General features: G+C 49.2%; 1 protein-coding gene across 1 annotated transcript; it reads left to right on the top strand.

The window, feature by feature from the left end:
• The first annotated feature begins 26,215 nt into the window (after positions 1 to 26,215).
• LEP (leptin) lies at positions 26,216 to 39,538 on the top strand. Its single transcript, XM_006090486.3, has 3 exons — positions 26,216 to 26,239; positions 37,330 to 37,500; positions 39,022 to 39,538. Exons 2-3 carry the CDS (start codon positions 37,357 to 37,359, stop codon positions 39,379 to 39,381), a joined length of 504 nt encoding a protein of 167 aa, XP_006090548.1. The 5' UTR covers positions 26,216 to 26,239; positions 37,330 to 37,356; the 3' UTR covers positions 39,382 to 39,538.
• Positions 39,539 to 71,447: the final 31,909 nt, after the last annotated feature.

The raw sequence follows: 71,447 nt of genomic DNA, 5'->3' as shown, positions 1-71,447 counted from the left end.
CCTTCCTTCTACTTACTCTGGGCTTTTCTTGTTGTTCTTTTTTTTTTTTTAAATATATTTTATTGATTTTTTACAGAGAGGAAGGGAGAGAGATAGAGAGTTAGAAACATCGATGAGTGAGAAACATCGATCAGCTGCCTCCTGCACATCTCCCACTGGGGATGTGCCCACAACCCAGGTACATGCCCTTGACCGGAATCGAACCTGGGACCCCTCAGTCCGAAGGCCGACGCTCTATCCACTGAGCCAAACCAGTTTCGGCTTCTTGTTGTTCTTTGATTGCTCTATATTTTAATTGTAATTCAAGTTTGGCCCTGGGAGGAGGTGAGTATAACATCCACCTACTCTGCCTCCTGGATCTCCTTAGACTTTTTTTTTAAACAAAACCTTACAGACACCCTTTGTACCCCTCTCCTCCCCACAAAATGCACCAGCTATACTGAAATGGATACTTATTATTTTCCATGCATGTGTTCATACTTCATATGAGTTACTCATAAGTATACCGGCAATGCTGCCGAAACCGGTTTGGCTCAGTGGATGGAGCGTCGGCCTGCGGACTGAAAGGTTCCGGGTTCGATTCCGGTCAAGGGCGTGTACCTTGGTTGCGGGCACATCCCCAGTGGGAGATGTGCAGGAGGCAGCTGGTCGATGTTTCTCTCTCATCGATGTTTCTGACTCTCTGTCTCTCTCCCTTCCTCTCTGTAAAACATCAATAAAATATATTTAAAAAAAAAAGTATACCAGCAATGCTTTAAGTGCTTCTTAATTTACATAAATAGTGTCATTCAGGAACTTGCTTTTTTTCTCCTAACATTATGTTTCCAAGATATACCCATGTTGACTGATAGAGATCTAGTCCATTCATTTTAACTGATGAATGACATTAAACTGTACAAATAGATCACGATTTATCCATTTATCTACTGATGATGACATATACGCTGCTTCCAATTTTTCACTGTCACAAATGACTCTGCAGGGAACATCTTTTAACTTGTTTCTCTAGAGCATACGCCAGAAGTAGGGCTGCTCATCCCTGGGAGATTGCATTCCTAGTTACATACATGAAGCAGTTTCATGTGCTCCGTGTTGCTAACTTGCTCATTAGCTTGGTTGAACTAGGTCACACTTCCACCGTGTGGCTATAAGTCCTAAAGTATTCTTTATTCAGTGTGCTTTCAGACTGTGTTCTTTCCTGAATGTAAACCAGTTATGAGGATTTTCTCTAGTTCATTCCTGACCTTTCGTCTCCTAACTACTTTTCCCTAAAGTCTTAAATTCTTCAGCCATGAATTCTTCCACCGGTCAGGTTTTCCAAAATCTGAGCCTAGTGGTCAAGGAAGGTAGATCAGTATGTGTGATATAAGATGGAGTAGGGTGTGTGTGTGTGTGTGTGTGTGTGTGTGACTCTGTGTCTGTAGCTTTGTACTGAAGCCAACAAGAAGGACTGGGACAGGCAAGACTTTCCGCAATGTCTTTTTAACAATGCAGCAAAACCAGGAGAGAGGCGGGTAGCCAGTGCAACCCAGAATTTCTCTCATGCTGTAGTCCCTTTCCTCCCCCTCTCTTCTCTGGTGTGGGTTAGGGGGAGAATTGTCCCAGAATGTCACCCTATTGTCCTATCTTCCTGTCTCCCTATGCTACCAAACTCCAAACATTTCTCTAAGCCATGCGAACCAGGGGAGATAGAAAGAGGTATCCTGGGGGTGAGGGGCAGTTTCATGTGCTCCATGTGGGGGAAAGGGCTTGCCTTTTTGGCCTTGAGTCTAAGAGCTCTCTGTCCATGCCAAAGGCTGCCTCCTGCATCTGGGCCTTTGGGGTTGGGAGAGCTGCCAAAGCCTAGAGGCAGTGCAGGGGACAGTCTAGATCCTGGCCACTGTCCCTGAGGTATACAGAACTGCTCTGGAGTTCCTTCCTTCCGAGGCCTATCACAGAAAGCCTTCCAGGCTTCTGAAGTGGACTTGAGGTAGGGGGGTACATTAAAGGGACCACCATAGAATCACAGTCTCCAACTAAAATCATTTCAAGAGGCAGGAACTCACAGTGAATGAAAAAGTACAGTTCACAGTTAAATGGGAACATGCAAGGCCCTGATCCCAGGACTATTTTTGGTTTTTGTTTGTTTGTTTTTTTTAAATATATTTTTAATTGACTTTAGAGAGGAAGGGGAGGGAGAGAGAGAGAGAAACATCAATGATGAGAGGAATCATTGATTGGCTGCCTCCTGCACGCCCCACACTGGGGATCAAGCCTGCAACCTGGGCATGTGCCCTGACCGGGAATTGAACCATGACCTCCTGGTTCATAGGTCGATGCTCAACCACTGAGCCACACCGGCTGGGCTCCCTGGACTATTCTTAGATGGGACTTTTTTTCCTCCAACACCTGAAGTATGGCTAACAGGAGTTGTTTGTTTGTAGGGGGTATTTGTCCTTTCTCAAAAACATGATACCTAATACCCTTGGCTTCCTTATTCCACAGCCTCTTTTTGACAATGAATGGTCCGCCCTCGTGGACAACAGGTAGCTTGCCTCTGTCTAGAGGACAAAAGGCCTACACATGTGCCAAGGTTGTCCCAACGGAGGCCTCACCTCTGAGCCCCTCCCAGCAGCCAAGGAGGATTCGAGGAGGTGACGTCAGTACTTTCCCAGCCCAGCTGGGACTGGGGACCAGTTAGGGAAAAGAGCCAATGTGAGTGACCGGACGCCATGACCATATTGGTAAAGAAGTGGTGGAAAGCAAATGAGTCAGCAACAAGTTTAAGCAACGAGCGATTGCACCACGGGGCGTTTCTCAAATTCTTGTCTACTTTTAGAAAGTATGCAATGCCATTCAGCTGAGCGCCGTGATCCTGAAATAGTTACAGAAAATGTCAAAAATGCTGTGGATGAGGATGTCCCCGCGTTTGCCTTTTTTCTAAAACAATAGTGAACCATTGTGTTCAGTGTCCCCGAGCAAATATTTTGATCCGGCTCTGCCTTAGTTTCCTCATCGGTAACATGACAGGAATGTGTGAAAAATGTCTCCGGGAATTCCTTCCAGTCTAACATTCTGTGATTTGATGTTATGCTCACATTCTTAATACCCAGGGAGGGTCTGCACAATGCCAGGACCACTGGCCAATGCAGTCGGTGTGGACAAAATGTTCTCTCCAATCAATAAAACAGCCAGTTAATTGGCACAATTTTTCATTTCACAACTGGATGCTCTGGCGTCGTCTGGAGCAGCAGCTCCTCCGTGGTGGTGTCCTGACAGGCAGCATGTCTGGACAGTTATAAGGTGTGTCAGAGGCAATTTGCTCATAATAACAGACTATGGAGGTTTTCAAATGATTGACAAACTTTTTATCAGTTAGAACAGGCTCAGTGTATCCCTGTTGTACTGCCCCGTCACTCCGGGTATTCCGATATGCTTCCCTGTACTGAAGAAGAAGGGTTGAGTTACAGCCATCCGCCAGGATTGCCTGTAACCCCGAGCCAACCAGGACCATCAGGAGTTGTGTATGTGAATATCAACCATTACCTGCAGTGTGGCATGTGAGGATGACTGACAGAGACCCTGGTCGCATGGTCAGCCATCAAGTCACAGGAGACTCCGGCCCTGGGACCATCTGATCCAGATGTGAAATGCTGCCAATATCCTATGATCCAGCCACAAGCTGATGAAGAAAGTATTGAACAGGGTACAAAATGAAGGGTCTGTTTATCATAAACGTCTCTTGATTCCAAAAGCATTATTTCACCATAATTGGTTCAGAGTTGAGGAAGAGGAGGGGGCATGAAATCGTGTTTTTTGAGCACTTAGGTGTCAAGTCCTGTCTAGACACTCGTGGCATCTTTGAATGCTACTTGTCAGGTCCAATAAGGTTCCACTTTCTCCTCATCATGGTTTAGAATATTCATGTAATAGCAACACGTGCCAATCCAATGCCAGGGCATTTAATTACTAGGTTTAGGCCCCCCTGCCCCCCAGAGTTCCCTCTCCCTCTACTAGGGGACTGGCAATAGTCTACTGGCTGTTCCATCATCAGCCTGAGTTTGGGGGGGACAATGAAACAGAGCCCCCAGCCAACTGTGATGCCTGTGAATAACATCCCATGTGAGGATGAAAGAAAACGTGGTTGTTATAAGCCACTAAGATTTTGGGGTCATACATTACTACAGCACAACTTAGTTTTGTGCTGACTGATGCAAAGTTTTGATAGTGGGGAAATGTGAGCTTTCGATCAAAAAGACCTAGGCTGGAATCTTAATGCATACTGACCTTGAACAAATTCATAACTTCTCTGGTCTCAGCTTCTTCATCTATAAAATGGTAATTATGATTCCTATCTCATTATATTGTTATTAGGTTTGGAAACAGTATTTACAAAATATCTAGTATAAGATTTGGCACATAGCAGATGTTCAATTGTACTTATTTTAATTCCATTTAGTCCTTAAACTAGGCCTATTAATAAATAGAGATCATGGGATCAGAAGAGAACAAATAATTCATTATTGATGTTTCAAATGACATCATACACTAAGGAGAACCCTGGCCAGGGTCCCAAGGTTAAGTAGGTCCATCTGTGAAGCCATATGTGCCCACCCTCCCTGAGTTCAGAGAAGCTGTAGAAAGAGAGGAAGTCCTGAGGAGAGCATTTACAATTTAGTTTTTCTATTGCCACAGGAAAGGCAGATTCCACTTATTGGAGTGATTATCAATACCTTCAGCTTATAAAATAGGAATATGGCAGTGAAGTGGGCAGTTTCACTGAAGCTTGTTATCCTACCAAGGAGAGTGCTGGCCAAGGTCTTCCCAAAGGTCCAATGAGCTAAACTCCCCTCTTAAATCAGCTTCTTAGTATACTCACACCCACTTCAGCTGGCTCGCTGGGACCAGGAGCAATCTGGAGAGCAACTACAGAAGGGAGAGGAACATGATAGATGGGACCCTTTACCTCCTCCCACTCCCCACTGCATCTTCCCCTCTCTACCAATTCAGGCCTGTTAGAGCAGCAGGGGTGAGGCCAGGGAAGATAGTGGGGGTCCCATCCCTCTCTCCCCACACTGATAACTCTGAAAACCATCACGTTCCAGGGCCAAAGCTGGCTGCAATTCCCTCTTATATTTAATTTGCTGAAGCATGTTACCTCCAAGCCCAGTTTTCTCCAAGGTCTGCTCTCAGATCTCTGTTTCCCTCTGAAATGCCACATCTTGGCCATGAACTTGGAATTATGAACATTCAATGGCCCACCCCATGGAGCTCCTCAATTCTGCCTCTGGGATGAAAACTCCCTGATCATATTCACATGCATGGAGTGCAGACAGCCACTCAGGGCCCAAGGAGAACTTGACTACCCAGTGTCATCCATGGTAGATCAGGAAGGAAATGCTGCCTGTGACCTCCACAGCCTGTGCTGGATGAAAAATCAGGATGTGTCCAGTTCCAGACAAAGCACTACGTGCTCGGGGCAGCCGTTTCTTCGGCCCCTGACTTGCTCTTGACTAACTTTTAACTTTTCCCATAGCCCATGGCCCCATGAGAATTCCCATGACCAGTGGGATGGCTGATCTCCAGCAAAGAGTGATTCTTCCAAGTTAGGAAGGTTTAACAAAAGTGTGTATTAGATGTACATGGATTGGTGCTCAAGGGTTTACAGGCTGCTAAGAATGGGAATAAGACTGTAGGGTTGAGTCCAGGAGGGGCCAGTCAACCTCATTTTGACCAAGAGCTCAGATTGTACTCCTGATCCAGATTAAAATCTACAAAATGGCTTCTTTGACCATGATTGGGATAAGCATCCTGGCTCATGAGAGTCAAAATATTCAGGAACTCTGTGAGCCAGCTGTAAAACAATGGGTGGCTTGAACTTTATTATAGTGAGATATTTACACCATGGAACTTGGCAAACTCTACACATCAGGGTGTGTGTGTGTGTGTGTGTGTGTGTGTGTGTGTGTGTTTAGAGCTACTTTACCTAGCTTCCCATGGCTTCTTGAAAAGCCATTTCTTTCATTGGAAAGACTATTCCAGGGATAGAATCTAAGGAATCAGTTTCGTATGTGGGGAGAACATAGCCCTCCGGAACCTTAGACAGTCATAAGTATGCTTTAAAAAAAAATGCAATATTGATAGAAACTTTTACCAGACAGGGGGCTGTGGCTTTCATCCTTATGCTGAGATAGTAAAAGCTTTAGCTGAAGTGAAAATGACATGTAAATGTTGGGGGGTTAGCACTGTAGGAGTATGCAGTCATGTTCCATAGAAAGCCTTTACTGGATTCTCAGTGGAGCAGGGGTCTCTCATTGATACAGCTCCCAGGTAGCAGTCTCTGCCCCTCAAGTCTTCAGCGGGGAGGCGCCTGGGACTCAGCAGACTGTGCCCCATGCTGTGGGGGCTGCTGTAGGAGGGACACAAAGCTTTGAGTAACCTATGTTGAGACTGAAATATGTCCCCTCACAATTCATGTTGAAATCCCAACCCTCAATATGACTATATTTGGAGGGCCTTGAAGGAAATAATTCAAGTTATATAAGGTCATAGAGGTGGGGCCCTAATTCAATAGGACTGGTGCCCTCATAATAAGAGGAAGGGACACCAAGGAGGTGTGCATACGGAGAAAAGGGCATGTGAGACACAGCGAAAAGGCAGCGTCTGCAATTCTCACCAGAAATCTAACCTGCTGGCACCTTGATCTCAAACTTCCAGCCTCCAGAATTGTGAGAATATCAATTCCTGTTATTTAAGCCTCCAAGTCTGTGGTATTCTGTTATACTAGTAAATTAGTCTTTAAAAAAAGAACAATCATAGCCCTATTCGGTTGGGCTCAGTGGATAGAGCATTGGCCTGCGGACTGAAGGGTCCCGGGTTTGATTCTGTTCAAGGGCACATGACAGGTTGCAGGCTTGATCCCCAGTAGGGGGCATGAAGGAGGCAGCTGATCAATGATTCTCTTTCATCATTGATGTTTCTCTCTCTCTCTCTCTCTCTCTCTCTCTCCCCATCCTCTCTGAAATAAATAAAAATATATTTTTAACAAATCCAATCATATTCTAATATGAATTAACCACGCAACTAATACAATCTACTATGCAGATGGCTTGTGTTCTCTTTCTGTCTGTTTATTGATCAATTTTGCAGGATAAGACTCCTTTCCCCAATTCTTCAGGCCCTCCTAACCCTGCCTGAGATTCTCAGTGGTCCCAGTCACCCAACAGGGAAGCCATTGAATGGAACCCACGGAGACTGAGTCAGAACCTCGGCAGGTCATCATAGCGGGGAGACTACGGCTGAACATGAGCGAACTTGGCTCTGTCAGCCCCTAGCTGTGGGATTGTAGCCAAACCCTCATTCCCTCCGTGCCTCATTGTCCTCATCTGTATAATGGGAGCAAAAATATCATCCTTCCTCAGAGGAGTCTGGTGAGGAGAAAATGAGATGCTGTAAGGATACGCACATAGCACAGAGCACAGCAAGCTCCCCCCTCAAGCAAAGGCTGTCTGCGCACAGCCTGGGTGGGGACAAAGCTGTCTGCCCAGCACTGGGTGGGTGGAGGACACCAAGCGGATGGAGAGGGTGCCTGAGAGGCAGGTTCTTTCCTCTCCAGGTGACCTTCTCTGTGGAGGACTACGTCATCTTCCTAAGACAGCTCCTCTTGGCACCAAGGCCTGCCCTCAGTTGAATTCATCTCTCTCCTGATTGTCCCCAAACAGGATGAGCCCCTCTTCCTCCGCATGTGAACAAACAAGATAATGAAGGAAAGGATTCACAGCGAGCCTGGCGCTCAGCAAGCACTCGGTAAACAGTCACTGTTTCTATCTACACACCTCTCACAGCAACGTTCACATCACCCCTCACTGCACCTGCGGCCGCGGGCTTGAGGCATCATTTAGAGCCAGCGGTTCTCAACCTGTGGGTCGCGACCCCTTTGGCGGTTGAACGACCCTTTCACAGGGGTCGCCTAAATACATCCTGCATATCAGATATTTACATGACGATTCATAACAGTAGCAACATTACAGTTATGAAGTAGCAACGAAAATAATTGTATGGTTGGGGGTCACCACAACATAAGGAGCTGTACTAAAGGGTCGCGGCATTAGGACGGTTGAGAACCACTGATTTAGACCCTTTCAATGGGAATGGTATTGTGTAACGGTATTAACCAACCTGGTTCGGCGTTACTAAGGGGAAAATCTCCGTTCATGCCGAGAGCTTCTCCAATTCCTTCCCAAACACCAGAGATTGAACAGGCTGAACTCTGCCAGGAATGACCCCCGCCAGGGCGAAGCCAAGCCCAGCAGTGGACCTTCCTGATGTCCCGGTCCTCCTGCCACGTCTGGGGGCGGACATCGGCTCAGCTCTGTGGCCTTACTGGACTCCAGCACTCACCTCCAGCTCTCCTGTCCTTCACCGTGAGCTAGAGCTCTTGTGGCCTGGGAGACAGAAACCAGCGCCTGCCCTGGCCCCTGACAGGAGAGAGAGATTTGCAGCCGGGACTTGAGCAGCAGGACCAGCTCCACTTACAGGGGGTCTGGAGCCAGGGGCCTTGGCCTGGCTGAGTCCAACTCAATGAGCTCCGGACAGTCGGCTGTAGTGCTTTGGATCCTACTCTCCAGCCCCTGCCCCCCCCCCAAAGTGACTACAAACTCCTTCAGCACTTTTCTATTCTCCCTTCCCCTGGGATCATGCTGAGCACACCGGTGGGCTCAGGTCGAAGTCACTTTGTGTCCCCGGGTCACCTCCGGTTAAAGTCATGTTCTGGGATGCCCTGCTTTGTACCTACAAGAGAGCGGGCTTTGCAGTCAGGCGACATTAGGGGTGAGTTTACAGTCTAACCTTATCAAGGAGCTGGTTCCCAAAGGAACCTTTCGATGGAGATTAATGATAACAAACTCAGCAAAGAGCTGAGCCCGAGAAAAGGACTCGGGTGAGGAAAATTCTCTTGCTGATTCAAAAAAGGGCAGTCACAAGTTTGGAACATCCTGGAAACATTACATCTTCCTATAATTATTTTCTCTTTCTCTCTACAGACGACAAGGAAGCAGGGCTAAGACAAAGAAACCAAAGACAAACTAAGACAAAGAGACTTCCTCTGAGAAGCTGTAAGGAATCAGGAGGGGGGTCCTTAATGAAACATCAGTGATGGGGCTGGAGAAGCGCTGGAGAGCCGGACCCTGACCAATCCGGCCAGAGGTGGAGCTCGCCTGAGAAGCTCGAAAGCTTCAGAGTCCATTAATTCTCCCCAAGCCCAAGGAGGCCGAGACAAATGAGGACAACGGCACTAGTAATGGAGACACAGGTTTATGCCCGAGTTCTTGCATTTCTTTGGATCTAACTCCAACTACATATCCTACTTTAAATTAATATTTTTTAATCCTTTATTCTTGGTTATTTGAATGAAAAGCTCCATTTTGATTTATTTATTTAAAGAACACCAATGCCACTGGAAAAGCACACGTCAGTGATGAATGCCATTGGGGAACTAAGCGATTCAAGCCCAGCTAAGTATCTGGTAGCAGTTTGTTCTGAGCACAGGCAAGGAGCCTCAAAGGAACCGTCTGTGTGGGGTGTTAGCGATGGGAACCTATACAGTTCTTGTAACTGTCATAATGCTTGATCAATACTTAGTCATAAAGCCTACCCTGGAAGGACAAGGTTTAAAAGCCCTGAAAATATGAAAAGCCATATCCTAACGATGAGTGAATAACTGAGAGGGGGATCAGGCTCGACGTTTCCCTGGGGGAGGTGCTGCTGTGCTTTAGACAAAAATGTAAGTAAAAGGTTGAGGCAGTGCCAGCGGGAGGCCCGGCACTTCTGCCCCACCCTGCTCCCTGGCTTCATTTGTTTCGATGGAAGGGATGAAAGGAATGTTCCCAATATCCTCACACAAAGCACTTCAAATTCTGCAATCGCCAAGGCAGAGGCATTCTGGGTTATGTGAAGTCAGAGCCCTTGGGGGTTCCAAGAGCCCAAGGGAGGTTCTTGGGGTTCTGCGATGTCCTGGGGCCACTCCTTGCTCAGAGATGTAGAAAGGGAAACATTGGGTTCCCAACAGAGAGGTGGCCAAGTACCTTGTGGCAGAAACACCTGCTTCTCACCAAATACCCCTGCACGTACCCACATGTCCAGCCCTCTTACTGTTACCAGGGAGACCTCAGTTCTTACCTTCTTGAGGGAAAGGTTTCAGGCAAGAGACAAAGCACAGCAAAGCAAGAAGTTATTGTCCGCAGCAAAAGCACACTCCGCTGGGACATTTAGTAACGCCGGGGACCGTGGAACAAGGAAGGGCTCAGCAGAGAAGAAGCAACAGGAGAGCCGAGGCTGGCTGGTCTGGCTCACTGAGACGTCAGAGGGGGAAGTGGGGCAGGGCCTTGGCCCTGGATGGCGTGGCTTAGTTGGTTGGAGCATCATCCCGTGCACCAAAAGGTTGTGGGTTCGATCCCCAGGGGGAGTGTATGAGAAGCAACTGATCGATGTTTCTCTCTCACATTGATGTTTCTCTCTCTCCTTCTCCCTTCCTCTTTCTAAAAATAAATTTAAAGGGGGGGGCGGGTCTTGGAGACATGTTCAGGGTAGCCCAGAACTCCCTTGGCTACAAGTCCCCTGAGGACCCTGAGAGCTTAGGAGATGTGTGTCTGTGTGGGAGGAAGAGGGGGAAAGGGAATGGCTCAGGCGTGCTCCCCAGAGAGAGCACACGCTGCGTTCTTCCTGAGGGTTTTTATTTCTCTCTTTCAGGCCGCAATCTTAGGGGAGGGTTCAGGGGAGGGTTTCAGCAGAACATGCATCCGTTTTCCAGGTGTGGTCTTTCAGGGCTGTGGTCTCCACGGATTGGCCGGCATCAGGCAGGGGGTCATAGTCAGTGCAGCTGGTCCTGAGGGAGTCGTGGGCTGCCTTTCTGGCCCTGGAGCTGAAATACACCGAGGCCTAGATGTTATCTTTAGGGAGGAAAAGTCAGGGGGTCGAAACCGAATGACCAGCCATATGCTAGGAAGGGAAGGTTCCCCGAGGGGCAAGGCCCTTGTTTTCCTAGTGTTGCCCGTTGCTTTCCCCGCTAGTGACCTTTTATATGTATTAGTGATTTCAGGGAGAGAGGAAGGGAGAGGGAGAGAGGGATAGAAACATCGATGAGAGAGAAACATCGGCATTGATTGGTAGGCTGCCTCCTGCACCACCCACTGGGAATAGAGCCCGAAACCCAGGCGTGTTCCCTGCCTGGGAATCAAACCGGTGACCTCTCCATGCATGGGTTGACGCTCAGCCACCGGGCCCTGGTGACCTTCCGTACCTGGCCCATGGTCCTTGCTCTGCTTGTGTCTGTCTAACTGCCTCTCACAGGATCAATCAGGGGCCATGTGGCTGCCAGCAGAAGTGACGGGTGTTGCTTCTGGGCTAAAGCATGAAAGAGCTGGCCCCCGACATGCCCAGACTAGAGGCCACAGGTACTCATGTGGGCCCTGAGGATGTCACTGTTCTTCCCTGGGTATCATTTTCCTCATGTGGAAACGCAAAGTTAGATAAGTTGACCATTTTGCTCTGCCATTCCCTAGTTTTGTATTTTTTCAAATTTCAGCCAAATACTGACTCAGAGGTTGCCAGTTACCAGTACTAGGGTCCGTCCGTCCCTATCTATGTACCGATCTGCTTCTCCCTCTACTCACCTATCTACCCACTGATCCACTCATCCTCCCAATGGCTCCTGTTTCACTGGAAAGGGAGCTGAGACTGTTGGAATACTGCTGGGACTCAGCAGTTTGCCTCGTCCTCCCTGCATCCTGAAAGGCCCGAAAGGAGCCCAGCTATCCTTTGCTGTGATGGTTGATTTTATGTGTCCCCTGGGCGGGGCCACAGTGCCCAGATAGTTGATTAAATCCTATTCTGGGTGTTTCTGTGAAGGTGTTTTGGAGGATGTTAACAATGAAATCAGTGGGCTCTGAGAAAATAGATTGCCCTCCATGTGTGGGTGGGCCTCGTCTGATCAGCTGAAAGCATAAATAGAGAAATAGGAGAGAATTCTCCAGGAGAGGGGACCCCTGGGCCCGAGTGTGGAGAGGGGATGGAAACCATTGGTTTCTCATTCTAGTGGGGGAGACAGATAACGAAGCCAGGATTCTAATAGGGCGTGGTGAGTGCTATATCTGGAGTGAGACCCGGAGAGGGATGCCTTCCTCATCCCAGAGGGTGGAGGAGAGCTTCCTGCAGGAGGTGACACCCCTGAAGGGTGAGCAGAATGTAGCCAGACCCAGAAAAAGGCGGAAGGTGTTCCAGGCAAAGGGACCCGCAGGTGCAGAGGCACAAGGGCATGAGAGAGTCTACACGGCTTGAGCTGTGGCTCACAACCACCAGCAGGCAAGTTTGGGGCCAGGATAATGAGGAATAGTGTACAGCCAGGCAGCCGTCGCCAACCTTTCTGACCTCACGGACCAGCCGTGGCCCGCGACCACCCGTTGGCGACCGTTGGCCCAGAGGATCTGGGGAGCAGGTGAAGCCTGCTCCCTGGTTCTGTGAGGACTAGACCCTGCCAACACCTTATCCCATTAGCAGTGTCCCCCCGTCTCTGCTGACACTGCCCAGGACCAAGAAATTGCAAGACTTGTCCCCAGCCACAGCCATGAACACTTCTCCCCTCTGTACCACCTGCAAAAACATTCGCACACGTGCGACACTCAGTCACATATACACAGGCAAACATGCTCAGACACACACACACACACACACACACACACACACACGCAGAAATGGAGGGTCCTGCTCTGAAAATGCAAGGCCCTGCTCAATTTGCTAAACACGAAACTAGTGCTGTCATAGCACCTGTCTCAGAACTGCCCCTCCCTCCACATCTGCACCCCCTCACTCCCCAGAGTGGCCCCTCAGCCAGTCAGCCTCCCCGGCACCAACCCCACAGCCCCATCCGGGAGGGCTCTGCCTGGTTATTTGGGAAGAGTAAGCAGCCCTTGTTGTGCTTTGCAAACCTCCCCCGACTCCCCCAATTTTTCTTTTTCTGGAGAACACTTAGCAGGAAAGGCTAATTTATGAAGTCCCTGAAGATTTGAACTTTCCGCAGAATTGGCTGCAGCTTCTAGTGGGTTAGAGTCTAATTGGAGTGGAGCAGAAGCCAGGAGCTGTGCTGGGGAGGGGGAGGGAGGGCAGAAGCCACGCTGGGCCAGGGTCCCCAAACCCCTTCCTCTCCAGCAGGAAGCGGAGAAACACCCAGAGCGTGTGTGTGTGTGTGTGTGTGTGTGTGTGTGTGTGTGTGTGTGGTGGGGGTGTCACACTGGGCACCGATGAGTCCAGGAAGGCAGAGAGGTCAGGAGCTGTGGTTCCAGTGACCACCATCATTGCTAACATCCTAGCAAAGCCACCAACTCCCCAAACCCTGGAGGCTCTTAAAGGAGCACCATCTACCCTGTTCTTTCCAAGGTCACAAGATCAAATGCAGCCTATGTCTACTCCACTCCTTTGGTTTTCTCAGGACAAGGGCCCACCTGGGCACATCAGCTAGTGTCGTCCCCATACACCAAGGTTGCGGGTTCGATCCCTGATCAGGACACACACAAGAATCAACCAACGAATGCATAACTAAGTGGAACAACAAACCGATGTTTCTCTCCCCACCCCTTCATCTCCCTCTAAAATCAATAAATATATTTTTTTACAAGTGGCTTAATTCTCCTGGAGAGACCTCCCCGCCCCCACTCCCTTGTCTTAGAGCACTTACTTCAGAAAACTTGCCATTGGAAGTGTTTCTCTGTCTGTCTGAAATGTATGTAAATCTTTTCCAAAGTGGAACAAGCCTCTGGCCAGCTTTATGACCCAGGCAGGACCCAGAGCCATGTCTTCGAAGTGTAATCATCCAGGCAGACAGCGCCCTTCACCAGGCTTCCGCGAGAGGGGAAGACCCTAACTGCGGCTCCAGTTGCAGAACTAGCTTTTGTTATAAAGAGTTGAGAAGTTTGTTTTTCTTTGATAAAGGTGATTGGCATGACACGTGGGCAAGTTCTGTCACCTGAGGGGTGAGAGCTGCCTGTCTACAGAAAAGGGGGCGGTCCCTTTCAGTCCTGGCAACCTCTCAGCAGGTTGCCTGTGAGGGGCTTCATATTCTGGTGCCACGCTCATTCAATAGGAAGTTTGTTTTACATTCTATTTCCCTAGCAGTGTCCACACTCTCCTAAAAAGAGTTCAGGGCAATGTCCTACTCAGGTCCTCTGCGGGGAGGGGTGCGGGATGTGGAGCATTCCATGTGCCAGGTCGGGTCCTGCAGGGATAACGGAGCCAGCTGTCGCCTGGAAGAACCGCTCTACTTCGCCCTGGACCTGGGGGTAGCCCGGCAGCTGGCCCGCGCCCCCCAGCCCCAGCCTGCCCTCCCCACCAGGCTCTTTGCCCTCGGTTCACCTTGCTCTCTTTCAGGCGTTGGTTGTTCAACTGCTTTTGTTTTCCTTTTAGAACAGTCATCCTATTCAGCAGTTCTTTTCCATTCTGCATGCAAAGCCCGCGTAGAACAGATGCACAGCAGACGTGTGCGGGCCCCGCCTCTGTGGCCAGTCCCCTTCATTCCCGTAGGAGCCTCATTCATCTGGACCCCACTGATGACAATTTTTTCATCACTTTTCTAGGCAAAGACTAAAGCGCTTTGCTTTTTCGGTGAAGAAAGATCATGGCAAATTCGTCAATTTGCTGGGAAGCATTTAATTGACTTGAGAGCAGGCATTCTTTTTGAGCATTTAACGATGTCTTTGCATCTGGATTGTTGGGTGATAGTTCTCTTTCTCCTCTGTCCCCACTCCCCTCAGCTGGCTGAGAATCCAGCAGAAGACAGGCCCCGGTCACCTGGTCTCTGCCCCAGTCAGGCTGGGGCATCAGCTGCCCAGGGCATGGCCTGAAGAGGCCATTTGGTTCAAACCTCTGGAGTCTGATTTCAGCCCTGGCTGCACTTCTACCACCTGGAAGCTTTAAAAGTATTTGTGCTAATGTGCACATTTCACCCCGGAGTTTCTGCCTTAATTTATCTGTGGCTGTGCCCAGCTTACAGGCTCCTGATGATTCTAAGGTGAGTGGGTGGCAGCCTCGGGCCCTCTGTCTGGCCTCCCTGGAAGCCAGGAAGCCTCCCTTAGGGTGAGGGCTGAAGGCAGCGCAGCAAAGGTCAGGCATTCTCTGCCCAGATTACTCATTAAAGCACATGGGGTGCTTTTTACAAAGACTGATGCCTAGCCCGGCGGCGTGGCTCAGTGGTGGAGTGTCGACCTATGAACCAGGAGGTCATGGTTTGATTCCCGGTCAGGGCACATGCCTGGGTTGTAGGCTTGATCCCCAGTAGGGGGCATGCAGGAGGCAGCCCATCAATGATTCTCTCTCATCATTAATGTTTCTCTCTCTCCTTCTACCTTTCTCTCTGAAATCAATAAAACTATATATTTTTTTAAAAAGACTGATGCCTAGCTCCAAGTCCAGCGATTCTCATTTTATTAGGCTGGGTTGAGACGTGTGCACCTCTGGTGTCTAGACAGAGCGATAACCAACCAGACAGGAGAAAGCCCTCGCTTCTTAGACTGACCAGGACCAGAATTGGGGCTCTGCTGGGTGACTTTGAGCAGGTTAATTAACCTCTCTGAGCCTCAACTTTCTCATTCCTAACACTGGGATGGTGTTCCCACCCTGTGGGGTTGACAACATGGGTGGGTTAAATATCTCAATAACTCCCCTGATTAACTGTGCTACCAACAAAAACTCAGTTTTTATCAATAAAGATGCTCAGTTTTTATCAATAAAGGTGCTGCTTTGGGGGCTGAGGAAAAGGAGCTGCCAGGGCCTGCCTGTCCTCCCAGCGTCTGGGGAAGGTCACGATAGCAGTTTCTTATCTCATAAAACCCCAGTTCAGGGCACTGGCACTTTCGATTCAAATTTCACTTAATTAAACCCTCCCTGATGTAATTTACAGCTCAGGGAAACTCTCTGCATATATTTAAAGTCCTGCACGCTAGACCCCATGGTAAAGGAATGAATTCTTTCCCGTCAGAAATTATCACATTTGTATCACAGCATGTGATCATTTGAGGCTCATTTCCTGAGCAACAAACTGGCTGAGGAAATGAGCCTCAAGCTAAAATCCGATCCCGCGGGTCCTGGCCTATTTGTGCGCCTTCGGCCAGTGCCCTTCACCTCTGCTGGCCTCCATTTGCTCGCATGAATTTTAGACTGAGGTTCTGAAAAATGGTGTTGAACATGCTGCTGCTCCTGGGAAGGGTGTGTGATTCCCTAACCTGCGCCTGATGCAGGAACTGGGGTTTTACGGTGTCCCCGGGTGTGGTCGAGAGGCATGGAAAGAACCTCCTTTTCCCCAGTGTGCCCGGCCGCCAACGCTTCTCATCCTGTTGGCACTGCACTCTGCCAGGGGGGAGAAGGATGAAGATAAAACAGATGTGGATGCTGCCTGCCTGCCCTCCACAGACTGTGGTCTGGAAGTTCAGGTAAGTCAGGCATGTCATTAACCTACCACACAAGGAAAACGAGGCCCTGCGTGGTCCAGGCAGGCTTTCTAGAGGACGTGGTGCTTTGTGCCTTGAGGGGAAGCAGAGTTCAGGAAACAAGGCAGGAAATGCCTTTGTCCCGGTGGCGAGGATGCCAAGGAACCCAGGATGAAGAAAAGTGGTTTGCGTGGAGGCGGGAGAGAGAGACTGTGGGAAATGGATGGGAAGGGCAGGCAGGCAGCCTTGGATTACTTTCGGGCATTCCTAGAGGTGAGATCACCAGTGGAAAGGGGTGCATATTTGAAGGCCTTTGGTACACATGGCTCAGTGGCTCCCAAAAGGCTGTTTCAACATACACTTCACAGGCTGCAGCCTTGACCTAAGGTTGCGGGATGAAGAAGGGCAAGGGCTATGAGTTGGTGTGGAGGTTGTTGTCATGTCCGTGCAATTAATATTTCCTGGTCACCGGGCCGGGTGTGGGGGTGCAGAGACGAACAGACACATACCTGCCCTCGGACAGATGCTCGGTCTGGTGGGAGAGACAGTCCACAGTCTGGCGATGGGGCGGACCTGGGTTCTCTGAAGGAGACAAGCAGGTTTCTGAGTCTGTCCTTTCTGGTTTCTTCCACTTTGAGGCACCTTGCTCACCTCTGCGAAGGTATTTCCATGGGGCCCCCAGGTCTCTTCAGTTCCCTGGTTCTCCAAGGAACAGCTGGATTTACTGGCCGCACATCAGTTCACTTTCTGCTGAAGTCCCTGTCCCAGCCACAGTCCTTCCGCACTGGGGGAATTTCCAAGGTGTGCGGTGGCGTCGGCCCAGCTCCCCGCAAATGGTATAGTTGAGCTTCCTCAGGTCTGCAGGCAGGAAAGCTGGCACTTGGGTGGGGGCTTATCCAGGAAGCCCTGGCAGGAGGCATCCAGGGCCTTAAGATACACACACCTGCGACCCAGCTTTTAGAAGTGGTCCTAAGTAGCCAAGATTTGGAGCAACCCATGTGCCCATCAGTAGGTGAGTGAATTAAAAAAGCTGTGGTGTATTTACACAATGGAATACTACTGGGGTATTAAAAACAAAAGGACATTTTACCTTTTGTGACACATGGATGGACCTGGAGACTATTATGCTAAGTGAAATAAGCCAGTCAGAGAAAGGTAAGTCCATATGGTTTCATAGATATGTGGAATCTAATAAACAAAATAAACTAACAAAACAGAAACAGACTCATAGATACAGAACAGACTGACAGCTGTCAGAGGGGAGGAGCTGTGGTGGCTGGTTGAAAAGCTGAAGGGATTAAGCAGAGAAAAAAAAACAAAAACTCACAGACACAGACAACAGAATGGTGATTACCAGAGGGAAAGGGGGTTGGGGAAGTAGAAAGAGTAAAGGAGGGTAAATGGTGATGGGAGGAGACTTCACTTGGGATGGTGAACACACAATATAATATGCAGGTGATGTATTATAAAATTGTACATCCAATCATCATACTAATCATTTTGTTAACCAATATCACCCTAATAAATTCAATAAAAAAATTTTAAACTACAAAATATAATACAAAACACAAGAAAGCAGGAAAAACATGATCCTAAGGAAGGAAGCATGAAATTTGCAGACTTATCTATAAGACTATGCATGAGAACATTGTTTATGAGAAAAAGAAAAATCACTGAAAATTATCTGAATTTCCAACCGTAGGAACTGGTTAAGGAATTTATGGCATAATCACACAATGCCAGTCTTATAAATTACATCATGGAAGAATATTTAATGACATGAAAAGAAGCTTGACAGCGGTTGAAAATATCACATTGCAAAAACAGTTTGTACTGTATGATCCTATTTGTGAGAAAAAAAAGTACATATACACATATCTAGAGACAGAGAAAGAGAGAAACGTTAAGTACAAAAATAAAACTAGTGATTTCATGGTAGTGGAATTACAAGAAATTTAAATGATCTTCTCCAGATCATTTTCTACAAGAAATGCTCATTATTTGTATAATCCGAATTAAAAAAAATTTTTTTAAGTGACATCTGAGAAATGCCCAGGCCGGAGCTGGGTGCTGGGAGCCACACTGTTGGAAGGAGAGCCAGCTCAGGCCGGGGCTGGGGCACGCTGCTCAGTCACTCAGGATGCCCTCAGCAACCCCACTTATGCAACGTGCTGCCTGCCAGAGAAATGCCCTCGGCGGCCCATGCTTCAACCCTGGGTATACAGATCTTCCCACTCCTCGGCCCCATCACAGGCCATGATGGACGAGCCAAGACTCAGGCCCTGGGGTTGCATAAAAACAGGATGAGTGGATTTTCTGATCACTGTGTCCCACTGAGCAGAGCAGCCACATTTGAAATGCTTCCCTCCCTAACTGCTCACCCACACAAACCAGGCGCCTTCTGCAGGGAGTCCTCCAGACCACGCCCTCCCGCCAGGCTCTATGCTCTGAGTGCCCTTGCTCTAAGTAATAATTCATATTGGTCGGGTGCCTACTGAGCGCTTTACTTGTAACAACCCAGACTATCCTCACAATAACCCTGGGAGGTGGTTTGGTAATGCTCTCATTACAAATGAGGAGACCGAGCCAGAGAGAGCAGAAGTAACTTATCCAAGATCACATGCTAATATATGGCAGAGCTGGGATTCAAACCCAGGTGGTTTGGCCCCAGGGCCAGCGCTCTGTGATCCATGCCATACAGTCTGTCTGGCAGACAGTTGATGTTCCAGTCATGTTTCCATGGTGATTTTGTTGTCCCCAGAGTTTTCCTGGAAGACTATGAATTCCTCGAGGGTATGAGCTGTGCCTTTCATTTGCAGAGTGCCACGCAGTCTCCAATTCGGTACCGGTACACAGCACCTTCTCAGGGACCGGGGGCCTAGGCACCCGGGGCCCACCCTCCTTACCACTCTAACTGCAGGAGAAGTGGGTGTGTCCTGCCACTCCGGGCAGTAGGTGATTGTGGTAAAACACCTGTTAGGGGCAAGCACTGGGCTGGAGACTCTGGAAGCCCCAGGATGTGTTAGAGCTTAGCCTTCTGTAGAATTGAAAGCTTCTTGCTGCTTCTCCACAGCATCTTCCCAAAGACCTGTTCAGCCCCCATGGACCTGGGATCATGGCCTGAGTCCTTCCACTCCAACAGAGAAGGGAGATGAGGCGAGAGAAAGAGCATGCAGCCCAGAGGATGAGCCTCTTGGAGTTGACCTCTTGGCCATCATTTCTTTCTTCAGAGTCTTCAGGCTGGATTCCAACCCACGATGTAAAGGCCGACAGGGGTTGTCTCCATGTAGTAGGGTCAGGGATGACTCGTCATGGCTTTGCTTCTTTGCATTTTCTAATTTTCGGCAATGAACATGATTATTTGGACAATGAGATCATTCAACAGAGGCGAAGTCCCTGTTCTTGCTCTAGTCTTTGCAGGGCTCTTTCCCAACCTTCTGTAGCTTGCTAAGCTCCGAGCTGTCCTCTGTTTCATGTGGCTTCCTCAGAGTGACTGAACCCAGATAAAACAGTTCACCCCCAGAATTATGAGCTAAATAAATGGTGTTTGCTTTAAGTCACTAAGTGTGTCATGTGGCTCGCTGAGTCTGTAAGACTGTGGCTGCTGACTGGGGGAAGGGTGCTATGAAGACCACCTTTTGACACTTCCTTGGTAGAACTGCAGACATTCTGATGGGGGATGGGGTGTTGAAAAAACTCTAAAATTGTTGGTTTATTTTTTTTTCAAGAAGGTTCATAGTGGAGGAGAAAAGAAGACAAGGAAAAGACCAGAGAGGAAAGGAGAAAAAGAAAAACAATGCTACATAACCAGCATGGATCCTTCCTGGGGAGTGTCTCCCCAGAACCCAGCCAAGAGCGTGGCCTGGCTGGAGGATGCTGGAACCATTTGTCCAAGTAAGTCTCCTCACACACTTCCTCCAATACATGTGCACACATCCCTCTTGTAAGACTGGCCAGGACCAGGGCATGGCCTGTAGCTGTCTACACCCTAAAGAAAAGGCCCCTGGCTTTTTCATTTTTATAATGCCCACCAACTCCAGCATTCAGTCATTGTCTGTGGATGCACAGCATAGCTGACTGACCCACCCAGAGGCCAAACCAGACCCTGGCCTCCTTAGCTAGCCTGGTGCTCTATTCACCAGGTAAGCAGACACTGCCTGGGGGCTGGGGAGCAAAATCTAACATGCTTGGTAACCTTATGTTTTTATCAGCTGCACCTTTAGAAAGTGAGGCTACCTGGAGTCCTACATACAAGGAGCAGGCCCCCGCTAAGAAAGAATAGGGATGAGTGAGTCAGTGTTAAGTTGTGGCTGCGTCGGTCCACCTCTCACCCCCTTCATAAGAGGGCCTGTCAGAAGCTCACAGCCTGAGCCAGAATCACCAATATGAAGCAAAATAGTGAAAGTTGAGGAGTTGAATTATTACCATGGATCATTTACTTTTATTTTTTAACATATTTTAATTGATTTCAGAGAGGAAGGGAGAGGGAGAGAAAGATAGAAACATCAATGATGAGAATCATTGATCGGCTGCCTCCTACATGCCCCCTACTGGGGATCAAGCCCACAACCCAGGCATGTGCCCTTGACCAGAATCGAACCCGGGACCCTTCAATCTGCAGGCTGACACTCTATCCACTGAGCCAAACCAGCTAGGGCCAATGGATCATTTATTAATGAACAAATTCATCAGGCAGAACTAGAAGAAGTGAGAAATAGGTGAGACCTAAGAGTGATGAGAAATTGCCTGGTGAGTGTGGTCTCATGGAAGCCAGCAGACCTCATGTGGGCTCTCTGTCCACCGGGGTGTCCTGACTCCACTTTGTCAAGCTGCAGTCTTCACCCCAGCCTGTCAAAGGTGAGCTCACATGAATTCATTGTTGTATTTAGTCAGGCATTTATTCCATGGGCGGTTATTGAGGGCCCACCATGTGCCAGGCACTGCTAAAAACTAGGGATATAAACATTTGTTCAAAGCTTCATTTAACAGCTTACAGAGCCCTTACTATGTGTCAGCCCCAAGGCTGGCAGACCCAGTTTTGACCCTCACGGAACTTGTGTTCTCATGATGGAGACCGAAGAGCAGACAAATTTGAAATCAACTAATTGATTGATTATAGTTTTTTATTGATGCTATGTAGAAATGCCCAGGGTGCTCTGACAGATAATAATAGAAAGAACATCAGTCATTAGCAGAAAGAACTCAGACCATTCATGAACCTGACAGGCATTTATGGAACACCTGCTAGAGGCCATGTACTCACCAAAAGAACCAATCCAGTACACACACACACACACACACACACACACACACACACACACTTCATTTGGGGAAATGATAGACTCATTATTTAACTGAATTATCCAGCTGCTTTTTTAGTCCAATCTATAGGTCTGTGTAGACCTCTCCTCAAAGTGAGTTGAAAGGCATATTTCCCACAAAAGTAGCTGCTTGGTTGGGATGACCTAAAATCAAAATGGAGATTTAACCTTTGTCTGCCTTCCTTTTCCCTCAACAGGACACCACCAATTGCTCCTCAAAGCACAGAGCTCTGTGAGGCCACCTTCAGTTCCCAGCAAACCCACATGAGCCCACAGCTCATGGCTGTTGTCAAACTCTCCACTGACATAGTGCAGAACCAGGGCCACCTCAGCTGAAAACTGTAGCATCTAATGATGTCACTTGCTGGGCAAGTCCCTTGTCTGCTCTGATTCTTAGGCTTCCATGTGTAACATGGAACTAAGACCTGCTCTACCTCTTTCTGTGGGTTAAATCAAATGAGATCATGAAAGTGCTTTGAGAAAGAAAAAGCCAAAGTGTTAGAATTACCTTTTAAAAAAATTGTGAACGTCTTTAGTATTTAGACCAAAAAAATGATTTTTCAAGTCTGACTATTTAATATTAAGTCAAGTTGGTTAGAAGCTTGATAATACAGCAGAGTTGAGTACTATAGCAAGCACTATTGGTTGTGCATTCAATAGCCATTTTTTCTCTCCTTTCAAGCTCACAGAACCTCAATTCTTTCAGGTAAGGACAGAGCTTCGCTTCATCTACCTTGATCTACCCCAGCCCCAGAGGAAGGATTATGATTGGTCTAAATCAGTCATGGAATCACATTCCCTTTTTCTGGGTGATGGGTCTACGAATGAGCATATGTCCAGTTCTGGTCAATGAAAATAAGGGAAAATCTAACTTCCCTTCCCCAACTTGAAGCAGAATTTCAAGAAGAGAGGACATGATGCCTGAAGGGGCAGCATCACCTTGCAACTGTGAAGCAATAGGACACAATGGGGGGGGGAAAAAACAAAAGAACAGAAAGAGCAGGATTCTCAATTATGTCACCAAGTACCGCCCTTGCCTTCTTCCAGGCTTCTGGATAACCAAATGCTGTTAATGCTTAAGTCACTGTTACTTGTAGCCAATTACAAATTGGTGCAATCTCTAAGGAATGTAATTTGGCAATATATTTCCATTTTGAATGTGAATACCCTCTGACTCAACAATTCTACTTATCAGAATTGTTCACCACAGATATACTCACATAAGCATATTTAAGTAAATCAATTACAACATTTGCATGCAACAATATCATTATATTGATTACAGTGCATCCATAAAACGAAATATATGAAATATATGGTGACTTTTAAAAGATTGGCACAAGTCTCTGCATGTCAATAAGAAATTGTATTATAGATATGCTAGAGGCCTGGTGCATGGGTGGGGTCCCTAGGCCTGGCCAGCAATCAGGGCTGAACTGTGGGGTGACTTGCAGGGCAATCAGGGCCCCCACTCACATCTGTCTGGGCCTGGCACTGCCCGCTCACCTGCTCCACCATCCTGCCGCGGTCCGACTTTCGTTGGGGCCCATCAGAGCCAGCAGCACCTCCACTGCTGCCTGCTGCCAGCGCCACGTTGCTGATGCTTGCCATGTTCCATGTTGCCCCCTGGTGGTCAGCACACATCTAACTCCCAGTTGGTTGATCTCCCCCCTGTGGGGACAATTGGCATATTAGCCTTTTATTATATAGGATTAAGTGAAAGAAGTGAGAGAATAATAATGGCTGAAGCTGGCTGATGCATACACAAAGATTTGTTATGCCATTTTTTCTCGTAAATGCGCTACAGAAATTTGAAATTTTCCAAAATAAAAAGATTTTAAAGCAAGGGGCAGGAACAATAGTGTGAATAGTATGACATCATTTGTGTGTGTGTGTGTATTTATGTGTTTTAAAGAAAATACAGGGTGTCCCCCCAAAATGTACACACACTTTTTTCTGATAGCTCAATTGATAGTTCTTTCTTTTCAGATTTAACACATTGGAATTAATAATTATTAAAATTATGTATACATTTTCAGGGATGCCCTATAGATATATGAAGGGTAGAAAAAGAATATCCGTGAAAGGACACACTAGAAATGGGTAGCAACCATTACATCTAGAGAGAGAAGTTGAGGAGATGGGAACTGAGTTTTCATATCTCTTTTGAATATTTTTAAAAATAAAATATTTTGTTATATAATATTTTATTTTAAAATAATTTATATAATAATTTAGTAATCAAGCAAATGCAAAAAAAATAGGTAGACAGGCAGACCACATTGCCATGTCCTCACAATGTGTTCTCAAGTGCTGCTTGATGTTCACACCGGAACTCTGGTCCCAATCCACCCCATGACCCTAAAGAAGGTAATTCTGAGACAAGTCATCTAAGGCTGCCAAGGTCCCTGCACATAAGCGAAGTCCCTACTTAGAACCAATTTACAAAGACGTTGGGGATAAAGAAAACTTCATCGTAGTAAGTGTTACAGCCTGTATATGAGAAACAGTACAAACACCATTTCTGCCCAGCCGGTGTGGCTCAGTGGTTGAGTGAGACCTATAAACCAGGAGGTCACGGTTTAATTCCAGTCAGGGCACATGCCCGGGTTTCAGGCTCAATCCCCAGTAGGGGGTGTGCAGGAGGCAGCCGATCAATGATTCTCTTTCATCATTGATGTTTTGATCTCTCTCCCTCTCTCTGAAATCAAGAAAACATATATTTTAAAAAACCATTTCTGTGTAAACTATAAAATCTCTCTTTTAAAATGTAATTCCATTGTAGACACTTCTTAAAAACAGACAGGCAAAAGAAGAGATTAAAAATCCTTCCTAATCCCACTCCCTGTCGTGACAACATCTTCAGTGTGGATGTGTGTGTTGACACGTGTGTGATTAAAAAACACACACCATTTTGTAATTTGATTCTTTCCAGGCCTCAAAACTGTTTTTCCTACATCATTAAATATTATCTTACAGCACAATTTTTAATGTGTGCGTATTGCTCTCATGTGTGTTTTCAATAATCTTACCAAGTTAGACATTTAGTTGGCTTCCCACCTTTTGGGTCAAGTGTAATTATAAATCATAGTCAATGCTAAGAATGTCTGACTTTCATAATTTCCTTCCTTTCTTCTATAAGTACTTATTAAGAGCTAATCAACCAGGCTCAAAAAAAAAAGCAACTCTAAAAGACATTTTTCTTTTAGATATTTGGGGAAATTTGAAAGTATAAATTAGACCTTTCATGATGTTAAGAAATTACTGTTGTGTGAGAATGGTCTTGCAGTTCTGTAGAAATGCCTCCTTATCTTTTAGAGATACATGCTGAACACATTTAAGAATAAAGTGTCACCAAAAAAAAAAAAAAAGAATAAAGTGTCATGATGTTTGTAATTTGCTTTCAAATATTTTAGCCAACAAACAAATGAGGCAAATATGGAAAAGTAAATACTCATTGTTATATCCATTGTTAAATGGATATATTGCCTACTTTTCTGTATGCTTGAAATTTTCATTTAAAAAGGTCGTAAGAATGAAACACTTTGTGCAAAGCACCAGGCTGTGAACTGAGGATATAGCAGCGAACAGACCGGCCCTGCCGCCTGGTGGAGCACACAGCCTGGGGGGCATGTTTCCATCAGGGCGTCTCTGATGCAAGGTGAGGTCCTGTGTGAACCTGCCTCCCTGGTCCCCTCCACACCACCATCATCACTGCATGTGTGTTTTCCCAAGTTTTAAAAATCTACCCTCTCGGTGGCCTTGAGCCTGGAGGATTCACTAATACCTCATGTAAAAAACCCAGCTCTGTGGCCCTAGCTGGTTTGGCTCAGTGGCTAGAGCTCAGTCGGCCTGCGGACTGAAGGGTCCTAGGTTCGATTCTGGTCAGCCCATGCCCGGGTTGCAGGCCCGATCCCCAGTAGGGGGCGTGCAGGAGGCAGCCAATCAATGATTCTCATCATTGATGTTTCTCTCCCCCTCCCCCGTTTTTTCCTCTAAAAGCCAGCTCTATGGTGCACGGTGCCCTGGGGTCCAGTTCAGCAAACTTTCCTTGGGCACCCAGGTGTGCCTGGCACTGTAAGGGTACCAGCCCCTACTCTCCCCTTACAGCCGAGGCTAGGAGGGGGACAGGTCAGCTGGAGGGAGGGAGAGGTGGCTGGAAGGGTGCCTCAGCCGGCTCAGAGGAGTCCCCTACCTCTGCCAGGCCGGACCTGGAGGATTTCTCTCTCCTGCCAGCAGTCCCCAACTTTCGGGGGTACCCGAGGGTGTGCGCGTGGCTTCCAGTGCAGCAGAGTCCCTCCCTCGAGGCTCGGGCCGGAGCCCCGGGGCCCAGCGCTGCCCACGGGGTGGGGCGGGAGCTGGCACCCGGGTGCTCCGGGCAGCTGCGGACAGTTGCGCAAGGTGTGCCTGGGTGGCTATAAGAGGGGCGGGCAGGCATGGAGCCCGGAGGAATCGCGGAGCAGCTGCGAGGTAAGGCCCTGGGCGCTCCTTTCTCCTTCTCGCTGGTATTCTTGGCAGGCCTCATCTCCCCTCCTGGCCTCGGGCCCCGGGGAAACTGAGGCTGGCCAAGGGCAGGGCGGGGGGCTCGGTTCTGGACCACGGTAGATTTGCATAGTTCTAGCCAGAGGAAAGGCGGCTGGGAGCCGGGGAGCGTTGGATTTGGCGTTGGATTTGGGGCTGGGCTGTGCCACGGGGCAGGAATCTCAGCTCAGGGAACCAGCCAGGGTCCCGGGAAATGGTCACAGCCGCCAGCCCAGCCGCTGAAATGCTTTGGAAATTGCCTTGAGCGCATTCATCCTCCAAGATCAGGGTTCCTCGTTCCCACCTGGGGGTCAGGGATGAAGTTGAGGGTTTAGGGGACGTGAATTGGAGTATTCAGTTTCTGAGGACTCGATATAGCCTTGTTCTGTGGATCAAAATTAAGGCAATGCCCGGCGTGTGGCTCAGTGGTTGAGCGTCGACCCCTGCACCAAGAGGTCACCTGGTCAGGGCACATGCGGGGGTTTCGGGTTTGATCCCCAGTCTGGGGCTTGCATGAGGCCGCTGATTGATGTTTCCCTCTCGATGTTTCTATCTCTCTCTCCCTCTCCCTTCCTCTCTCTTTAAAATCAATTAAAACATCTACTGTTATCTGGGGAAGGAAAGAATTCAGGCATTAGTTCCCAGTGGGGGGAGTCCCCTCCCTGGCTATGAGGGGCGGTATAAGGTGGAGGCCTAGGAGCAGGACCAGGAGGGAGCAGAGGTGGGGGAGGAAAGGAGTCAGTTGTGCGGGTCTCAGCGCTTCTGGCCTCGGAGCTGTGTACGTGGCCTTCTTTGGAGCTGAGAAGAGAGGGTTTCTCCGGGCAGCGGGACCCAGGGTCGTGGGAGAGGCCTGCTGCTCACTGTTACCACTTCTCCGGGTGTGGTCGCCTCTACACTCCAGTGTCTATCGCTGAAAGATGGGGGCACTTCCGAAAAGTGACTCCTTAAATACAGTTCGAACCACGGGCGGCAAGTGGCCCGGTTGTCATCAGAGAATGGCACTCTGGAGAGACAAGATGATTATTTTTTGCCAGAAGGATGGTCTTCAGGGGAGGTGGGCCAGAGGGCAGGAAGTGAAGGCACCATGACGGGAGCAGGAGCACAATGATGCCTCTTCGTAGGAGTGACCTCTGTCCGCTCCCCTGTGTTTGTTCTGCAGAGTTCGCGGTGGGCAGCGGTCAGCTGGGACTGGTGGGAGAGAGGGTGCCCGGTCTCCGTGGCCTCAGAAGCTTGTCACTCCCATTCGAATGGCCTCATGAGCAGAAAAGCCATGCCGACCGTTTCTCTCATTTTGGTAGGGGGAGAAGACAAGAGAAATATGGTGGATGCTTTTAGGTTTTTTTTCCTTTTCAAGCAACTGAGGACACTGGGCTGAGGGGAACGCTTCCAGGTTGGCCAAAGGAGTCCTCATATTTTGAACATCTTATGCTCAAAATAACTCTTCTTGGTATTTGGGGGAAATATTTTCCTCCCCCTCTGTTCCAGGAAATGGCTCCAAGCACCAAGGACAGAGCCAGGGAAATTGCAATTAATTCGGCCCATCAGCCCCAGGCAGATGCCTGTCGTGTCTGAGTGGCCCATGCAGGGTACGGAGGTGGCCACTTGGGAGAGCTTTCCTCATAGAGCCCGAGTCATTGTCCCCACTCCCGCCCAGATGCCGCCCAGGGGGACGTGGTGGCCAAGGAGAGAGAAGGGGTCCAGGGAGGTAGTGTCCTCATGTTGTGTGCATCCTTGAGTAGCACGCATGTGATTTAAAGGAAAATCGAGCCAAATTCTCCTGCAATCACTGGATCAGTAGGCCCTCTCCCCACCCCCGGTAGGATTCCCGTGGCAGCAGCTCTGTCCTGGCCTGCCAGCCAAGAGCCTTGAAATTCTTCTTTGTCTGCACAGTTGTCTCAGAGAAATAGAAAGAGAGGTTGTTTCTGCTTAAAAACAACACACCTGAGGCCTGGGCCCATGGAATCCTTTGCACTTATTTCATGTGTGACAACAGAAATGTCTTGCTTCTCAGCAAACTGCATTTTACGGTCCTTCCTGCTCAGTTTGCCAGCTCTTAGGAAGTGACTCTGTGATGGGTGCCAATGCCAACATCTCATCCCATAGACTATGCCATCCCCTTCTGTGCACACATTGCGTTTGTACTCTGGGGTGCCCCAGGCTGAGGGTGCCAAGAGAGAGGGGGAAAGCCACAGGGAAGACAGGAGGGGCAAAGCAGAGGTCTCTGAGAAGGGCAGGAGGCCCAGAGCGCAGGAGCCAGGCTGATGAATGGAACCAAGGCAGGGAGCACCTGAGAGGCAGTCAAGGTGGAGCACAACCCAGGAAGCCGAAGGAAATTGGGGTCAGCGTGGTTCTAGAGGACACATACGAGGAGGGGTAGGAAGCTGACCAAGGTCCCAGTGAAAGGGAGACCTGGATGCTGAAGCGTTTCCTGCCTTCATTAAGCAAGCTGTTAGGCCCGGCTGGTGTGGCTCAGTGGTTGAGCATCGACCTATGAACCAGGAGATTACGGTTTGATTTCCCCATCAGGGCACATGACCGGGTTTTGGGCTCAATCCCCAGTAGGGAGCGTGCAGGAGGTATTCAATAGATCATTCTCTCTCCTCATTGATGTTTCTATCTCTCTCTCCCTCTCCTCTCTGAAATCAATAAAAATATATTTTTTTAAAAGGAGATCTTTTAGGAATTCCTGCTGGGGAAAAAGTGAATTCTGAGGTATGACATTAAGATGGGGGCAGGTGCCCTAGCTGGTTTGGTTCAGTGGATAGAGCCTCAGCCTGTGGACCAAAAGGTCCTGGGTTTGATTCTGGTCTAGGGCAAGTACCTCAGTTGCAGGCTCCTCTCTGGCCCAGGTCCTGGTCTGGTTTCCAGGACGCAACCAATCGATGTGTTTCTCACATCAATATTTCTCTGTTTTTCCCTCTCTCTTCCATTCTCTCTAAAAATCAATGGAAAAATATCCCCAGGTGAGGATTAAAAAAAAAAAAAAAAGATGGGGGCAGGTGCCCAGCCTGTGTGGCTGAGTTGTTGAGCATCAACCCATAAACCAAGAAGTCACCAGTTGGATTCTTAGTCAGGGCACATGCCCAGGTTGTGGGCTCAATGCCCAGTAGGGGGCATGCAGGAGGCAGCTGGTCAAAATTTCTCTCTTATTGATGTTTCTCTCTCTCTCCCTCTCCCTTCCTCTCTCTCTACAAATCAATAAAAACATATTTTTGAAAGATACAATAAAGACCAGTAGCTTCCACATAGGCTTTTAAAAAAAAGATGAACCCTCATAGAGGTAGCTTAACTTGGTTAGACAACAAAGATCAAGGATAGGAAATGTTTCATTTACTTATTCAATAAATATTTAATGATCACCTGCTCTGTGCCAGGCCCTTGGGTGATGCTGGAACGAGTGGCATACACACCACTCCTGCGCCTGGCAGATGCCACTAATTGATCACGGCCCCCTCTCCCTCTGAGTCTGGATGGAGCTTCAGACCCTCCTTCACACAGCGCTCCAGGGAGCCCACTACCAATTGATTGGAGTTGACATAGAAATTGAAACTCATTTCTGATCCCTGATCTAAGGGTAGTTTCTGATGAACAGGAATTATATAACCACCACCCCCCACCCCACCCCCGGCTACTGGTTAAGTATGTGAACATGATTTCTCAAATGAAGCTCTTGATTGCAAAAAAGAGAAAACCACTCATGTCACTTCTTGTTTTCCAAACTCCTGTATTTATTGTGACCAACATATAAAAAAACAGAATAGCCACAGCCAGGTGGCTCCGTTGGTTGGAGCATCATCCTGTACATCAAAAAAGTTGCAGGTTCAGTTCTTGGTTGGGGCACATGCCTGGGATGTGGTCTCGATCCCTGATGGATACAATATGGGAGGCAACCATAAATGTTTCTCAGATCTCTCTCTCTCTCTCTCTCTCTCTCTCTCTCTCTCTCTCTCTCTCTCTCTTCCTCTTTCTCTAGAATCAATAAACATATCCTTGGGTGAGGATTAAGGGGGAGAAACCTCCAGAATGGAGATTTTCAAGAGTGCATTGCCCATCGTAAGGGTGAATTTTATTTCTTGACTTTTGTTCCTCTTACTTGGGTATCTCTATGTCTCCCTGTTGAAAAATACATTCAGAAAGTTGAAAGCTGCCCTAACCGGTTTGGCTCAGTGGATAGAGCATCGGCTTGTGACTGAAGGGTCCCAGGTTCGATTCCGGTCAAGGGCATGTACCTTGGTTGCGGGCACATCCCCAGTCAGGGGTGTGCAGGAGGCAGCTGATCGATGTTTCTCTCTCATCAGTGTTTCTAACTCTCTATCCCTCTCCCTTCCTCTCTGTAAAAAATCAATAAAATATATTTTAAAAAAAGAAAAGAAAGTTGACAGCTACTCAAGTGAGTAGAAAGAGCATCGCATACTGGAGTGAGGACAGGGAGGGCTGCCGAGCCTCATGAAGGCCCAGAACCAGCAAGGTCAGGCACCAGAAAGAAGGTCGAGAAGGAGCGCAGACAGTGACTGCAGCCTGCCTGTCACTGGCGGACAGACACTGGTCTCTCTAGTCAGCCATGGCTACCCCCGCGCTTCTGAGCCCACAGCAGAGACAAACTCTCTGAAGCCCGACTTTAAATTCCTGGGAGAGGCTCTAATTGATCCAATCAGGGCACAGACACGGGAGCTGGAGGAGGACAGACAAGGAAATGGAGCAGAGAAGAGCATTCTGGGTCTCATGCCTACCATTGGTCATGCACATGTGGTCACCAGGACTCGTGTGTGTGTGTGTGTGTGTGTGTGTGTGTGTGTGTGTGTGTGTCCTGAGTATGGCATATCCCCTACAAAGTCCCCACTACACATGGAATCAGGCCCAGGACATTCTAGCTCCTATATCTTCTACTCCAGCCTCACACACTTCCACCTTAGTGCTGAATTCTCCCAAATGCACCATAGTTTTCCTCAGCTCCACACTGTCCCTTGGCCTGGAACTCCCTCTTGCCCTCTTTCCCCTGGGAACTCCTGTCCTTCAGGTCTCAGTTCAGATGTTGCTCTCTGTGCACAGCTGTCCTCGCCTCCCCAGCGCCTCCCATCCTCTCCTTCACTCCCCTTCCCTCAGAACCTTCACCAGGTTGTGTTAAAATGAGTTGTTTACTAGTAAGATTCTGCCTGTTCCGCTGGATTCTGAGTAACTTGAAGGACCAGGATCCAATCTTCCGGTTTCTATTCCTCCTTTGTCTGTTCCCCGTCCCCAAATCACTTCCAAATGGGGGGAGCTATGGAGGAAGAAAGGAAGGAGGGAAGGGTGAGATGGAAGAATGGAGGGGTCCACAGGAAGAATTTCTGTGGGGAGAGGGCTTAGACCATCCAAAGCTTTTTCCTCGTGATTAACAACCAGCACCACACTACCTGACCTGAATTCCCCCAGCATGCCCTGGGTTACCGGAGGGACGGCCTGATGGTGGAGAAGGGGAGGGAAGAGTGTGCTGGGTCCTGTGTTAACCTCCAGAGCTTTTAACCAGGAGACAGGGGAAATGTTGGATAGCTTAAGCCCCCCACCCCCACCTTCCCCTCACGGCTGTCCTCAGAAGGCTGTGGGCAGGCCTTAGCTCAGCACCCCCTACCCTGACATAGAGGCCCCCAATTGGTCTGCCTCGCCCCCTAGCACAGAGGGGAGGGGAGGGAGCTCAGGTTTGGAGGTTTTTGGGGGGAGTAGGAGGCAGCTTGTCTGTGGAGAGTGAGAGGGCAGAGGTGGGGAGGTGCCCGAGTGGACCTGCCAAGTGGGGACTGGGAGCGGAGGTGGGGGGTGTCCGCTGAGGATGATAGAAGTGGGGACGGCGCCCAGGACCCAGGTGAAGCCAGAGAGCGGGAAATTGTGTCGGGTCCATGGCTGGTTACCTGAGCCTCTCCCGCCGGCTTGGAGCCCATTTTCTGTGATTACATTTCATTACCTCACGCTGCCCTGAAGGCTCCATTTTCTGGTTTTTCTCTTTTCTTCTTCAGTGCACTCCTGGCAGGGGATGATGGTGGAGAGGCTGGGGAGTGGCAGGGTCTTAATTAAAGGACAGCAGAGGAGAGAGGGGGGGACAGGGGAGAGGGGGCAGGGGGGTGCCTCCGGTGGAAGGAGAGCTCAGAGGCAATGGTCCCTTTGGCCGCCTTGCCCTCCCCCAGCGGTGCCCCCTCCATCTCCAGGCTCTCCTTATACAACCATCAGAGGAAAATGAAAGAGACAGGATGTTGTATCAACACTTCAGCAGTTCATCTTAGAAAAATGACAGCTCTTAAATGTTCAAAAATGCTTTGGAAACTTCTAGAGAAAAGAGGCTTTGCGGCCCAGGCTTTTCTTCCTCCCCTCCTCTCCTCAGCTCTCTCCACGCCCTCCTGTGACCATCCAACCCGCACTCCTAGGTCGGTCACAGTCCTCGTTTCTGAACTGAGACTCCCTGTCCCACCATCAGGGGGACGGACCCACCTGCGGTCCCGCCAGGCCCAGCAAGTCAGCACGCCCCGCACCCTCACTTCTAGACCTGTCCGCATGCTTTTTCCAATTCCCATTCTTCTTGTCACCTGGCTAACACTAGCTGGAGAGTGATCAGAGCTCCCCACTTCCACAGAAAAGAGTTCTCCCCCTGCCACTCATGCCCACCCCCCTCCCTGCCTCCTCATTCATCACACCTCCATGCCAGCTGCCAGCCACCATCTCCGGAGCCCACTCCTGGGGCTGCCCGTCTCCTCCACCTTCACAACCCAATTTCTTCCCTTTCAGGGCCCTAATCAAATGCCACCTCCTCCCAGACACCTCCTTGATTTCTTAGCTGGAAATAATGGTGATAACAACTAACAAGAATTGGGGTTGGTTGGCCACGGGTATTATCTCATTTCATCCACGTCACAGTCATGGGTGGGAATTATGGTTCATATCATCCCCATTTTATAGCTAAGAAAACTGAGTCTCAGAGAGGTTAGTGAATTTTTCCAAGGTCCTGTACTCCAACTCAAACACAGTGCTGCCCAACTCGAGGGCTCAGCGGTAAACAGGATGACTCCCTCCCGAGTTACCCAAGGCATGTTATCTGATTAAATGTTCTTCAAATGATACATGTAAGTAGTTGACAACATACAACACTCTGAAATACTACCTGGGCTTCCTGGGAGCCCACCCCACTCCTGACTCCCACTTTCCTGTGGTTCCCTGTCTCTTTCATCTCTATGCCTGGCCCACAGTGGGCCATCAACATGCTAGCTGTCAACCATCAAATACACAGGGGTCCAAAAAATGTACACACACTCTGAGTAATTATAAAGGCAATGTTTATTAAAATACATTTCCTTTTCAACATGTAATAGAATCAGCTGTTCAAGTGTGTATACATTTTTGGGGATACCCTGTATAGTGAGTAACTATTATGTGTCAGGCGCCAAGATCAATGACGTAGTTGCTGTCTTGAATTATCCCTCCGCTCCCCACTCCCTAAACCGTGCTCTTCCCAGCCATTCCCCCATTATCGGGTCACAGCCAGGCACCCCACCCAGTTAGTGACACTCCAGTGAATCACAGAAAACTCGATTCACTCTTTTCTGACGCCCATGTCTGGGCGTGTGAATTGGTTAGCATTAAGTTTGGCTGCATTTACGAGATCCCAACTAACAGTGGCTTAACCAAGGCGAGGTCGTGTCCCTCAGGCAGTCCAAGGCCAGTGCGGCATCTTAGCTCCACAGTGTCCTCGGGGACCTGGGCTCCTCCAGCTCCTACTCCCTATTCGTAAGGTGAGGCTGTGGTCCTCATGATCCAACTTGACACCAGAACGCGGTCTACTGCACCCACAATTCACCCGTGGGGTGGAGGGAGGGATGAAAAAGGCAGGCGCACAACAGGAGAGCTGCCACATGTACTTCCGTTTGTATTTAATTGGCCATCGTTTAGTCACATGGCCATCCTAGTTGGAGAAGCTGGGAAGTGTCGTGTTTATGCTGGGTGGCCACATCCCCATCTAAACTTGGAGTCCTATTACTTGGGAAGAAGAGAAGACTAGATATTAGACAACTAGCAGCCTCTACTAAAAAGGTTGTGTGTGTGTGTTATGTGTGTGGTGTGTGTGTGTGTGTGTGTATGCCTGAAATGTGTGTGTTACGTGTGTGAGAATGTCTGTTATTCTCTGTGTGTTGGTGGGTCAGGTTCTCTCCATCACTTTGATCTCAGATGGGCCTGTTACCAAGCCTGGCCTCTCCTCTTAGGAAGACTTAGCAGCAGCTTCTCAATTCCACGTTTTGAGGAATTGCCATTTATTTTCAGCAGCCACTGGAGCATGAGCAGTGGTGACAGAGAGGGCTTGTAAACTGTTTCTCCGTTAAGGTAGTGCAGGGTGGCCATTATGTGAGAGCAACTACAACCAGAGTTAATCTGGTAATAAATTCTCTTGGGAAGGAGGGCGTCATTAACACATAAATCCTAGGGAAGGATAGGACTCAATCTTGTGCACAAGGGGAAGACCCAGAAACACCAGGGACCCTGTTGAGATGGCCCAGGGGAGGCAAGCAGCCACGTGCTCGATTCAGGGTTGGCTACAGGTAGTGTTGTCCATGCATTTCAAGCCCTGCCCAGCAATTACTCCATTCAAAACAGCTGGCATTTATTCTCCCCACCCCACCCTTCATCTCTCTCTCTCTCTCTCTCACACACACACACACACACACACACACCAACAAGGGCTTTACAGGTTCCTGTCATTTGCCCTTTGAGCCAGGTGGTGTTATCAGTTATCAGATCCATTTTACAGATGGGAGCAGATGCTCTAGGGCCGTGGTCGGCAAACTGCGGCTCCCGAGCCACACGCGGCTCTTTGGCCCCTTGAGTTGGCTCTTCCTAAGCCTTAGGAGCACCCTAATTAACTTAATAACAATGTACCCACCTATATAGTTTAAGTTTAAAAAATTTGGCTTTCAAAAGACATTTCAGTCGTTGTACTGTTGATATTTGGCTCTGTTGACTAATGAGTTTGCCGACCCCACCCCATAACAAAGACACAGAATTTCCGGAGGATGAGGCCCAGAAATCAGGATTTTAAAAAGATTCCCAGGTGATTCTAATGTGCACCCAAGGTTGAGAACCACTGCTCTGGGGAACTTAAGTATCTTTCCCAGAGACACAGCTAGTAAGGGCAGCCCGCAGCTAAAGCCCGGGACAGCTTGACACTGCTACCCTCGCTAAGGTTTGGTGGAATCACACTGGGGGGTTAGCGTTATTTGACTCTGTCCCACAAAGGTTTGGTGGAGACGTTTCTTCAGGTAACAAGTATCTAACAGGAGGAGTTTTAACTTTTTTAAAAGAACAAACAATCACAAACACATCTGAAGTGCCCCCCGCCAAATGACGGAGTGTTTGTCATATCTGAAGTTGCTATGAGGGTACAATCTCATAGCTTCATCCTAGAGTGGGGAATTCGTTCCCAAGTGCCATGGTCCCCGAGTGCCAGCCGCCCTTGGCTGGGCATTGCAGTGGTTAATGATTTGGACTTTCCCGTGAAGATGGGAGAAACTGGGAGTGGGGTAAAGGGAGCCCAGTCTTTCTGGGGAAGGCAGTTCTGAGTTCGAATTCTGGCTCTGCTACTTACCTGTTCGACTTTGAGTGAGTGAATGCATCTCCTTGAGCCTCATTATTCCCCTCTATAAAACAGATTTTAAGAAACATGCCTTTGATCAGGCATTATAAATAGTATATAAACAGACTGTTGATTTCTATGACATTGGCAGGATGGGAATTATGTTAATAATGTCACCTATGGACAGAAAATGTATTATCTGTTTTTATCAGGATCCAGATGAGGCAGAACCCCAAAAGCAGAGGCTAACTTTTTTGCTACCTTCAGACCTTTCACGCTAAAATTTATTTACATTTAATTATTATTTCAGGCTCATCCGCATATACTTAGCATGGGTCATCGGCCACAGACTCACAAACATTTAACTTTATTACCTTTTGCCTCATTGCCTCGTGTATCTCATTAAAACTTTGTGGCTTCATCGAGGATCAGCATATTGTTAACTTTAGAATTCATGATTCCAGGATGCTGAAAGTTTCAAACATTCTGAGGGGGACATACTATATCTTCTCTCCTGCCTCTGTGCCTTTGCATCTGCTGGTTTCTTTGTGACTATGACAATGCTTTCTACTCTTCCTAACCCCTGCTCAGTCTTCAATACCCAGCTCAGGTGACACCTCTTCCAGGAAGCCCCCTTTGATCCCTGTGATATCTTGTACTTGTCTTTCTTGCAAAGCTCTTTTTTCCTGAGTTGGAATGGTCTGTTTACCTATTTGTCTCTCTTATCAAACTGTAAGCAACTTGAAGGTAGAGACCACCTGTAGTTCACTATTGTATCCTTGGCGCCCAGAACTGCTTGTGACATATTATCAGTCCTTCCATAAGTGCTGGTTGGATTCAGGTTCCCAGTGGGAGAGAGGGGAAGCGATAAAGCCAATGATAAATGCCATATGGCCACATCAGCGGCTGCTATGAGAGTAATGGGAGGACAAGTGACATAATCTCTAACAACGGGGTAGTAATAGCGTACATTTCACAATACCTTTATAGCTCATTCACATGCATTATCTAATTTGATCCGTATGAAAGCTTGGAGATAGGAATACTTCAGGGGATAAAAGGTAGAGTTTTTCGCAGTTATGTGATTTGCTTAAAGTCTTACGGCTGGTAAATGGCTAGATTTAAACCAGACCTTAAAAGCCCACTCTCTTCCTCGAAGCACACAATGAAGTCACATCATCACCACCGCGTCCATTTGCTCATGGTGGCTTACTGCTCTGCGGTCTACAGCCCACCTCCTCGTGGTTTTATTGACCAGGCCTCGCCTCTCCCTGAGGAGACGCTTTTTATTAATGCATGTCTAGATAATGAATTGTCTTTGACCCTAAGGAGATGATAGCCAGGGCAGAAAGCTAACCTCATTTTGACCCACATCCGGTAAGGTGGTTGGTAACAGGGCATATGGTATTTTCAGAGACAGCAGTAACGTGTAATGTGTGGTTCCCTTTGCTTCCAGGCCCAAGACACACATCCGGGAGGGAAAATGCGCTGTGGATTCCTGTGCCGATTCCTGTGGCTTTGGCCCTATTTGTTCTACGCAGAAGCTGCGCCCATCCAGAAAGTCCAGGATGACACCAAAACCCTCATCAAGACGATTGTCACCAGGATCAACGACATTTCACACACGGTAGGGAGGGTCTGGGGAGACAAAATAGACGTGTGGCCAGCCGTGGGGAAACTGGGTCCTCAGAGGTTAACCGAGGCCTGTGCAGTGACATGTAGGGGCTTTGGTGGCCTTGACTCCTCCTTCTGTACGAGTAGCTGCCTCTTCTCTCCTGCTCTCATCAGTCCCCGCTTTCTTACTTCTCTTCCTCCCTGACTGGAATCCTAGTGCCTAGGACCAGAGGGAGCCATAAAGGTCCTTGGCCCATTGGCATGTGACCAGACTCCCCTCTGGGATCTCCATGTATCTCTAGAATGTGCTGATCAGTAGGTGTTTTTCCTAGTTGCAGCTGAGCTCTGGCCCTTAGAAGGTCTCCCCATTAATGCGAGTCCTGTGGCCAAGGCCACGCTAAAGAGCAAGTCTACCCTCTTCCACATACAACTTCTGGGTATTTGTAAACAGTTATCAATGCCCCTTGGGTCTTTGCTTTGGGATCCACAGGCCTAGACCTTCAGCCATTTCCCACTTCTCTGTACACCTCTGCTCTCTATCTGCAAAATCTTAAGCTAGTTCCTCAATGTCTTTAAGCCTTGGTTTCAGCATCTAGCTATGGCACTCATGTCTAAGGGACTGTATCGTGTCATATAGCCTTTATAAGGCCATTATGAGATTAAATTCAAGGAAGCAAGTGACCCCTCCCCACCCCCCGCAGGACCAGAACCGAGTGTGCCCTCATTAAAGGTTTGCAGTTGTAGTTTTCGTAGCCCCCAGCCTTAAACGCCTGCTTTTTGCCCTGCACGGGCTTCCACATCTCCTGGTCACTGTGGACATCTGACAGCGGCCTTGGGAAGGGAGAAGCTAGGTGGCCAGAAGCAGGGACAGCTCAGAACAAGACAGAGTCTTGGACATTTTACAGAGAGAAACCCTTAAGTTTCATTGCTTTCAAAATAGTCATTTGACAAGGCTGCCCGGGAAATGTCCAGAGTGTCCCTGCTGTGGGTGCAGGGGGTGCTGTGGCAGCTGGGAAGGGGAAGCCCTCCCGGTAACCAGAGTTATTGGAGCAGAGGCGAGAGGCGGGACGCTCGCTGGGGGTGGCCTAAAGGGGTGAGGTCCATGAAGAATCTGACCGGAAGGGAGGAATTTACTGGGAGAGGAAGGGAGTGAAGACGGCTGGGGAGGGAGCGCTTATGGAAGACCTCAGTGCCTGGGGAAGAGACTTAACTCAGTACAGAATGGGAGTCACGGCTGGCTCTAAAGCAAAGGCCATTCAGAGAAGGCACGACCAACCTGGGAAGGTTGGTCTGAAAGTGGAGGGCAGGGTGGTTTGGGAAGGGCAGGAGGACAAAAAGTCCAGGAGGCCAGCTTAGAGGTTTGGCAGCCACCTGGGCACAAGAAGTCAGGGCCCAGGCCGGGATGGTGCAGAAGAGGGAAAGGAAGCAACCTAGGAAATGAACCTCCATACTCCATGGAAAGGCCGAGGGCTTTAGAGAAGGGACTTGCCTCCTGCCTTGCTGAGCTGTCGTTCTCCCTCTTCCTCCTGCACAGCGGTCGGTCTCCTCCAGACAGAGGGTCACTGGTTTGGACTTCATTCCTGGGCTCCACCCTATCCTGAGTTTGTCCAGGATGGACCAGACATTGGCAATTTACCAACAGATCCTCACCAGCCTGCCTTCCGGAAACGTGCTCCAAATATCTAACGACCTGGAGAACCTCCGGGACCTTCTCCACCTGCTGGCCTCCTCCAACAGCTGCCCCTTCCCCCGGACCAGGAGCCTGAAGACCTTGGAGGGCCTGGACGATGCCCTGGAAGCTTCCCTCTACTCCACAGAGGTGGTGGTCCTGAGCAGGCTGCAGGGGTCTCTGCAGGACATGCTACAGCAGCTGGACTTCAGCCCTGGGTGCTGAAGCCTTGAAGGCTTGGAGAGAGCCTGAGTGGACATGTTTATCCAGGCCTCCAGTCCCTTTCTCTCTCACTCCTCCAAGCCACCTTCCCGAAGGTCAGTTCTGCCGGGGCTTGGCCACAGCCAGCCGCCAGCTGTTTGGGCTGAAGGATCCCCCGAAGCACAGGACTGACAGCTGACAGCGTGAGCACATGCTGCCCCAGAGCCAGGGAGGGTCTGCACATCAGCCTTGAGAAGCACCAAGTTTTTGAATAAATGAATAAAACCCCAGCAAACAAAGACATGCAGCTCAATAGCAGGCTCCACCAGATACGCAGGCTCGCAAAGACAAGGCCTTTCTGGTTGCAGGCACAGAGCAGTCATCCCTGCAGAACATGAGGACTTGAGAGTTTCAACCCGAGTCCCAGGGTGGACTCGAGGGCTGGCCCATCCAAGGGAGTCACTTCCATGGATGATTTCAAGGGTCCCCATCCCCCAAAACATCTGGCTGATTACTCTGGAGATTTAATGAGAGAACGACCCAGCACAGTGTCTAGTTCATGGTAGATGTAAGTGAATCTGCTTCCCTTCGCCTCTCAATCAGCAACAGGCTTTAAACGCCAGTGATCTGGGACCAGGAGCACATGGACACAAACTCACCTCCGTGTAGATGATGGAGGCCGAGTCCTGTGCACTAGCTCAGGTGGGGGCGGAAGGGGAGGCCCGAGAAGAGGGGCAGTCAGAGGTGGCTGGAGAGCCTGAGTGGGTCACGTGGCAGCTGAGGGAAGTGGCTGACTTCTGTATCAGTCAAGACTCCATTAGCTGCCAGCAGAAGGTGTTTGGGAGAAACTCAAGGCAAACTAAATGAAATAAAAAAGAGAGGGGAAGAAAGAGAGAATGTTTTGGCCTGTGTTGCTGAGGAGTCTAGGCCATGATCCATGTCTTACAACACTCTTTTGCACTTACCCCCAGGGGCTAGAAGGTGCTAGTGCCATGATCCGCCCAGTCGCCGCTGGCCTGAGGTGGGTAACAGAGGCTTGGGGGTGAGTGTGTTTGCCCCTTTGGTGGCCTCCAGGGACTGTCTGAGCTGCCTTGTTTCTGAGCAGCCACAAGCCCGAGCAGCTGCTGCGCTCCCCCCAGCCCCAGGGGCTCAGGAGGCCAGCCCACAGTAGCGGGTGTCTGAGCAGAGGCCTGGAGAGTCATTCCCTTCTCTGTGAGGTGACTCCCGGGGTCAGCAGGGAAGGGGGTGTTTCTTAGATTGTCCTTCCAGATCCTTTTCCACCCTCAGGCATTCTCTTGCACTCCCCTGAGGCAGCAGCTCACAGCTGGCAGAGTCTGGGGACAGCACCTGGCCGTGTTCAACCTCCAGAGTCAGGACTTTTGCAGAGTCTAGTGAGAAAAGCATCAAATCAAGCCAGAGGACCTTTCAGAAGACCCCAGATGCTTGCTGCACAGCATCATACAACCAAGAATTACAGCCCTAGCTGGTTGGCTCAGGGGATAGCGTGTCAGCCTGCGGATGGAAGGGTCCTGGGTTCGAGTCGGTCAAGGGCACAAGGGGATCGATTCCGATGCCGGCTCCATCCCCAGTGTGGGCGTGTAGGAGGCAGCCGATCAATGATTCTCTCTCATCATTGATGTTTCTGTCTCTCTCTCCCGCTCCCTTCCTCTCTGAAATCAATAAAAACGTATTTTAAAGAAACGACACTTCTTTTTTCCAAAAGGACAGAGCAATTTATTCCAGGCTTCAACCTCAGGATCTAAGTCTAGGGATGCCCGACTACACAAATCCACTTGGGTTAAGTTCACGGGTACACTGTCATCCTCAGCACAAGGGGTCCTGGCCCTGGGAACTTACAGTCCCTGTCCTGAGGATGGGAGAACAAGGCTATAAAGAAGGTAACAGAGCCTCCCAAGCCCAGCTCTCACTTCAACCCCAGCTCCCAGCCCAGAGGGTGCCTAGCCCTTAGACAAGCTCTATAACCTCTCTTACCCTCAATATGTCACCTGTACATGGGAAGAATAATACAACCTCCCTCATAGGCCTTCAGAAGATTGATTGACAATATATTTGGGAAGCTAGAAGCCCAATGACTGATATACAAAAAGCACTTACTAAATCATGTTGTTATTAGTGTTAATGAGTCAGGGAAGCAGCAGGAATGGGGGTGCTCAGCAGACTCTGGTGCCCTGGCCACCCCTGAGGCCAGCTGCAGCTGTGACATGCAGTTCCCTGGCTCAGGTCTCCTCGCATCTCACCACCTTGAAGCCTTAGGAAGGCCTGTCAGCCCACACGGCCAGCCTAAGAGGGAGAGTGATAGCCCTGGAGGAGGCTCTCAACCAGTAGGGATGAGGCTCTGTGGATAAATGCGCCAGCCTCCCGCCCTCCCCAGGGGCAATTCTGAGGTGCATCGTACCCAGATTGAGCGCTGGTGCCCACACCAGTCACCACATCAATGAAGCACTCTTAATTGGCTCCTCCTACCCTGTCTCACTCTCCCCGCCCTCACTTCCGCTTCCTACGGTCACCTCCCAAACACCTTCTGCGCCAGAACCCTCGTCTCAGGTGCTGCTCTTGGAGGAACCCAAAGTAAGACAAACCGCAGAGCAAAAAGAGATGGATTTGGACGCTGAGAGAACTGTGAAGCAAGGTTGCAGCCCTCGCCCAGTGGCTCAGTTGGTTTGAGCATCGTCCCCATAGCCAAGATTGTGGGTTGGATCCCTGGTCAGGGCACATACAAGAATCAACCAGGGAGGTGGGAATGCAGACTGGGGAAACCACTGTGGAGTTTCCTCAAAAAACTAAAAATGGAACTCCCATTTGACCCAGTGATCCCCCTTCTAGGAATATATCCCAAGAAACTAGAAACAGCAATCAGAAAGGATATATGCACCTCTATGTTCATAACAGCACAATTCACCATAGCTAAGATTTGGAAACAGCCTAAGTGCCCATCAGCAGATGAGTGGATTAAAAAATGTGGTACATCTACACAATGGAATGCTACGCTGCTATAAAAAGCAAGGAACTCCTACCATTTGCAATAGCGCAGATGGACCTGGAGAGCATTATGCTAAGTGAGATAAGTCAGTCAGAGAAAGATAAATATCACATGATCTCACTCATTTGTGGAATATAATGAACAACATAAACTGATGAACAAAAACAGATCCAGAGACAGAGAAGCATCGATCAGATGCTCAAACCTCAGAGGGAAGATAGGGGAGGGTGGGGGAAGGGGAACAGATCAACAAAGGACTTGTATGGATGCATATAAGCCTAACCAATGGACACAGACACCAGGGGGGTGAGGGCATGAGCGGGGGGGGGGGCAATTGGGGGATAAGGACACATATGTAATACCTTAATCAATAAAGAAAAAAAAAGAATTAACCAGTGAATTGCATAAATAAATGGAACAATGAATCAATGTTTCGCGCGCTCTCTCTCTCCCTCTCCCCCCTTCTTCTCTCTCTCTCTCTCTCTCTCTCTCTCTCTCTGAAATAGGTCCCGAGAGGTGCAGGGGCCACACACCAAAACCCAGAGAACCCCTGGGTCATCCCAAGGAATGTGGCTGACGGGAGTGAAGAAGACAGGGAGTCCACTTCAGGAAAGCTTGACATGGGAAAGAACAGGAGGAGAACCTACTAACATGGAAGAATTACAAGATTAGGAAGGAAGGAAGGAAGGAAGGAAGGAAGGAAGGAAGGAAGGAAGGAAGGAAGGAAGGGAGGGAGGGAGGGAGGAAGGGGAGGGGAGGAAATGAAAGAGAAGAAATACTAGTATATATAAGTTAAAATGAACATCACCTGTCTTAGTGAGTTTGGGCTGCTATAACGGAATACCATAGCCTGGGTAGTTTATAAACAACAGATCTTTATTTCTCTCGGTTCCGGAGCCTGAATGTCCAAGATAAGACGCCAGCAGATTCCATGTCTGGCGAGGACTCACTTCCTGCTTCGTAGACCACATCTTTCCCTGGGTCCTCATAAGGTGGAGGGGACAAGGGAGCTCTCTGGGGTCCTTTTATAAGGGCCCTCATCCCATTCATGAAGGCTCTACACCAGTGGTTCTCAACCTTCCTAATGCTGCGACCCTTTAATACAGTTCCTCATGTTGTGGTGACCCCCAACCATAAAATTATTTTCGTTGCTACTTCATAACTGTAATTTTGCTACTGTAAACAATATGTAATTATATATGTGTTTTCCGATGGTCTTAGGCGACCCCTGTGAAAGGGTCGTTCGATCCCCAAAGGGGTCTCGACCCACAGGTTGAGAACCGCTGCCCTACACCCATGACCAATTTGCCGCTGAAGGCCCCACCCCCAAATTCTATCACATTGGGCGTTAGGATTTAATATATGAATTTGGGGGGAACACAAACATTCAATTTACGGCATCATCTTATGATAACTGATTGGAAAAAAAATCAGGCTATTAAATGAGTCTCAATTGTTGAATATTTTCCTCATGCAATGTCTTTTTTTTACAGCAACAGGGCCTGAAGATGCAGCTCTTCCTTCCACTGAGCTCCCATGGCCGCATCCTGCCTGTGCACGAGCTCCCAGGAAGCCATCCTGCAGGCTTTCACCCCCTCGCCCTCTGCAGGAGGGTCCCTCCCCCAGTGCCTGGCTGGAGGGTCTGGCACAGCACAGGCCTCTGTTCTTATTTGGGCAAAGGAATGGAGACACTTGTACAACAAGCACATTATTCACGTGTAAGCGAATTCTGCAAAAAGTCTGAAGACAATCCTTAAGGTGAAACTTCTTATTAGAATTCTGTTCATTCTTAATTTTCTCAGCAAACTTCTTTTTGAGATCAAAGATATACGTCCAAACCAACTGTAAAAAAAAAAAAAAACAGTTTTGAGACTACAACAGAAATTTGAATATGGATTCTGTTTCAGATTATTAGCTGTGGTGATGGCATGGTGACTAATTGTTTTGAAATGCTTCCCTATTTATCAGACATTCAGACTGAAGCAGTTTAGGGTGAAATGAGATGATACCTGGAACTTGTCTTCAAATACTTCAGGACAACACATGTACATGTATTTTATTGAATATATTTATGAAATTAAATAAACAAGATCAGCCAAAATGTTGGTAAGTATTAAAGCTGGATGGTAGACACACAAGAGTTCATTATACCAGGACTTCTCCTCTACTTCTGGGCAAAGTTTCTGGAGTAAACATTTTTTTGGAAAGGCTCACTGGCCCGGGCACCACTGCCTGGGCGCCCTGCTCCCTGGGGAAGGAGGGAAGGAGGGAGGCGGGTGGAGAGAGGCTGTGAGCATGACGATGTGCCGCTGAATTATATTTAACTTCACATTTGATTTCACTGCCTGGCAGATGTCCCAGGGCCTTGGGAGGACGGCAGACTGTCAGTGTGGGTGTGAAACAGCGACGAAAACAGAGACTTAGTAAATCAAACAAGGAGAGAGTGGCAAGAGCCAGCTGCAAGATGCCGGAAAGGCAAGTCCTGATGCTCATTTAAAAAAAAAAAAAAGAAGAAAGAAAGAAAGAAAGAAAGAAAGAAAGAAAGAAAGAAAGAAAGAAAGAAAGAAAGAAAGAAAGAAAGAAAGAAAGAAAGAAAGGAAGAAAGGAAGGAAGAAAGAAGGAAGGAAGAAAGAAGAGCAGAATAAGGGGCTTGAGCTCAGTCCCATCCCTGCTGGGTCTCCGGGTGCCTCTGGAAGCCGTTGCATGCCCCTTCTCCATCCCCAAGGGAAACCATGGTGTCCCCATGCGGCTATCCCTCCATGCTAAATACACTGCACAGGAAGAGAAGTCTCAGACCATTTGGGAAGGAAAATGGATTTTTGTCTCTTTTTCCTACTTAGTTATCGTAAGAAAAAAATCTATTTTAAAATACTCTTTCCCTATCTTCAAGACCTTCTCCCCAGCCCGGCTGGCATGGCTCAGTGGTTGAGCACCGATCTATGAACCAAGAGGTCATGGTTCCATTCCTGGTCGGGGCACATGCCTGGGTTATGGGCTCGATCCCCAGTGTGGGGCATGCAGGAGGCAGCCAACAATGATTCTCTCTCATCATTGATGTTTCTCTCTCTCCCTCTCCCTTCCTCTCTAAAATCAATAAAAAATAAATAAAAACTTTGTCCCTGGGGCCAGCCAGGCAGGCTCATCCCATTTCTCACTGGCTTACTCCATTCCTCTCCCAGTGCAGGCGCAGATCACTAGCCGCCCCACCCCCCACCCCCACCACCACCCATGCACCCTCTACCTAAGCTTCAGGGATTTCAGAGGGTACAGAACAGGACAGGCTGAAGGGCCTGTTCAGAGTGCATGTTAGGCTTCCCCTTGGGGCCTGGGCCAGGCCCTCGGTACTGAATGCGGCTGAACCTCAGACAGGGCCTTGCTGTCCAAGGCGAGTGTTTCATCTCGGGCAGGTGTCCCCGAGAAATATCACAGATCAGAAAACCAACCCTGAAGTTGCCTTGACTGTCCCACCCTTTTTGGGCCGTATTTCCTGAGGAAATGCCAGTCCTCACAGCTTCACCTTTTCTGTTGATAAAATGTATTTACCTGAGGGAGAACTAGCAGGTGCTGCATGAACCATAGGAAGTGGAGCCCCCCCCCCCACACACACACACACAGGTCCCCAGTCCTGAGAAGGTCGTGAAAGTGGAAACCACCAATCCCTTCCTCACTTGGGCTTGACCTTGTGTCTGACTCAAAATCTAAAAGTGGTCTTCACAGCCCAGTAATTATTTGGAGATCATGACAACAGTCCAGAAAACCACCCCCTCCATACTTCAGGATGGAGGGACCTATGACCCCCCCACATTTGGGGGAGCAATGGAGGGTGTGTATTATTTAACCCATGTATTGGATGATGGAAACAAGGCTTAGAGGTCTCAGTGCCCAAAGACTCACATCTGAGGATTAGAACCTGAGCCTTTGAACTTGCAGTACCCAGGCTGGAGATAGATAGGTGCCAGATAGATAGATAGATAGATAGATAGATAGATAGATAGTTATGATATGATAGATAGGTGATTGATAGATAGATAGAATGATAGAGATAGATAGATGATGATGATGATAGATAGATAGATAGATAGATAGATAGATAGATAGATAGATTTTGTCCACCTCATTCCTGCCCCAAAGGTGTGCATACAGATTTCCAACTATCTTTTCTTTGCCATCCCATCCCCATGTCTCCCCATTAGAGGGAATCATTCTCTACTCCTCAGCTCTGCTGCCTTCAACGCTGGTTTCATTCTCAAGTGGTAGTAAGAGTGACCACCAAAAATGCCCAGCTTCTGCCTTCCACTGGGCAACTCCCCAGAAAAGGCAACTTCTCTTGCTAATTATTCCAGCACAAGTCCCAGGGCTAGCTCTCATTGGCCTGGCTTGAATCACATGCCTCTTGCTGAACCAATCACTGTGGCCAGAAGGATATAGTACTCTGGTCAGATAGGAGTCATCCCATAAACTGGGGAAGGGGGTCAATCCCACTTAGAATGAGAGTATGAAGGGTAGTTTCCCAATGGAAAGAAGGTTCTATTACAAAAAGAGGGAGGATGCACCTGTTGCGGGCTCGATCCCCAGTAGTGGGCGTGCAGGAGGCCACCAATCAATGATTCTCTCTCATCATTGATGTTTCTCTCTCTCTCTCCCTCTCCCTTCCTCTCTGAAATCAATAAAGATATTTTTTTAAAAAAAGAGAAAGGAATGGATTCTGAGGAGACAACAACAACAGATGACCCCGCCAGAAATGCTTTGAGCTTCTCTGTCCTGTCCTCTCTGATTTCTACAGCACCATTCCAGTCTGCATTTCTTTCTAGGAGAAGAACGAGAGGAAGCTCATTTTGACCTTTTACTTATTTGTACAAAGAACCAAAACCAGTTTCTACTAGCTCTTAACCTCAATCTCATAGCATTAGGTAAAAAAATGACATTTGACCTCAGGCTGAGAAGAAAGTGAGGTGATTGTCCTTGGCTCTGAGAACTTCTTCTGATAAGAATGGAAAACTTTTTGTTATTGATTATTGTGTATTGAGCCTTGATATGAAATAATCCAAATGGTCATTGCTCTGGTTGGGACTATGTTATTGGTCTCTCTGCTTCGTCTCTTTTCCTTTGGGAAAACTGGTTCCTTTTTTCCCTCCTTGTAAGGGAGCACATGCTGCTGACACTGCATATTGCAGGGCAGAGCTGTTCCGGGCGCTTTATAATAAGCATGATGATCAGCATGATCCCTCCCAGTGGAGGAGCACCTGGCCCTCCAGAAAGGGCGTTCCCACACGTGGTTGTATCTAGTCCCCACGATAACCGGGTGGAAGAGTGTAGTATTACACTCATGCCTTTTCGATACGGAAGTAGACTCACAGAGGTTAGGGGCTGGCCGAAAGTCACACAGCTATGCTGCCGTGGGTAGTGGGAAAACATTGGCAAGTAATAAGCAGGTATTTATTCAAGGATGAGTCTTTGTTGCTGCAAAACTAATCAGGGCCAATGCCCCAGCAGAGTTAGTTTGCGGGATACAAACTACAGTAGCTCCAAAGGACCGACACACAAACACGGGGTCACAAAGCCACCGACAGCTGTGAGCGGAGCCCCGCCCAGCATGCCAGCACTTGGGCTCACCCACAAGCAGGTCCAAGAGGTGCAGCCCAGCCCGCCCCCTGCAGAGCAGTTTGCGGCTCCGGACAAGCACCCCATTTAGGTGGTTCAGCCCTGCTCTGGAGCTCCTCCTCCCCTGCCTCACCCCTTCTCCCCTCAAAGGGGCTGGTAACTGGATCGTGGATGGGACTGGGGCTTTGCTCAGAGAGAAATGGGACAAGTTTGGGGGAGATCTCAAGCCTGAGTGGAAACTCCAGCCTCATATACTGGGGGGTTCCCTTCCAAGGATGCTCTTCTCCTCCACCCCCACCCCCACCCCCGCCCCACCCCGCCTTTTCCTCTGTGCCTGTCTTCCACACTAAAGAGCCTGGGCGGAGAAGCATGGCCTCCTCCTTGGTTTCTGTACCACTCACCACCTCTGCTCGTTCCCAAAGGAAAGAAGGGAGCTCGGTGGCCGGAGGAGACAGTGTCTGCTGCGCTGGGAGGAAGAGCCTCTGGGAACTGCGCAAACTCCAGTCCTGGTCCTGCCCCTAGAAACCTCCCCCCACCCTCCCTCATGCAGACACTCTGCCTGTGTCCTGAGCAAAAGGCAAGGTGACGAGGTAAAGGGCACCCTCTACAAATGGCACCCTGACCCCCCCTTCCAGCCCTGTCCCGGGCACTCACTGTGGAAGCCCTGAGAGCTCAGGACAGACCGGCCGGAGGGGAGGTGACCCAGCCCCAGAGCACTCTGGGAAACCTGCTCTGTGTTGGGCCCAGACCTCTCACTGGGGTTTTGGGAGATGAGAGAAGCCTCCCAGCAATGTGTGAGGTGAAGGGGACAGGGCTTGGCAAAGCCCGCATGGGCCGGCAGAAAAGAGACCCAGTCACCTCACTCGGCCCTCCCCAGCCTGGGAGAAGGCGGCCCTGCATGATCAGGTGGGTGCTGCTAGGCGGCTTCTCTTCTCAAAGGTGCTGCCAGGTGGCAGAGAAAACAGCAGATGCCAGAAACTTCCATCTGAAAGGACTCCTATTCCAATCACTCCTTCTCCCAGCTGGACTATCTGCAGCCAGCCGCTACTCCTAAACGGAAAAAGAATGCCAGGGGTGAGCAAATGACATCACACCGGAACCCAGTGCAGCCCAGCACCACGCTCTCTGGAAAGCCCCCTAAAGGAAGATACAAATTCCGTTTGTCTTGTCTAGAGGGGAGTGGGTTTAAATCTGTTGAATCAAAAATATCTTATGGACCAGACATTAGTGATCCAGAAAAAATGCCTTGGATAAAAAAATTACCCTGAAAATTTTAAGTATTCAGGTTGCCAAAGAACTGGGAATGTATGCTGTAATCTGAGCATAGAAGTCCACTCACATGTCCCAGACTGGGCCCCGGGGGACTGGGTGACTCAGAGCCCTGGTTGCTGAGGGCCAGCCGGGCAGCTTCCCTCAGCGACACCTCCTGCCTGCCTCCCAGGCCCTCCTGCCTGCCTCCCAGGACCATCTTCCTGCTGGGCTGCATGGCCAGGCCTGAGGAACTCAGACCTGCCTCGGAGCCACCTGGCCCAGCAAGATGGCGGGAGAGGACTGGGGAGAGAGACAAAGGGGTCCAGTTTCCACTGGTTTCCCAAGCCTGGGAGACACTGAGGCTATTTAAAAGCCAGTTTACAAACCCTGGGGGGCACTTCCAAGAGCTGGGGGAACGGAAAGCTCCAGGGACCGGAAGGCAGGAGATCTGGGTTCTAATCCTAACTCTGCCCGGAGCCGGCTAGTACCAAGGGCCTTGAGAAGTCCCTTCCCCACCGCTAGTCCTCGGTTGATAAAACAAAGAGTTGGATTCAAATGACATCAGGGTCTCTTTGGATTCCCTGACTAAGATCTGTTTTCCTTTTTGTTCTCGAGTTTTCTCAACTATCAGTCTGCATGGGTTTGAGTCCCAATTCAGCTGCTTTCTAACTGTGACTTGGAGCAAGTAACCTACCCTTTCTGTGCCTCCATTTGCACTTCTGTAAACTGGAGGTACTAGAATCGATCTGAATTCCTTGTGAAAGGGTTATCAGGGGGTTTTGAGTGGCTCCTAGCACACAGCCATTATTTATTGAATAATTACAATATGCCCAGCTCTGTACTAGGCATAATAATACAGAAATGAGCCAGAATACCATGGTGGTTGCTCTCCAGAATGATATTGTCTCTGAGAAAAATGCTGCCCAGGAAGCCCCTCTGTATGTCCCACTGAGGGGGGCGGGGGTTGATGGTGACTCCTGGCACCCTGCCTTTGGCGTGGGGTTGAGCCTGGGGCAAGTTCCCCTGCGGGTCACTGAAGCGCACACCAGCTGCCTGACAGCTCCATGTTTTCCCTCCCCTGCTTCTTTATTGCCTTTCTGCTCTGGATTCCACTTGAGCTCTAACTTCAAAGCTAATAAATGGAAATAAAATCTCCTGCAAAAGAGCCTTTCCTCCTCCTCCCTCACCCCGTTCTCTCTGGGCTTCTCCCCGTCTCTGCTTGTTTGTATTGCATCACTTGGTCTCCCGGCCCTGCCCCACTTGCCCTGTTTGGGGAGCTAAGAGATCCCTCGGTGCCTCTCTGCCCTCCTAAGAACACACTCTGGCCCTGCTCTTCCTAGAACCCGACCCAGCCAGAATCTCCTTGGTGAGCGAGGACACTGGCTTCGGGAACATTCAGCTTTGTTTTCCCAGGGGGTGGGAGGAATGGGGGAGAAGAGACATGTCCAGCTCCTGCACCATCAGCAGGGAAGGTAACAGAGATTAATCTGGCCACCGCCAAATGCAGATGCGTCCCCAGCCCAGGCCCAGCCAGGAGGGAAGACAAGCAGCCGCAAGGGGCCTGGGGGAGGGGAAGACGGCCCTGGCCCAGCACAGGCAGCCCCAGGCAGCCCCCGGCAGCCCCCGGCAGCCCCCGGCAGCCCCAAGGAGCTCCACGCAGCATCTTGGAGGTCAGGAGCCGCCCTGCCCAGAGCTGCCAGCCAGGAGGTCTGGCTGATGGATGCCTTTAATAGGCATGTTGGGGAGTGGCTGGCCGAGTGTTTACACCCAAATGCACATGGGCTGTTTAAGGAATCCCCAAGTCCCTTGCCGGAGCCTAGATTATGAAAAACATTTCTAGAGGAATCTCTGGCCTTCTTGATCAATATCCTCAACCTTTGGCTACCAGAGGCTGGGAGGATGAGGGGAGGGCAGCCCTTTGCCCCATCCCAGCAGGTTCTGGGGCAGGTCAATTAAATCCTGGCATATGAGGAGCTGTGGTCAAGATAGCTGTTTGGCAAACATTTCCTGAGTGCCTACTCTGCCAGGCACTGTGCTAGGCCCAGGAGAAACAAAAGCCATTAGGAGAAAATAGAGGAGCTCATAGACCAGCGGGCAAACTACTGCACGGAGGGGAGAGGAGGCCCTCAGAGCTGTGGGAAACACACAAAGGTGACCTTTGGGGTCCTGGTGCCCCTACCATGCCCCCCCACTCCCTCACCCTGCAGGTGCCAGAATCCTTGTACAGTCATAGTGACTAATGAAGGGCTCCTTCTAGCATGATTTCTTTAAAGAGGAAATTTTTGAAGCCCCCCCTCCCCCAAACCCTACCATACTAAAGGGGGCTGGGGATTATAATGGCAAAGTTTTAGGAATTCTAACAGATCCGGGGAGGGGAGGAACTTGGGGTGGGGCTTCTCAATAAATCACAGCTGGCCAGGGTCAGGTATTTGGGATGTGGCCCATGCCCTGTCACTCTGGCCGGGGGAGCTGGGCGTGCCACCAGAGCTCTCCAGTCTACCTCTCAGCGTTTCTGTGCTGTTTGGATGAAGGACGCATGGGATAGGAAAGGGGCAGTGCAGAACGGGGCACCACTGGCAGGTCCCACTTGTGGGGGCCTCTCTGTCCTCACCCACAGTGAGGATGTGCCCCCCTCCCACATCCCTGGCTGTGAGCTTGCTGCCGACAAGTGGATCACTGTTCACATTTCTTTTTTTAAAAAAATATACTTCTTTATTGATTTCAGAGAGGAAGGGAGAGGGGAGAGAGAGAAACATCAATGATGAGAGAGAATCATTGATCGGCTGCCTCCTGCATACTGGGGATTGAGCCCACAGCCCAGGCATGTGCCCTTGGCTGGAATTGAACCTGGGACCCTTCAGTCCGCAGACTGACACTCTATCCACTGAGCCAAGCCGGCTAGGGCCACATTTCTTTATATGTAAATTACTGTCGATATAATACAATATTCAATGAGGGTAAACAGCAGAGAAAGGGCCCTTATCCTGAAGTGTGTGTGTGTGTGCGTGTGTGTGTGTGTGTGTAAGGAGGTCTTTTGTGACTGCCACACTACATGACCTTGAGCCAGAAGAGCCACGTGTCTGAAAAGGCGGCTTCAAGGCCTTCTAAACAGGCTAGTCGGGAACCAGGTAGCCCTGGGACCTGTACAGAGGGTTCCCCATGCCTGGCTGCCAGGCTGGCAATCCTTTAAGCGGATGTGTTCCCAGAGGCTGATGGCTGGCCGCCCATCCTCCCCCCTCCAAATAAGGCCACGGTGCTGCGCCCTGACACCATCCCTCACGCCATCACCCGATTCTCACCGCCAGGCGGCGCTTGGCCTCGGAGGCCCAGCCTCGACCTCCACGCCTCGCGCGCTGGGGAACCCCAACTGCACCTCGGGTGCCCGCCTCTGTCCCACCCAGGAACAGCGGCATCGCGGGGCCGAGGCCCTGGGTTCCAGCTGCTGGGCTCAGGGGCAGCAGCCACGTGCGAGGATGAACAAGGGGCCCCGGCACCGGGCCGACAGACCCCGGATTCTGATCCTGAAGCCGGGTGGCCCTGGACAAACGCGTTCATTTCTGGGAGCCTCCGTTTCCGCATCTGGAAACCCCTGGTGCTGGGCTCCCTGGCGTCGGGCTGGTCTGGATTCACGGTTCCGTGACTCCGTGAATCACCGCTCAGGTCGGGCCGGGCACCAGTCAGACCGTCCAGCAGCCACAGGCACTCGCCTCCGCGCCCACGCGCCCCCATCGCACAGGAAACGGGTGTCACCTCGTGCGCCCGCTCAGGTGGGGGCGGCGGCTGCTGCGCTGAGCAGGGATCGGAAGCCGCGCCTGGGTCCCTCCGGAGACAGGCTGGTTTGGGGTTAAGCCCAAAGGGAACTAGGAATCTCACGGGATCGAATCGCATTGGAAGGGACGGGTCTCCCCCAAAGGCTCTTAAAACCGCGGTTTCTTTTCCTTTAGTCCTGGGAGGAGTTGTCTTTTCGGCTGTGCCTTTGCGACGGCCGCCCTGCTCCTCGTGGAGCCCACCCACCCTGTGCCCTTTCATCAGGAAGGGTCCAAGGCAGCCGTGGGCAAACTACGGCCCGCGGGCCGGATCCGGCCCGTTTGAAATGAATAAAACTAAAAAAAAAAAAAAAAAAAAAGACCGTACCCTTTTATGTAATGATGTTTACTTTGAATTTATATTAGTTCACACAAACACTCCATCCATGCTTTTGTTCCGGCCCTCCGGTCCAGTTTAAGAACCCATTGTGGCCCTCGAGTCAAAAAGTTTGCCCACCCCTGGTCCAAGGCAAGAGCGGGGGCAGGGGGTCGGGTCTCCTGCTTCTGTGTTTACCGCGCGCTCCGGACCCGCCCGCGCCCGCCGCGCGCTGACCTGCTGGTGCGCGGAGAGAATCCCACCCGCTCGGCAAACGTCCCGGTGTCGTTGTAGGTTTTGTCGGTTGGCTTTCCGCCACCAGCCTCCCCACCCCACTTGTCTTTCCTCCCCGCCTTGAGTCAGCAATGCCAAGCCCAGCAAAGCGGAGGGGTGAAAGGGAAGAGACGTGCCCAGGGCGCCCCCAGGTCCCGTGGCCTCGCCCCGGGTGAGCCCCCGCGCTGCGCGCTTCGGGAACCCGCGCTTCTGGCCAGGAAACTGAATACCCGCCCTCGCCCTCGAGGGACACCGGCTGGAGAGGGCTGGACGCTGCATCCCGGGGCGACAGTCACCTGCCTGCCTGCGGCTCTCCAGCGCACAGACGCCCTCCACCCCCAGCGTTTTGGGCCCTTTAGTAAGTGCTGTACATTTAACCCGTTTCATCTTCCCTGCAGTTCGGTGAGCAGGGCCTATCCTCATCCCACATGGTTACTGTCAGCTGCCAAACCGAGCGATGGTAATAAAATAATAATCAGAGCATAGCAACCCAGTCATTTTTCATCTGAGCATTAAGATTGGAAGGGCTATTTGGAAGGTCTCTGCCCACAAAATTACTATTCCACATTCAGATCTAACAATCTACCAGTTTGAGGGGATAACTACGTTCCAAGCAATATTTGGGATATACTGATCCTAAAGAGTTATCTGTTGCTTCTCTGGAACATACTTATACTAAAACATGATCCATTGTATATCTGAAATTCAAACTCAGCTGGGCGCCCTGCGTTTTTATTTGCTACATCTGGCAATCGAGCCTGTGGGCCCTGCACGGAGGCTGTGGAGGGGCCTCGCCTGCCTAGCAATACCCTGTCCAGGCACAGCCACAGAGCTCCCTGTGGGAACCCCAGGCGGCCCCTGCTTCTGCTCCATTCTGCTCAGTGCACTCACTCAGCATCTCTTCCTCCTCCCCCAGTGCAGAGGCCAGTTCCCAAGTTCACAGCCTCCACCCACCTCTGCCCAGGTGAGCAGCTTACCCCAGAGACGTCCCCTAGGATGCTGCAAGGGAGACCCCTTGTGGGGAAGCCTGGTGAGCCGATCCCTCCAGCTGGCTTTTATTGAACTTGAGCTTCTTCCCAAGGCCGCTTGCTTGCCCCAGGGAGATACGGGTCCGGCCTCCTAGCCAACATGGGGTGGGGGCGGGGAGTGGGGCTGGGGAGCAGTGAAAGGGAGATTAGAGAGGATGTGGCCCCCCGGTGAATACTCTCCCTCCCCTGTGCTCAGACAACGCCAGACATTCGGAGCCTCCATTTCCTCATCTGCGAAACAGGGATAGGAACACAGCGCACCCCGCTGCCATGGGAGTTAGAGAGAGAAGGTAAATGCCTCCAGGATCAGTAATGGGTAATGCACGCTGATCTTCCACATTCCGGCCTGCCCCCCCCCCCCCCCGCTCCAATTGGGCAGCATGTACACCTCTGTGTACACCTCTGTTAAAAAAATCCCCCAGGGAACATTTGAAAGAGCTTTAAATGCCAATGATCAAGGTGCAAGTGGGCGGGAGAAATTGACCTTTTTGAAACAAGGTCCCTCCTCCCCCAACCCCTCACCCCCCGGTGTACTTTCTGACTCAGAAGGCAGGAGCCCCTTGGGTTGAAAGCATTCCGGTTACACCCCCCAAGGGATGACTGGCTTTTGGAAAGGGGAATCCAGGGGGGCCAGGCCCCTCTCTAGGATTCAATCCTCTCCTCCCTGGGCTCCAGCGCAGGTCCCTTGGGAGGAACCCCCTCCTGGGTCACAGCCATTGAGGCCCCACGGTGCCACGTGGTGACAGAGACAGAGACTGTGCAGTGTGCCAGGCCCCGGGAAGAGCCTCCCCCTGGCACTGCAGCCCCACAGAAGGACCAGGGTGCTTTTAGCTGAAAATCCCAAAGCTGAGGCATGTCTCCATTCCTTCATTCACCAGACCCCCATCGGGCACTATTCACGGCTCTGGGCTGGGAGACAGGGCCAAGGCAGCCAGGCTGGCCTTCGGGGCTTAGAGCTGGTCCTTCACACGTCGCCTCTCCTGAACGCCTCTGCACAAAACCCACCACGTCTCTGGGCTGGCAGGTCCCCTCCACTGTCCCGGGTTCTCTGAGATACGGGGTCTTGTCCAAAGCCCTTCCCTCCACACCCCTAATTCCATCTGACGTCAGAGAGGAGAAAGGGAAAGAACCAGAGGCTTCATGGCGAGCTTCGGGGTGTCTGTGCCAGTGGACGCTGCCAAAGACCCAAAAGGTCTGCTCCACTTTCACTTTTTCTCACGCAGCACATGTCCACTGAGGGCTTTCATGTGGCAGGCCCCAGGGACACCGGAGCAAACAGGACAGTGGGGCCTCGGCCTGATGGAGCTCACAGTCTAGCAGGAGAACAAAGTAGATAAGTAATAGCAACCCAATGGCAAGGGAGATAATAAGCTACACACATAATAACCGTTAGATTAGTAAAACAATGTGATGATGGTTATACTGGGAGAGGTAAGTTGCTGTAGCCTGCCCGCTAGAGTGGCTCAGTTGGTTGGACATCATCCTGTGCACCAAAGGGTTGCCGGTTTGATTCCTGGTCATGGCACACACCTGGGTTGTAGGTTTGGGGGCACGTACAAATCAATGTTTCTTTTTTTTTTTTTTTAAATATATTTTATTGATTTTTTACAGAGAGGAAGGGAGAGAGATAGAGAGTTAGAAACATCGATCAGCTGCCTCCTGCACATCTCCCACTGGGGATGCGCCCACAACCCAGGTACATGCCCTTGACCGGAATCGAACCTGGGACCCCTCAGTCCACAGGCCGACGCTCTATCCACTGAGCCAAACCGGTTTCGGCCAAATCAATGTTTCTCTCTCTCTCTCTCTCTCTCTCTCTCTCTCTCTCTCTCTCTCTCTCCCTCTCTGTAAGCATGTCCTTGGGTGAGGATTTTTAAATATATACATATATTTTTTAAGTGCAGTGGCATGAAGCAGGGGTCCCAGCCAAACCTAGGAGTCACGGGTCTGGGTCAGAAAAGGCTCCCCAAAGAAGAGCTGACATCTGAGGGCTGAGCAGGGATTCTCCAGGTGTACGGTCATGGGGTGGAGGGTGTAGAATAACTGTTTTTGGAATTTCCAGGACAAGAGAAAGGTTCTGAAACAGTGAAAACATTATGTAAATGGGGGAAAAATTGCCGGACACAAAAGGCCAAGCATTGTGTGATTCCATTTATATAAAATGTTCAGAACTGATAAATTTACAGAGCCCTGGCCAGTGTTTCTCAACGATTAGAGCATCAGCCCGTGCACTGAAGGGTCACCAGTTCTATTCCAAGTCAAGGACATGTACCAGGGTTGCAGGTTCGATCCCCAGCCCCAGGTGTGGCCCATGTGGAGAGGCAACCAATCCATGTGTTTCGCATAGATGTCTCCCTCTCTTTCTCTCTCTCTCTTCCTCACCCCTCCCTCTCCCCCTCTCCTCCTTTCCCCCTCTCCCTCTCCCTCCCACTCTCTCTAAACAACTGAATGAAGCTCACTTAGGACAAAGGGAGAGTTAGAGTTGGGCCAGGCCAGATGCTGCAGGACCACCTTCAGATCGACTTGATCTGACGCTGTGGACACCAGAGGAAGGTCGGAAGCCAGGAGTCACACGGTCAGCTGGGCACTTTAAGAAGATCACTCTGGCTGCAGCAAAAAGGATACATCGAATGAGGGACAGAAAGACCAGTTAGGAGGCTGCTGCCATCATCCAGATGAGGGATCGTGGGGACCTGAACCAGGGGCTGCAAAGAAGGAGAAGAGCAGGATTCCAGCGAGAGACAGGAGGCCGGAGGGACCGGGCTCCGGGATTGCTGGGTGTGAAGGGAGGAGTGCGAAGGGAGGAGTCGCGGTGACTGAGGCAAATGGCACTGAGGGAGACGACTGTGTAAAGCTGGAGAGTGTTTGGGGGCCCTCATTTCATGATACTAAATGTCTCTATTTTAATCAAAAGGCTAAAGGGCTTGGTTGAGAATCTAAATTACCCCAGGGACCAGGCTAAATTCCTGCCTTTGCAATTCTTAAATTGTCATGAACGTCTGAAATTTTCAGACACTTCAGAGTGTATCCCAAATTATAGGACAAAGGGAAACCAAGAAAATGAAGAGTGGCCGGACTGTCTTTTCAGTTCACTGGGACCAGCCCTGCTAGCAGCAACCACGGCACCCAGGCATGTGTGGCTGCTTACGGGGCTAGTCTGAGGGAGGAAGCTTTAAAAGCAAAATGGGGCCCTAGCCGGTTTGGCTCAGTGGAGAGTCGGCCTATGGACTGAAGGGTCCCGGGTTCGATTCTGGTCAAGGGCACATGCTCGGGTTGCAGGCTCCATCTTCAGTAGGGGGCGTGCAGCAGGCAACCAATCAACAATTCTCTTTCATCATTGATCTATCTATCTCTCCCTTTCCCTTCCTCTCTGAAATCAATAAAAATATATTTTAAAAAACTAGAAGCAAAAGGGGTGCCAACCAGATGGCAGGGGAGCAGGACAGATGTCAACTAGACAACTATGTTTCCTGTAAGGACCCAAATAGGGACCCAGCGAAACCCCTGCTCAAGCCCTGGGAGTGAATGGATGGTGGAAGTTCTCTCAAGTTGCAAAACTCTTTCTTGTTCAAATATGAATGCATTGTCTAGCACATAGTAGGGCAGGGGGTGCTCTGAAGATGTTTGTAAAGTTAAATGGAATTTGTTTAAAAAGAGAGACAGAGACCCCTGGTCAGTGAGGCTCGTTTGGTTACAGCATCATCCAGTGCACTGAAGCCTGGCAGGTTTGGTTCTGGTCAGGGCACATACCCAGGTTTCGGGTTCAATCCCTTGTCGGGGCGTGTGAAGGAGGCAACTGATAGATGTTTCTCTCCCACATCGATGCTTCTCTCTTTCTCTCTCTCTCAAAATCAGTGAAAGAAAGAAAGACAGGAAGACGAAAGAAAGAAAGAAAGAAAGAAAGAAAGAAAGAAAGAAAGAAAGAAAGAAAGAAAGAAAGAAAGAAAGAAAGAAAAAAAAAAGAAAGAAAGGAAGGAAGGAAAGGAGAGTTGCAACCAATGGGTTGGGACCTATACGTTGTTCCCCTTCCGGCCAGATTTTAATGTAAGATGGGAGAGAGAAGGAGAAATTAGCACAATTAGCTGCCTTGATAGTGGACGTCCAGGTCTCAGTGGAAGCTTTTCTTATTGGTGGAGAAAAGTTGGGAAGAGCCTTCCCTTTGCTTCTCAGGTTACCCCAGGGGCGCTGGCAGCTCCACCGGTCAGTTCCGCTGCCAGGCCTGTCAGTGCTCGGTTAGCTCAGCAGCTAGAGAGTGCAGTGCACTGTACTGACCCCGCTTCAACCTCATCACAGCCCCTGGAGGGAGGGACTGTCCCCCCCTTGGTGTTCAGAGAGGTCCCTGGGTGAGCCCACTGGCCAGGGGGTGGGCCTGGGCCACGAACCTTCCTTCTGCCCTCGGAGCCTGAGCCCCTCACCCCACACCAGCCCCCCCAGCCCCTGGGACTGAAGTCACAGCCAGTAGCCCCCTCTTCTCACCGTCCAGAGCTCCCCCCCCCCACCCCCAGCGAACACCTGCTCTGTCCGGTCCCCAAGCTTGTGCCAAATCGCATTCTTGTTCTGTAGGTAGAGGCGGGGCATGGAAAAATCCACAGATTCCACTTGGAAAAGAACTTCACTGTGGGGGCAAGGGCGGGGGAGGAGGAGGGAAGTATAAGAAATGATTCAGAAAGAGCTGAACTTTGAAAAACGGCAGAAAAACCTTTCGGGCGCTGCAGAGAAGTGCGTTTTTAAATGAAGCTGTGCCAAGGGACTGAAAAACTGCTTATGAGCAGAGGACGTGGGCCCAGGGAGCAGTTGAACTGGCAGGGCAGCCGCAGAACTGCTGGGAGGGCAGTTTGTCCAGAGGCAGCAAAGGAAGCTCAGAGCACAGTCTTAATCACCGAATTCCAGAAGATCACCGAAGTCCACGGCCACCGAGTAACACGCCCGCTAAAAGTGATGGATGCCAAGCACAACCGCCACTAAGTCCTGTGGCCACTACATCCTCCCGGCACTAAATGCTATAGACACTAAATACTTCAAGACTCTAAATACTTACAGACATTAAATACTACAGAGGCTAAGTATTATGGACACTAAGTACTACAGATATTAAATATAGGCACCAATACTGCAGACGCTAAATACAGGCACTGAAGACTATAGATACTAAATACTACAGAGACTAAATGCTTACAGGCACTAAATACTACAGACACCAAATGCTACCGATACTAAATACTACAGACACTAAATACTTAAAGACTCTAAATACTTAGACATTAAATATCACAGATATTAAATACTATGGACTCCGGGTGTTGTGCCTTGAAGGGTGTCTGCTGGTTTCTGTTCTGAAAGAGCTGCATGTGATGCCAGTCTTTGCAGCTGATACACATCTTGATCTCCGCTGCTAAAATGGATCATCACTGGGCCTGGTTGCGAAGAATAATGCAGAAAGGATCTTCCAGAAAGCATCTGCAGGCGTTTCTCATTGTTCCTAACCTGGTGGCCATTTACGACAGGTACTGCGAGTCGCAGGAAATCCCCAAGAACCAACTAGAATGCTCGGGGTGTTTCATTAACAAGAAGAAACCGGAGGACACCTCAGCATGATCTTAAATTAAACATGGACACCTTTGGGCCTTGTTAAATCTCTTGAGCATTTTTAAGTAGAAATAAATTCAGGCTGAAAAAGAACTAAAGTAAATAAATAGATATATAAATAAATATTACAGACACTAAATACTACCAATGCTAAATACAGGCACTAAATACTACAGATATTAAACACACGCACTAAATACTTACATGCACTAAATACTGCAGATACTAAATGCTACAGACACTAAATACTACAGATATTAAACACAAGCACTAATACTTACAGGCACTAAATACTACAGGCACTAAACACTATAGCACCAATACTACAGACACCAAACTCTACAAGCACTAAACACTCAGGCACTACATACTACAGGCTCTACATACTACGTGCACTAACACTACATGCACTCATACTGCAGTGACTGAACCCTACCCTCAGACAGAAATCTTAGTATTATGACTTCAGTAACTGGGCCTTAGGAAGACCACTAATGTTTGTTAAAAAAAAAAAAAGTCTTGGACCTAGATTCACCCATAGGCCCCGATGTCTGGGTAGCCAGGGTGGAATGACAATGCCATAGCCTGGTGGCCATAGCCTGGTGGCGGACTGGGACCAGAGGGAGGGGAAGGGAGAAAGGTACTCATCACGTCTAAGTGAGGCCTGAAGCCTCCCTCTCCTCTGGGCCCAGGGCAGGCCTTGCAGTGCTCTCTTTGGGTGCAAGCCCTCCCTCCAGGCCTGGAAGCCAGCTCACCTGCCCCACAGGTGTTTGTGGCTCCAGGGCTGAAAATGGGCCAAGAGAAGACCTCACCCTCACCTCGCACAGCACTGACGCCACCACAATCTAGTTTGGGGGGCGAGGGGGCAGTGAAATCTCTTTCCAATTTGGCTGTCCCTTTCACACACAAAACCACCTCTGCTCTTACTCATTGAAATAAGAGTGGGCACCAGGAAACTCGAAAACTGCCCATACCTTTTTCTTCTCTCTAGTCAAGGTAGATGTTTGTGGCCAAGAGGTATTTGGTTTTTAACTGTGTTTGGGGGTTTGGAAAAGAGGGTATGGGTTCTATTTATTTAGATTGTATCTGTTGGGCTTACTTCTGGGAAGCCAGGGAGTTCTATCGCCAGTGGTTTTTCCTGGCAACGCACCCTGGCTATCCAGAGACAGTCCAGGAGGCCGAAGAAACCCAGACCCTACTGTGGGGGCCACAAGAATTCACCGTGAGCTAAGCCTGCTAGCAGAAGGGGCGTGGCAGGGCCTCCCCGGCTGATCAGCCTCCCTCTGCTTCCCCTCGCCCCAACCCCGCTCCCCCCCACCCCAGCCTCCAAGAGAAGGAGACTGGGTTGTGCCTCCTCCCTGTTTCCCCAGGTGCTGTCACGGAGGGGGACCTCACAGCTCCTGGCACACACCTGGAGCTGTGGGCGGAGAAAAAGGGCAGAGGGGAGGTGGTGCAGAGGACGCCAAGATCCTGCCCTTCCCAACATACCCTCCTTTTCATCTTGCCCAGTACTCCTGGGATGGGTCATAGCTGGGGGAACGCGATAGGACCCCTTAGTACCTCAGTCTCAGGAAGACTTCTGGCCCTGCAGCAGCTGGATTCTCGCATTTGTGGGAGCTAGTCCACACTGAGGAGGGGCATGTGGTCGCTGTCCCAGCTGAGGGTCTCCCGGAAGAGGCCATCCAGGTGGTGGTGGCCAGAGGCACCCCCTGCACAGACTCCTCTGGCAGCAAGGATTCCAGCACTGCCCGAGCCCTCAGGGTTTATTCGCTTAAATATATACTCATTGTAGAAAATATGAAACATGCAGAAAAATATAAAGAAGTTGGAAAACAATTACTAATGGTCCATTACCCAGAGGCAACCAATAGTGAAACTGGCCATATTGTCTCCGGTCCTCTCCTTTACATAGTTGAGATAAGACTGTACTTTTTAATGCTGTGTAGTGCGTGTTTCCCTGGATGGTAGAGGATAAACCTTTCCCTACAAACGTGGTTTCAAAGACTGTAGATGATGGTTCATTTGATTTTCTATGTCAACTTGACCGGCCATGGGTATCCTGCTTGCACTCATGTCTATGTGTGTCTGTGAGGGTGTTTCCAGGTGAGATTAACATTTGAATCAGTGACTCAGTAAACTGCGCTCCCCGGTGTGGGTGGGCATCATCCAGCCCACGGAGGGCCTGAGCTGAACAAAAGGCAGAAGCTGGGACATCTCTCATCTTCTGCCCTCAGCCCAGATCCACTCCTTTGGTTCCCTGGTTCTCAGGCCTTTAGACTCGAACCGAATGACATGACTGGCTTTCCTGGGCTCCAGCTTACACATGGCAGCCTATGGGACTTTCAGCCTTCGCATTCGCATGAGCCAATTGTTCATAATAAATCTCAATTGATCAACTGATTGATAAATAGATTCATAATCTCCTCTGGAGAATGGTGACTACTACAAAAGTGGTATCATATGCCTGGCCGGTGACGCTCTGTGGTTGAGCGTCAACCTATGAACCAGGAGGTCACAGTTAGATTCCCTGTCAGGGCACATGCCTGGGTTGCAGGCTCGATCTCCAGCAGGGGGCGTGCAGGAGGCAGCCAATGATTCTCATCATTGATGTTTCTATCTCTGTCTCCCTCTCCCTTCCTCTCTGAAATCAATGAAATATATATATATATTAAGGTGTTACCATATATCTAGCCATGTGTTTATTCAGAATACCGTATTGAGTGCCTGTGGCATCATGCGAGGTACCCTGGCTCTGCAGCAGACTCCGGGACCAGATCTTGGCTCTGATGCTTACCCATTGACAGGCCTTGGGCCGTTAACTGAACCTCTCTGTGCTCCCAGTTCCTCCTTTGTAAACCAAACATAGGAGATAATGGCATAACTTAGCTCTTAGTGTGAAGATGCAATGAGCGAGTACATGTAAAAGGAATTAGAGCTACTTGGCCCAGAGCAAACACTCAGAGAGAGTTATTTGCTATAGTGATAATGATGATGGTGATGATGACGTTTTATTTTTCTTTATTTTTTGTTTTTTCTTAAAATTTAGTCTTATTATTTTAAATATTTTTATAAATAAAAAAAACATTGCAATATATCTTGACACCTAAATTCTTTGGTCCATAGTCTGGTCACTTTTTTCTAGGACAGATTTTGAGCAATGAAACTATGAGTTAAAGAACATAAGCTTTTTGGAGGCTGCCAGAACTTTCCAAGGTCCCTATTCACACAGTCTCCTTCAGCCAAACTCCTGCATTTATAAGAGACATGATTTTGGGAAGGTCATTGATTCAGCTGGAGAGTTAATTATTCATTTGAATTGGTTTCAGCAAAAGGCTCCTGAGAACCTATAAGAATAAATTGAAAAGCTATTAGAACTAACAGGCAAATTTAATAAAGCGGCTATATGCAAAATTCAATAGCTTCCTCATCAACCAGAAATAACCAATTAGGAAATATAATGAGGGTGAGTGGGATGGGGGAGCACAGAGCTTAGTCACAATAGCAACAACAATAACAAAAATACCTAGAATTGGCTTTACCAACAAATGTGGAAAATGGAAAAACTCTATCTTAAAAATTTGTTAACTTCTCTAGAACACATGGGATAATTAATTAGATGGAAAGGCATGCCATGTTCCTCAACAGAAAGACTGAATATGCTGCAAAGCTAAGCTGTAGATTTAACACAGTCCAATTAAAAGTTCAAAGTTGTTGTTAAGCATGCCAGTTATGATAGGAACAGAAATAGAATGTTGGGGACCAGCTATAATTGTAAGAAATATTATTCATGCTCTGTTAACAGTGATCGTTTTGTTCTGATTTAAAGAAGGCACATTCTAACCTGGCCCATGGGACCTGGGAGCTCACCTGGAAACGCAGCCCATCCTCCCTATCAGGGAGCTGCCTATTATCACGGAAAGATTAACAACCTTATTGCAGAAACCAGAGCCCTCAGCCCTTTGAAGACTCTCAGCCCTTTGCATATCACAAGCCATTTGAAGACGCCCAGCCTTTGCATACCCATAGGCCTTTGCAAATCTCCAGCCTGTGTTACTATAAACTGCCCATTTGGCATACCCTTTGCCTACTTCCCCTTGTAATCTTTGTCCTTCTACCCAATATAAGCAGCTGGCTTATGGGGAGAGGCAGAGCAGATTTTTGGGGATGACCTGCTGCTCTCCCATACCGCTGGCAGTATTGGAATAAATGCTCATACATGATTCAACCCTGTCTCTGCTAAATTGGCTCATAGGCAGCACGGACCCATTGATTGTCTTGTTACAGTTATTCTGAAGTTTAGCAGAAGAGATCCATCGATAAGAATAGCCAAGAAAAATGTTTGAAGGTAAATAAAGAGGAATTTTGCCCTACCAGATGTTGCATGTACAATAAAGCTAAATTAACGAAACCAGTATAGACCTAGTGCAAGAGTTGGCGGACACGTTACTGGGTCACACTTACAAGCAAAAGTTAATGTGCAAGAATCTAGTGTCCAAAGAAGGTGGCATCAAATTCCTGTCAGAGTCTACATTATTTAATAAATGGTATAGAGACAATTTGTTAACCATATGGGGGAGTGGAGGGAAGAATGATGCCTTCTCTCACAACACCCATCCAAATAAATAGATTCCAGGTGATGAAAGAGTTTTTATGGGTTGAGTTACACCCTTTGAGGGGAGGGATATGTTGATGTCCTAGCCCCCAGCACCTCAGAATGTGACCTTGTTTGGAATAGGGTTCTTGTGGATATAACGAATTAAGGTAAGGTCATACTAGAGTAGGGCAGGCCCCTAACTCACGGTGACTGGTGTCCTCATGAGAAGACTGCACATGGCCCTAGCTGGTTTGGCTCAGTGGCTAGAGAGTTAGCCTGCGGACTGAAGGGTCCCGGGTTCGATTCCAGTCAAGGGCACATGCCCAGGTTGCAGGCTCAATCCCTAGTGGGGGGCATACAGAAGGCAGCCCATCAATGGTTCTCTCTCATCATTGGTGTTTTTATCTCTCCCTTTCCCTTCCTCTCTGAAATCAATAAAAATATATTTTTTGAAGAAGAAGAAGAAGAAGAAGAAGAAGAAGAAGAAGAAGAAGAAGAAGAAGAAGGAGAAGAAGGAGAAGAAGGAGAAGAAGGAGAAGAAGGAGAAGGAGAAGGAGAAGGAGAAGGAGAAGGAGAAGGAGGAGAAGAAGAAGAAGAAGAAGAAGAAGAAGAAGAAGAAGAAGAAGAAGAAGAAGAAGAAGAAGAAGAAGAAGAAGAAGGAGAAGAAGAAGAGGAGGAGGAGGAGGAGGGGGAGGAGGAGGAGGAGGAGGAAGAGGAGGAGGAGGAGGAAGAGGAGGAGGAGGAGGAAGAAGACTGCACGTGAAGACAGATGGGAGCTTTAGCCAAGGACCTTCTGGGGCCACCAGAAGCTTGAAGAGGCACGAAAGGGTCCTTCCTCCCCTACAGATTTCAGTTATCACCAGACTTCCAGCCTCCAGGTTTGTTTGTTTGTTTGTTTGTTTGTTTGTTTGTTTGTTAAACTTTAAACTTACATTAAAAATTGCTTCCCCAAAAGTAAAAGTAAACAGCAACCTGGGAGATGTAATTGCTACAAAATGACAAGTGACCATTATTTTTAATATGTAAGGAAAACTCTGAAGAAAAATGGGTGGAGACCAGGAACAGACAACTCACAGAATGCACGTGACTGTAAACATAAAAAATGTTTAATCTCATTAGTAATCAAGTCCTCATAAATTATAACTTTTGCTTTTCAAATTAACGACATTTTATCTGATAGTGCTTAATGCTAAGGGTGCGGTAAAAATTGTTTCCCCTCCATAATACTGTCAAAATACAAATTTCTACATTTTTCAGAATGCAATCTGGTGCTAGGTATAAAGAGACTTTTAAAAACCCGTACCTTTGACCGAGTAATTCTCCTCTTAAAAATATATCTTAGAGAAACAATTAAAATATTGGCAAATATTTATGTACAAAGATGTTCATCACTGCATTATTTATAATAATGACAAATTAGACACAACTGCAGTGTCCAACAATAGAGGAATCGCTGCACAGCCATGTAATGTTAAATTATGCAACCATTAAAGATAGTGATTTCAATCTATTTAAAGACATGGAAAATATTCACAATAAAAATGTAAAACTAAAAAGCTTGCTATTATATGGTTGCTCTAAACCAAATTTTTTTTTAAATATATTTTATTGATTTTCTACAGAGAGGAAGGGAGAGAGATAGATAGTTAGAAACATCGACCAGCTGCCTCCTGCACATCTCCCAAGGGGGATGTGCCCGCAACCCAGGTACATGCCCTTGACCGGAATCGAACCTGGGACCTTTCAGTCCGCAGGCCGACGCTCTATCCACTGAGCCAAACCGGTTTTGGCTAAACCAAATTTTATAAAACATACCTACAGGGAAGGAAAAGGATTGAAATCAGCCAAAACATTTATCTTTTCTGGGCAGTGTGATTTTATGGATGGTTTTAATTCTTTTGTATTGTGGGGAACTATATATGACATAAAATATACCATTTTTAAATGTATAATGCACTGGCATTAAGTACATTCGCAATGTTGTGTAAGCATCACCATTATCTATTTCAAGAACTTTTCCATCATCCCAAACTGGAACTCTATTCCTATTAAACAATAACTCCCCATTTCCCCTCCCTCCAGCCTCTGGTAACGTGTATTCTGCTTTTTGTCTCTATGAATTTGCCTACTCTAGGTACCTTCTATCAGTGGAATCATACATTTTCCTTTTGTGGCTTATTTCACTTAGTGCAATAGACTGAATGTTTATGTCACTCACCCAAATTCATTTGTTGAAATCCTAACCTCAAGGTGATGATGTTAGAAGGTGAGGCCTTTGGGCGGTGATTAAGTCATGAGGGTGGAGCCCTCCTGAATGAAATTAGTGCCCTTGTAAAAGAGACCCCAGAGGATCCTTGCTCCCTCAGCCAGGCGAGGTTACAGGGAAATGATGGCTACGGATGAGGAAGCTGGTCCTCACCAGACACCGAATCTGCTGGAGGCATGATGTGGATTTCCCAGCCTCCAGAACTGTGAGAAATACATTTCTATTGTTTATAGGCCACCCGGTCAATGCTGTTCTGTTATAGCAACTTGAACGGACTAAGACGTTTAGCACAGTGTTTTCAAGATCCATCATGTTGTAGCATATATCTCGGTGCTTCTTGCCCTCCAGAACTTAACATCTCTTGGGAGGAGACCTGGCCTTTCTCTCGCTTTCCTCCTTGTGTCCCTCACCCACGTGAAAAGATTCAAATGGTTCACTGCCTCCTTGGGAAAGGACACCACGCCCTTGCTAAGACTCTAAATCGTCTAAATCTCATGGAGGTGCCCCAAGCCCAGTGGCCCTGTGTAAGTCCCTGAGAACCATAGAGGCCCTGCCCTGGCCCAGGTGTGCAGCCCTCCACCCCTGGGGATGTTTACACTTCCTGGAAGTATAGGCAGCCTCCCCCCACCCCACCCTGTACCTCCACTGCTGCTGGGGGTCCGCCTGAAGACCACTCTCATATTTATTTAAGTGCCTGCTCCCTTCCCAAGTATGCCCTGGGCCTGGGCAGATGGAAAGACAACCCACCCACCCACCTCCCGCAGCTTGTACCCCAGGAGGAGGGGCAAAAACCCGAAATAGACTTTCAGTGGCGCTGCTGAGGGGTCCATAGCGCTCTGGGTGCGCAGAGGGGACTAGCTCAGTTAATTAGCCCAAATCCCTGATGACAGTACGTTCTGAGCTTGGTAAAGATGGGTGGGGTGCTTTGGTAGGTGTAAGAAATAGACTTACAGGTCTATTTCAGAAGGTCTGCCAGCAGAGAGAAAGGGACCTCTTGCCTTCCTATACAGCTTTCCCTCCATCGTCCTCATCTGGGCCTCGGGGTGTGGGGGTAGGGGTGGCACACACATGTTACTTAACGAAATGATCCTTAGCACACACCCGACACGCTGCGTGCTCAGCCGTGTTAGCCGCTGTAGGAACTCCTATTTGCGTGCAGAGCACCCAGCCTCCATCCTCCCGGGAGTTAGGAGAACAGAGGCAAAGGGTTCTCCCCCGTGGCCAGCTGCACCCACACACAGATGGCTGCGGGGGCAGCGGTGAGACGGGGGTGGGCACCAGCTGGCAGCTGTCCCCGCAGGCAGGGAAGCAAGGGTATGTGATTTCCTGAGCAGCCACTTCAATCCTAATGTCCCTTTAACAGCCCTTGTTAAATGGCCATAGCTCTCCCCGGAGGTTTTCATAACTATGGAAAATAAATAGCCATTATCTGACCTCCAGGGAATGAGGATGTCTGCAAATTCCAGGAAAGGCCGTTATAAAACCGAGCGGAGCCAGCAGCCTCTGGGCATTGGCAAAGCCAAGGTATGGAGCTCTGGCTACTGCCAAGGAAGCCACAAGATAAATGCATTCACAGCTCAACTCTCTTTTCACCTATTGTTATGTATATGGTACAACTCGGCACTGAAGGCACAGGGGAGACAGAGAGAGGGAAAAATAAAAAACAGTACAAAAATATGTGATCACTGGTTTCTTTTGCCCTTGAGTTGGGGGGAAAGAACTGGTCAAGGAAAGGAATTTTTACGTTAATAATTCGTTATAAAAACTTTGCATTATCGATCACATGAAGGAAGTTTTAAAAGGTTTCACTGCCACCTGGCCAGCGTGGCTCAATGGTTAAGTGTTGACCTATGAACCAGGAGGTCACAGCTCAATTCCGGTCAGGGCACATGCCTGGGTTGCAGCCAGTCGGGGGCATGCAGGAGGCAGTCAACAATGTTTCTCTCTCATCATTGATGTTCCTATCTCTCCCTCTCCCTTCCTCTCTGACATCAATAAAAGCATATTTTTTTTAAAAAAAGGCTTCACTGTCATCCAAAGAACATGTGAGAAGAAAAATGTCCTCCCTTTTCTTACCACATAATGTGAAAAGAGAAACAATTTTTTACCCTGAAAACATTTGGTGTAGCTGGAAAAAGTATTTTCAAATACAAGATAGTTCCTAAATAGGCCCCAGAGACAGAGCTCTGGGCCAGCTTGGAGCCCTGCTCTGGTCCTAACCCAAGCAGCCGAGGGTTCTTAGGAGGGTGATGTTCTGTTTCCATCAGCTGTGAGACGGGGGTGGGCACCATTGCCAGAATTGTCGCCAAGATCACCTGAGAGAAGAGGTATGAGAGGGCTCTGAACAAGCCCTGCTCAGCCAGTCTTCATCTGAAATGCGCAGTGCTCCAACCCGTGATGGGGCGGCATGATCACCGCTGTGCAAAACTGGATTGAGCCGTTGCAGCCAGACCACCTTTCCTCAGGCAAGCTGCCCCACTCTGCCCGGGCAGGGTCAGGAAGGGGATGCGAAGGAAGGGGAGGGTTCTCTTTGTGCTCTCTCCCACCTGGAAAAAAGTTTAAAGCCAGAAGGGACATGGAGGGGCCCACCACCCTGCCCCACTCACTCCCTGGTCTCTCCCAAGGGATGGAGAGGCTCCAAGTGCCAGGACTGCCTCAGAAAGGCCCAGGGCCCAGGCTGAACTTGATTGGCAGCCCCCAAGCCCTATTTTTATCCAGACTTGACTCTTGATCCAGAGTCTGTGGCTGTGACCCTGCCCCCTCCTGATAGCCATGGACTCCTCTGGGCCACATCATCCAGGAGCTGGTGAGAAGCAGGGCAAGGGAAGCCCACGCTTCTTTAGGAAACTCTCTTTGTACCAATGGAGAAACGCAGGCCCCGGAGGCGTAAGGTCATGGGGCAGCTGAGATCAGATGAGGATAGAGCACTGGCCTGGGAGTTAGAAGACTTGGGTCCACCCCTGCTCCTTCCCTGCCTGGGTCTCAATTTCACCAGGAGATTGTAGTCATCGATCTGCCTACCACCTGAGGAGGGTCTGGGGTCTGATTTGAAGAGAGGATGCTTTCAGAATTCAGGTGACCAGGAAGGGGCCCAAGTGCTCTGCCTCTAAGTTGTCCATCATCTTATTGGTGGTGTTACTCACCTCCGAAGCAACACCAGTCTGCTTTGCTTCCCGGAACCCTGTCACAGAGCTGGTGGTGTTGAGGGCTGGCCAACTTGGTTTACCTGGCAACTGACGGTCACCGTGCTACTGGAGGGGGATGTTTCTTGACGGGCTTTTATTTATTTATTTTTGTTAGTCCTCGCCCGAGGATATTTTTCCATTGTTTTTGGTGTGTGTTTTAGAGAGATAGTGGAAGGGAGGGGGAGACACCAAGAGACACATCAATGTGAGAGAGAGACAAATCCATTGGTTGCCTCCACAACCAAGGCACATTCCCTTGACCCGAATCAAACCCAGGACCCTTCAGTCCTTGGACTGACACTCTATCCACTGAGTCAAACCGGCCAGGGCTGGCATGCTTTTAAAAGTAAATTATCTATCATTCTGACATCAGCCACAATTCTACATCCAATTCCGATGTGTAGGTTTTCCCCCCACACTAAGCAATTCTCCCACACCAGCGGGGTGTCCTACAATTCAACTCAATTCTGGCGCTATCTGCCTGCGATACAGTCAGGACCCAAAGGTTAAGGGCTCAGTCCTACAAGACTGTCCCCGCTCCACCTCAGTGCCAATTGCAAATCCAGGTTGTCACCTGTGCTCCTTGTGCTGGATTAATTTGCTAGCGCAGCTCACAGAACTCAAACATTTTACTTACTAGATCACTGGTTTATTATAAAAGGATATAACTCAGGAACAGCCAGATGGAAGCGATGCATAGGGCAAGGTGCATCTTCTCTAGGGGCACCATTCTCTCCCCCGTCTCCACCTGTTCACCAACCGGAAGCTCCCCGAACCAGTCCTTTGGGGTTTTATGGAGGTTTTATTACATAGGCCTGATTGGTTAACTCATTGGCCATTGGTGATTGGTTCAACCTCCAGGCCTTCTCTCCTCCCATCAGAGGGTGGGACTGAAAGTTCCAATCTCCTAATTCCATGGTTGGTTCTCCTGGCAAAGACCAAATATACTCTATGTTTATTATTATAAATCATATACTATCTTATTAGAAGGGTGTGCCTGAATCCCGTCCTCTCATTGTACATAGTCCAGGAGCTATGTTCTGGACTTCACCCCCATCTGAGGTGCCAGCCTTCCCCAACGTGGGCTGGAAGAATGCAAAGCCAGCAACTTTCCCTGCAGGAGCATCCGGAGGGAAAGCTCATCACAAGCACAATGCTTAAGCACCATTCGGTTGAAAAGTGC

Source organism: Myotis lucifugus, unplaced genomic scaffold, assembly GCF_000147115.1.
Source record: "Myotis lucifugus unplaced genomic scaffold, Myoluc2.0 scaffold_73, whole genome shotgun sequence".
NCBI lineage: Eukaryota > Metazoa > Chordata > Mammalia > Chiroptera > Vespertilionidae > Myotis > Myotis lucifugus.
This window is presented reverse-complemented; position numbering and strand designations above follow the sequence as displayed.

What these genes read in the sequence shown, in the direction of transcription:
- LEP (XM_006090486.3), top strand. Translation starts at nt 37,357, where the DNA reads ATGCGCTGTGGATTCCTGTGCCGATTCCTGTGGCTTTGGCCCTATTTG. An exon ending in TCAACGACATTTCACACACG is followed by an intron (nt 37,501 to 39,021) that starts GTAGGGAGGGTC and finishes CCTCCTGCACAG; the next exon opens with CGGTCGGTCTCCTCCAGACA.